Below are 72,089 nucleotides of genomic sequence, written 5' to 3'. Positions count from 1 at the left end.
TATTTTACCTATATGTTCATATGTTTTTTTTGGGCAGGAGTCCATGAATATTCTTGTGTGATATTAGGCATTTCCAGCTAGATGCGTTACACTACTGTCGGATCAAAAATTATAGATACTCAAGTTTGGACACCAATTCAAACCAGTAGACCTACATAAAAATCAGTTACATCAAAATTTATCTTATTCAATTCTGCGTTGATCTACAGCCTGTCCAACTTATACATATAATAAAAGAAAAATTCATAACTTCCAAACGAACTGTCAGAATGATGTGATTTTTGTTTCATTTTAAAGAATGACTCAGAAATGTTTTTAGCAACACATTCAGTGCTAGTTGCACATGCGCAGTAGCCAGAATGTCTTGAAAACTCATATTATCAGTTTCTCAGTAGCCATTCATCATGTGGTAGCCAAAAGAAAATGTGCTTTGTGTCTTAACGTTGTCTGAAGTGAAGTCTGAGACACTTGTGCAGAGACGATTTTGTGCACGTTATGGTTTGGGTGCTAAAGAAGAAGTTCCATCGTACATTTCAATAAAGAAATGGCAAAAACAGTTACGCGAAACCGGCTCTTTGTTGCCGATAAGAGGTAAGTATTCAAAAAGAAAAGTGTCTGATGAGAATGTGGAGCGGGTTCATGCCTCATTTAGCCAGAGTCCGAGGAAATCCATATGCCAAGCTAGCAGGCAACTGCAAATTCCTAACTCTACGATACACAGGGTACTCCAACAAGAGACTGCACCTTCATGGATACAAAATTCAACTTCAATTTCAATTTCCAATTCACACCCAGTGTCCCACACGACGCATGGTGTTTTTCAATAACTGAATATTCAAGAACAAACAATACAAAATAAATTTTTATAAGAACTTAAAGTCTAGAAACATGATTTGATGAAAACTGAAAAAAAAAAGTTATGTTTGGCTCCGAGGTGGTTATGCTTTGGCAGTGGTTTCTACCCTGAGAGAAGGCCTCTTAACTTTGTTCCCTAGTGAAGCCTCACTTCACATTTGAGGATACCAGCTGGCTACATGGAACATGGATTTTTGGATACAATTTTGCAAGTGGAAGGCTCCATGACTGACCATGTCAAGGTCACACTCCTTCTTCACAGTCCCCTTCTGTATCCTCTATCCTATTTCCAATGGGGAAGGGGTTCTGGCTTTTAAAAGTGGGGTAGTGTGTTATGACTTTCATCAGTATCTAACAGTGTTACCACTCTGTTCTCTCTCTCTCACGAATCGAGTCAACATATATTAAGGTAAATGTTTTTATCTTTAACTTAGTGTAAGGTCCAGGAGCAATCAGTCAGTATTTGCTATTTTGAATTTTAATAAGTTTCAATGTGCATGTTAAAATGTCTAATCCAGTGTGTAAAAAGCCGTCATTCGTTTTGCTAAACATATAGCAGATACTAGTCGCAAAAACGAAGAAGAAATTGAGTTTGAGTTTTTGATTAAAGTTCACTTTTATGCACAGATAGGCTAATTGGGGCTGGACCTACAATTTAAAGTGGGATCTAAACCACCATGTGCGTCAACTGGATACCAAACCCAGGACCCCTTGATTATAAGGTGATGACGTAACAACTATGACATCGGGGAGACAAAGAAGAAATGTAACTGAGTTTTACAATAACGTTTATTATGATTTATTCAATAAAAAACTAGGTGCTCAAGATAAATGAAAATGGCCGGCTCAGTGGCAGAGTGCATTGAGTGATATCCTTCAATATTGCCATGGGGTTCGAATACTGTCATGTACATCATTGTTCTCTGTGAGGGTCCCATCATAAATTTCATTCAATCATGTCTCTCTTATCTATATCATAGCAATAAGTCAGAAGTAGCACAAACGTCACATGAAATATCAAATTACAAATGTAACATGAAGAGTAAGCTCTCCATTATGTATGTTCTTCCATTTCAATTTCAATTCTCCTTTATTAAAGGGCGAGGTTCAGCATGCAGCTGTTCTTCCATCTAACCCCAGTGGATACATATACTACATACTAAATACAATTAACAAGAAGAGACGAAAAAGGAAGACACACAAAAAGAACAAATACAAAAGTGAGAGCAAAGGCTCCCTTACACACAAAAAAAAATACACGAAGGATACACACATGAATCAACATGATTGTGCTTGGTGTCATATATGCAAGTCAAATACAAATTATATATTATACCCGTGTGTTCATTTCGATCTTCAGCCGAGAGATCGGGAGAAGTGTGGCGGGCGGCACTGACGAAGATGCCAACATTTGCGGCCTGTAATGCCCGCTTATTTTTATGGACATATGCAGACATTTATACAAATATTGCAAAACGAGCACTAACCTGTGTTGTAAGAGTTGTTCAAAGTGATGTCCACCTACATTCACACATTCCTGTCATCGTTTGATGAAATGTTGATTCACACGCAAAAGTTCTTCTTCCGTAATTCTTTCAAGTTCTGCCCTTATATTGTTTTATAGTTCTTCGATGCTATGAGGGTTATTTTGATAGACTCTTTTTTTTTTAAGATTCCCCACAAATAATAGTCACATACGGTAAGATCTGGCGAACGTGAAGTCCATAAACCTCTAGAAATTATTCTGTCATCAAACACCTCCCTTATAGCGTCCAAAGAATCAGCGACGGTATGGGCTGTGGCCGAATCTTGTTGAAAATACCCATATTGCTCTCATTATCTGATAACTGAAAAAACGACGCGAGTATTTGTGTGCGGTACCTCTCTGAATTTATTGTGTCTTCAAAAAATATAGGCCCTATTATTCTTTTTGCACTTACAGCACACCACACACCAATTTTTGCATCATGTAACGGGACTTCGTGCATCATTCGGAGATTTTCAGTGCTCCAGTATCTATTGTTCTGTGAACAAACATGACCACGCAAGTGAAACCATGTCTCATCCGAAAAAAATATTAACTGTGGATCAACAATACCATCTACAATATTCTGCAAAACCCAATTACAGAAATTTACTCTACTTATGTTGTCAGGGGGCCGTAATTCTTGCACTATAGAAACTCTGTACGGTTTTAATTTTAGTAGCTTAGTGGCTGTATGTGCTGATATTTGACACACCCATCTCCTGTGAAACACGGCATACAGGTTTGTTTGGAGAACGTTCTAACGCTGCACCAATTTCATCGAGTTTTGCTTCGGTTAGAATCCGTCGTTTTTGCTTAGGTGTTTTACAATGTAACAATCCAGTTTCTCGTAATTTAAGGACAAGATGTCTGACCGTATGTCTTAACATAGTTTCTAAAGCATATTTCTCTGTGTATATAAGGGCAGAACTTGGATGAATTATAACACAGGTTAGTGCTCGTTTTGCAATATTTATATAAAAATGTCTGCATATGTCCATAAAAATAAGCAAGCATTACAGGCTACAAATGTCGGCATCTCCGTCAGCGCCGCCCGCTATGCTTATCCCAATCTCTCGGCTGAAGATCGAAATGAACGCACGGTATTTATTGCCCGACAAAAAAAAATATATATATATATATAATCAAGGGTTGGCAATGTGCAAGGGAGAAAGTAATAGCAAAATGAAAAATGAAAATACTTACGTTTTTTTAGGAAGTTGGTTCAGAAGTGAGAGCTACTATTCGTGAGTGCTGGAACACAGATAATGTTCAATTAACAATAGATTTTTGAGTTTGTCTTTGAAGTTGTAGCATTGCGATTAGTGAGGGACGTCATGGAAGGAAGAAGCACATTCAATGCTCTTGCAGCTGAATGTGTAAAAGCAGATTGGAAAAACACTAGTGTGTGCTTTGGAAGCTCAAGTTTTGATTCTCTCCTTGTTCTATAAACATGTATTTTCCTTCTCAATTTTAAGGCCTCCCCTATGGCACAGTGATAGTATCGTAGCCTTGTAATCAAGGGGTACCGGGTTCGATTCCCGGTGGAGGCACATAGTGGTTCAGATTCCACTTTAAACTGCAGGTCCAGGCCCGATTAGCCTTAATGTGCATACAGTGGACTTAAAACACCAAATCTATTTCCTTCTGAATTTTAATTTATGGAACAGTTTTTCCAGGTATTTTTGTTTTTAAAGGATTATGAATAAAGCAACACAGATGTAATTTTTGGTGTTGGGCCATGTTCAACATTTTGTTTGCGTTTAATGTTGGGAGGATATGATCATATTTTCTTATATGGTACACGAAACTGAAACATGATTTTTGGACTTTCTGAATTTTGGTTTGTTTCGAACGGATAGATTTGGTCCATAAATTATGTCACAGTAGTCTAGTATAGGAGAGATCAGTGATTGTATTAATCTAATTTTAATCTCTGGTTTTAGGCATTCTTTGAAACTGTATATTGACCTCAGCACAGCATAAGTTTCTTTTAATTTGTTTTTGAAAATGTATGTCCCAATTAAGGTGTTCATCGAAAATGATGACTAGATTTTTGACAACTGTTGAATAAGAGATTATAGACATGTTTAGTTTGATTCATATTTCATTAGAATTTATCAGAGAGAGACTATTTCCCAAACCAATAACAGAGAAAGTTGATTTTTGTGGGTATATATTTAGACTCTTATATTTAAGCTAAATATTTATGCTGGATAAATCATCATTGAAGAAAGCTAACTTTGCATCCAGTGATTTCGATGGAAAGGAAATATGTAGTTGAGTGTCATGTGTCATCTGCATAAAAGTGAACCTTACTATGTTTGATTATGGTAGATGTTTACGATGTGCTTCGGGGATGTAAGATGTGTGGTAGTAATAGTTTAATCATTTTTATAAATATTCCATCATTACCAGAGGCTGATATTTCATTTATCACTTTCATTGTTTCAGTTTCATTTATTTCTTGCAGGTGGAAAGTTTGAGCACTTTCGTTAAAAGTGTTAGAATGAAAGAACTCTCAAGTTTTGTTAACGGTATCTTCTGAAACATCCGCTTGCTGCATATGCTAGAAAATTGTCTGTTAATTGAATCCACGTTTCTCAAGTCGGGAGATATCTCGTTGTTGATATTTTTACTGTATACACCCCATGTTTTTAATTTTTCCCACAACCTTTGTGCTTCTATCTGTACGGTGATACAGAATTAGGCCAATCCACCCTTTGTGCTTCTATCTTTTTTTATTGCTGCATAACCAGGTATGGAGAAGGTTGAGGCAAGGGCTTCATGGAAAGACCAGCTCTCGGTGGCCACAAAGATATCAAAAGCAGACTCTTGCACTTTGGTGGCCAGCTCATCTAATTTTAGCGAAGACAAGGACCTGACGTTCACCTGAGCAAGGGTTAGGAAGGGTGTGCTTGGGGGGCAATAACCAGGAGGGAGGAAACCATTACTTGCAGGATTTTCACATGGTGTAGTCGACATCAGGGAGAAAGCAAAGACTATTTGTTGTAAACTTGAGGGAAATCGAAACTTCACTTCCATAATCCTAGCGTATTTTAGTATTGTTTCAAGTATGAATGTAGAAGCAAGTTGGAAAGAAGATGACATAAGGTAATTCGGGTACTTACATGTTGCCTTCTTGTGAAGTTTTTGGATATTCGTGAATCACGGGTATACACACTTTCTTTGCTGTTGTTGTTGCAGTAGAGGTGATGATTAAAAGAGGTTTCCTTTCCTGCTGCTGGAGTGAGGTAATAAAGTTTCTCAGTTATTTATAATAGTCCAAGTTTGCCTGGGTTTTTGTGTACTTATATTCTTTTAAGGCACTGTCACGGAGTTTTATAGTAGTTTCGTATTTTCTGATATGAAGGGAGAGGTTTTTTTCGTTTTATTTATTTACTTTCAAGAAACACATGCTTGTCAAAGAGATTTACTACGATTTGATTAATGAAGTGTACTTTATCGTTGATGGTGTCGAAGCTATCCATTTGCATCCATTCAATTGTTGCAGCATTCCTACCAAATATATCTTTATCGAAGGTAGAGAAGTTTCAATATGTGATAAACTGTTTAAATAATTTTGGTTTTTCGATGGCAAATGTTGCCTTTATGTTAAACGAGTGTACATGATCTTGGTCATTCGTTATTACTACGTACATCGAGGAGTGATTGAGTGGTTGCCATTCTTCTGGTCTGTCGGTTAATGATCTGGACGAAGCCAAAAGAGTAGACTATTGATTGTAAATATACTGTTTCTGGTTTATGGAGAGAAAGGAAATCTGCATTTATGTCTCCTAGAGCAAGTAATTTGTGAACAAATGGGAGAACTCCAAGATTGTGGTTTCTAGGCACGATAATTTTGTATACAATATATTAGGAGCTTTGTACACACCAAATATTCCCAGAGTTAAATGTTGGAGCTTCACCATTACACTAATAATTTTGACTTCGTCGTCATTTTCGTGATTGTTGCAAGAGGGAATCATCTTGACATTCAGATCTTTACGGTGATACAGAATTAGGCCACCTCAACCTCTGTGCTTCTATCTGTACGGTGATACAGAATTAGGCCAATCCACCCTTTGTGCTTCTATCTTTTTTTATTGCTGCATAACCAGGTATGGAGAAGGTTGAGGCAAGGGCTTCATGGAAAGACCAGCTCTCGGTGGCCACAAAGATATCAAAAGCAGACTCTTGCACTTTGGTGGCCAGCTCATCTAATTTTAGCGAAGACAAGGACCTGACGTTCACCTGAGCAAGGGTTAGGAAGGGTGTGCTTGGGGGGCAATAACCAGGAGGGAGGAAACCATTACTTGCAGGATTTTCACATGGTGTAGTCGACATCAGGGAGAAAGCAAAGACTATTTGTTGTAAACTTGAGGGAAATCGAAACTTCACTTCCATAATCCTAGCGTATTTTAGTATTGTTTCAAGTATGAATGTAGAAGCAAGTTGGAAAGAAGATGACATAAGGTAATTCGGGTACTTACATGTTGCCTTCTTGTGAAGTTTTTGGATATTCGTGAATCACGGGTATACACACTTTCTTTGCTGTTGTTGTTGCAGTAGAGGTGATGATTAAAAGAGGTTTCCTTTCCTGCTGCTGGAGTGAGGTAATAAAGTTTCTCAGTTATTTATAATAGTCCAAGTTTGCCTGGGTTTTTGTGTACTTATATTCTTTTAAGGCACTGTCACGGAGTTTTATAGTAGTTTCGTATTTTCTGATATGAAGGGAGAGGTTTTTTTCGTTTTATTTATTTACTTTCAAGAAACACATGCTTGTCAAAGAGATTTACTACGATTTGATTAATGAAGTGTACTTTATCGTTGATGGTGTCGAAGCTATCCATTTGCATCCATTCAATTGTTGCAGCATTCCTACCAAATATATCTTTATCGAAGGTAGAGAAGTTTCAATATGTGATAAACTGTTTAAATAATTTTGGTTTTTCGATGGCAAATGTTGCCTTTATGTTAAACGAGTGTACATGATCTTGGTCATTCGTTATTACTACGTACATCGAGGAGTGATTGAGTGGTTGCCATTCTTCTGGTCTGTCGGTTAATGATCTGGACGAAGCCAAAAGAGTAGACTATTGATTGTAAATATACTGTTTCTGGTTTATGGAGAGAAAGGAAATCTGCATTTATGTCTCCTAGAGCAAGTAATTTGTGAACAAATGGGAGAACTCCAAGATTGTGGTTTCTAGGCACGATAATTTTGTATACAATATATTAGGAGCTTTGTACACACCAAATATTCCCAGAGTTAAATGTTGGAGCTTCACCATTACACTAATAATTTTGACTTCGTCGTCATTTTCGTGATTGTTGCAAGAGGGAATCATCTTGACATTCAGATCTTTACGGTGATACAGAATTAGGCCACCTCAACCTCTGTGCTTCTATCTGTACGGTGATACAGAATTAGGCCAATCCACCCTTTGTGTTTCTATCTTTTTTTTATTGCTGCATAACCAGGTATGGAGAAGGTTGAGGCAAGGGCTTCATGGAAAGACCAGCTCTCGGTGGCCACAAAGATATCAAAAGCAGACTCGTGCACTTTGGTGGCCAGCTCATCTAATTTTAGCGAAGACAAGGACCTGACGTTCACCTGAGCAAGGGTTAGGAAGGGTGTGCTTGGGGAGCAATAACCAGGAGGGAGGAAACCATTACTTGCAGGATTTTCACATGGTGTAGTCGACATCAGGGAGAAAGCAAAGACTATTTGTTGTAAACTTGAGGGAAATCGAAACTTCACTTCCATAATCCTAGCGTATTTTAGTATTGTTTCAAGTATGAATGTAGAAGCAAGTTGGAAAGAAGATGACATAAGGTAATTCGGGTACTTACATGTTGCCTTCTTGTGAAGTTTTGGATATTTGTGAATCACGGGTATACACACTTTCTTTGACGTTAACACATCACTCAAGGAAAACTGTTTGATATAATTTCCAGTAGTGCAAAGAGAAACACTTGTGGTGCAATTGAGCCCACGCAGAGAAACATAAAGAATCACATAAAGGAATAGAGCTGACAAGCACAACGGACACAATAAGGAAACAATTTCACACACATGCTCATAATACACGAGTTGCAAAAAAGTCAGCTTTTTTGAATGGACCTTTTTTCCCAATAAAAAGCCAGCTTTTTAAAAAAAAAATATGGAAATTTTGGCTTCTTTGGCTTTTTACCAATTACAGCTAACATCGAGGCTGTCCAACGTGCTATGCGGCATGGAAGACACCACCATTTCACTGTTCCAGACAGAAGGACAATTTCCCAGTGGATAAACCAATTTCATCAATCTAGTTCGGTAATCAATGTGAAGCCTGCAGGGCCTGAAAGGATGGTTCGAATGCCAGAGAATATCGAAAGTGCACGTATAGCTCTGCAACAAAGCCCAAAGCGATCAGCACGTCAACATTCCAGAACATTACAAATGTCCCACACATCCCTCCAGAGGATTGTTAAACAGGATTTAAAGTTTCATCCTTACAAAGCACAAATGGCTCAATTACGGCCGGTGGATAAAGTGAGCAGGCGGAGATTCTGCACAACCTTTTTGGACAGAATCAACCACGATGATGCAATACTGCCCCATCTTGTGATGTCTAATTAGGTAAATTTTCATAACGGTTTTGTGAATAAACGAAACTTCCGCTATTACTCTGACACTAACCCACAACTGATTTATGAACAGTCCCAGGGTAGCCCAAAGGTCAAAGTCTGGTGTGCTATTGGACTGTCCAGTGGAATCATTGAACCATATTTTTTTTGAAGAAAACAGGCGTGCAGTGAGTGTTAATGCCGTTCGATATGTGGACATGATTAACAATTTCTTCATTCCAGAATTGAAGGGACTAAGTCTTTGAGACATGACATGGTTTCAGCAAGATGGTGCTATGTCTCATACGGCCCATATTTCCATGACTGAACTGAGGCGCATTGATAAATCTCACGATTTGGTGATATTGAATGGCCTGCAAATCACCCGATCTCTCCACCCCTGATTTTTTTGGGGGGCTACCTAAAGAACAAAATGTTTTCACGCCATATCCATAATATTAATGAGTTGAAAGCCACAATCCAGGAAGAGATTGCGGCCATCCCTCCCGAAATCATTCAGAACGTCATGAGAAGCTTTCGCGAATGTCTTCAGCAATGCATCGATGCAGATAGAGGCGATTTGGCTGATGTTATTTTTTTAAAAAATAGTGTTTGTCATGTAAGTTTAAAAGTGTGATTATAAGTAATGGCAATATGTGTACAACTGATATGTATGACTGTTGTTGATGTAAATATATGCTACACATATCTATAATAGTTTTATATTGTACGTACTATATCCTGTGGGCCACCGTGTATTTTACAACTAGCTAAAACAAATTTACATCATGTAGCAACCAAGAGACAGATATTGGCCAACCCAGTGGACACATATTGCATATAGGTTTAGATACAATTTTAACACTAGCTAACCGGGGAGTTGGTGGGAGGCAATTTGCAGGCCCACCACATCTATTTTTTTAGATTTTTCATCTGTTTGAAAATAATAAATTACATAGTTTCCTAGGATGTTCCCAATATTTCATTATTACTTTTGTTCATAAAAACATACATGTAATGTAATTGGGAGGCAAAATGCACTTGGTGGGCATATCAGGCCAGAGTGGCTACAGACAAGCAGAAAAGAAATTCCCTGACTTTTCCAGGTTTTCCAGGACAAAACTTACATTTCTCCCTGAAAATTATAAACAAAATTCATGTTTTTGCATATGGAAATAAGAATGTCATACAGATCCAGGTTTATTAAGTACCTATACTATGAGTAGCTTCCACGAAATTGACTTCATTTCTCTCTGATTTGCATTCAAACTGCAAAAATAGTGAATTTGGAAAAATATTAGGGGGAAGGTGGGTACCCGTGGACAGAGGGTAGCCACGTACAGTATGTGTTTTCGTGAATTGCGATGAGATGGCAACACCTACTTTTCACTGTAAGACTTCCCTCCACTAGAGATTACGTGGCATTTCAGTTCAGTTGAATGTCGTCATAGGTGTGGTCACACCAGTGCATTTTGTGTTTTTGTTGAAGACTACAGCCTACACAGATAATATTTAGGAGCATCTGACAGCTCTCTTGGTAAGTGGAACTATACTAGACAGTAACAGTTTACAAGGTATGATGTATGTTTGTAAAATGCCGTATGACGTAACTCTGTAGTGATGTCATGTTAGGCTCCAAGTATGTTAAATGTGAAACATGTGTGACTGGTACCCGCGGACAGGGCGAAAAGGGGTAGCCCCAGACAATGCTGCATTGAGCCTATAGTTAGACTTACTTCAGTAACAGTCCGTTTTATTTCATTTTAAGTCATAGAGCAGAAAGATTCCAAAATTCAAAGGAAGAACTACAACCTAGGGTTCGTTGTCCGAGGATACCATGAAACTAGGAGTGGATCATGCATTACAGTCAAGAATGAGTGTAAGAGGAGCAGCAGAGTATTTTAGCATGGCTAAAAGTTCTATTCAAGACAGACTGAAGAAATCCGAAAGTGGAAATGAATGTAATATGCGACCAAAACTCGGACAAGAAACTCAGCAAAAGGAGAAGAACGTTCTAGAAAAGGAAATCTCAACAGGAGCGAAACATTATCATCAAGCCCTTATAAGGTGGAATTGGAGCACAAGATGCAAGCAAGGAGCAATGGTAAGCCTGTGAACTGTTCCCTCAATCTCTGCCCATCCAAACTACAAAAAAAGTGTCACACATCGTTTCACCTCGGTCTTGTTTGTGCATGTGTGGTGAATGCTTGCTTATAGACTGAAGGGGCCAATGTCGCTTGCCACTTGAATGTTACACCCCAACTGTAATGTGTTGCTTTGGTCCGAATGTTCTCTATACTTAATGAGATTGTTAGTTACTTCATCAGAGATTAAGATTTAATTTAGCCTGTAAATTACAAAAAACAAATTACAAGCACTGCCGGAAAAAATGCTGGCGTTTTGATAAAAGCTCCTTTCATAATCATGAATGGGCCTCTGGAGTGAGATAAAGTAATGCTGTTGCCTTGTAATAAGAAGGGCTCTGAAGTTAAAAACTCAGTGGAGGCAGAATGCTTCAGATCTCATTTTAAACTGTAGGTTCATTCCAGATTTCTTAAACAGATTTATTTTTGCCATTTGCTGGCCGCAAATCTTATTTTCTTCTGCTTCAGTTTTAGTGCCATTGTTTTTCAACTGCTGGTCTGCAAAAGGTCCGTTGCCCCAGGGGTTGACAACTAATTTAAATCTAATTTCATATTTGACAGCAAGTCTATACACAATTGAAACGTGATTATACCATAGTTGATATATTAGTATTAATTAAGGGTGCATATTAACTTCCATATAAACTTGAAAGATGAGAAATTTATTTATGAGTGAAATTGTTGGGATCAGGGCATTGACTTGTAAGAAATAAATTTACTGAACTGTGGTCTCACAAAGGTTGAGAACCACTGCAACAAACAGCAAAAAATACATCACTAGTTGCTCCGTGCCCAGGTTTAGTGGCCATTTAATACATGATGTACTGGAAATCCAGAATACAAATATATTTTACTGAACACAAAATTTCATGTAAAGAGATCTGATACTAGATTTTCAAAATGTATAGCAGTATTTTATTTTTTGCTTCATGTACGTGTTCATATAACAAATTCAAACATTGAAAATCATATACTATTAGCTTCCTATTAAAAACACAAACAAAACTACTGTAGTTATGTAAATATGTTTATACTACCGTAACAATAAATAGATATATTCAATAAGCCTACTGAAATATGAAGATCAACAGTCGGAAACAACCACCCATTCAAAAAAACCAGCTTTCTTGAAACCACTGTTTATGTCTAGCTACGAATTTCAGATTGTAAATTGTATTTTATATTTAGAAATGAGTGTCTATTTTACAGTAGGGCGATAAACGAAAGCCATGGAACAGGAAAAATACTGCCAACTACTGTATTTTAATTGATTTGAGACACTTTTGTGAAAAAAGCTCAAAAAAAGCTCAACCAAAAAAGCAGTGGAAAAAACTTTTTCTTTCTAAAAAAGCTGTTTTTTTCCCGACCATTTCCACCTCTACATATAACTAAAAAAATGAAGAGAAAATGGTCATCATGGATATTCACTTGGATTACACACTAAAGTTTATGGCAATACATTAATAATAATAATAATAATAAAAAAATAGAATGATAAAAATTAAAGATATATTAAAAAGTATTTTAATGTTAATCTGATACTAATGTTAAAATGGCTACATAGTCCAAGCAGTCTTGTTTATGAATCCAGATCTGTTATTACTTTTTCGATTTTAGCTTGGGTTTTTAAGAAATGAAAGAAAAAAGAATTCAGTATTACTATAATATATATATATATATATATATATATATATATATATATATATATATATATATATATATATATAATATACATAGTGATTAAAATACAGACCAAGTAAATGCAAATATATTTCCTTGTAAGTGAGTCAACTTACCATTACTGAAAACAGGAAAATAAAATTAAACCTGTAGGACCAACTTGTAGGACCTGTAGGACCAACACCCACTGAATTTTCCTGTAATTTGAGGATGTTTGTTGTGTGTGTTTATGTTTTACAAGTATTTTTTTACTTTTCTTAATGTGTATGCATTTTTGTTTTTATTTTTTATGTTTTTTTGCATGTTTTTTTCATATCTTAATGTTCTTAGTTTTTATATACTTCATTTTTTTGGTATCTTAATGTTCATAGTTTTTATATATTTCACAAACAGTTAGCTATAAAAATCAATTTCTAAAATGTGAAGTAGAGATGGGTAAGTGGAAGAAAAGGGTTGTTCCTTGTCTTCGCCATTCAGAACAAGGAATAAATAAAATAAATAAGTGAAACAAATTTACATGAAATTTCTTTAAAATATGTATTGAAGTAATATATGAGGTTTTAAACTAAGTCAAATCACTTGAACTCTGTGGCATTTCGCACTTCTATTGTGCGGTACAGAAAAATCTCTCATCTAACACCAACAGTAATCTGCCATCACAGCCTCATTCCACCGGACTGTTTCGTAACTTTAATGTCTTGGTGGAACCGCTCTCCCTGTTCCTCACTCAGTCTCCCAAGATTTTCTGGGAAGTAAGAGAAAGTAGAGAAAGTGAATCTTAACACTCATTCTACATCCCAACTTCCTAAATGCCTGCAAAATCTCTTGATATTTCTCTGCTTTCAAGTTTCCAAAAAAGCCCTTAGCCACATTCATAAAAGCAACCCAGGCTGACTTCTCATCTTCATTCATGTGTCCAATGAAAGCAGTATCTTCCATGAGAATCTGGATCTGTGGTCCTTCAAAGACACCTGACTTCAATTTGGCTTCACTTTTATTAGGAAACTTTGAGCTTAAATACTGAAAAGTGTTACGATCATCTGGAAGGGATGTCACGAACTGCTTCATCAGTCTGAGCTTGATGTGCAAGGGTGGTAGAAGTACATTTTACCTAGGAAGGAGGAGAGGTTGCAAAACATTTCTCTCCTGGCACCAGCTGTGTTCGTGTTGGCCATGATGTAGTGTTCCAGTGAATGTACTTGTCTCGACTATTCCACTCGCAAAGAAAACAGGGGTATTTGGTGAACCCTGATTGCATTCCAAATAGTATACACAATACTTTCAAGTCTGCACAAACAGTCCCCACATGTTCACTGTACTTGATTTTCTTCCAACAACACTTTCAAATTGACATAAGTTTCTTTTAAAACAACGGAGTAGGCGATGGGTTTGGAAGGAATGTCAATCCAGTTGTGCAAAAGTGCAAAAGGACAGCTTTTAGACTTGGTACACAACTGTCTACAAATAATCTCCAGTCTGAAGAAGAAGTGTATTGTACACAAATAGCAGTGACCAAACCACTTACATTGCAGCAATAAACAAGGTGTCCACTGGTAGAAAAGTAAGGCAATAATTTTGATTTGATTTGATTTAGTTTATTTTACTTCGCGTTTTGTGCCTCTTGGCTAATTTGCGAAGATGGGGATGAGTGATGAAATTGATGAATGAACATTCACAAACAACCAAGCCCGACCGGGATTCAAACCCGGGACCCTTGGCGTCGCAGCGCGATATGCTAACCACTCGGCCACAGGGTCGGGCAGTAAGGCAATAATAAGGTAAGTAAAATTCTTTCCCTGTCTGTACCAAGCGAAAGTAGTCTTGAGAGCAGGTAAATGTTTTTCTTTGAGATGTGAACCCAGTAGTTTGGACCCAAATTTTACGTAGGCCAAGGTCCCTCACTAGACCATTTAGTTCATTCTGGGTGAACAGTTCAGATGACTGTGATGATTCTGCACAACAGAAATTTTCATCACGTTCATTTGAAAGCAACACATCAGAATCAGAGGACACAGTTTCCAGTGTGTCAGGACGAGACAGAATTGGTACATCATCACTATAGGGCACTGGCAAAATCAGTGACATTTTTTTCCAATTTACACCACATACATTACACAAACAGAAGTAAGAATCACTTATGTAATCACGAGGTTCCATCCAGCATATTGGCACACCATAACGCAAACTTTTTCGTTTTCCTTGCATCCACTGAGTCATGTTCACATTGCATGTACTGCAAATGTAATGTGGTGCCCACCATTTGTCCTGGTCCCCCAGTTGAGCACCAAATTAGGCTCTCTTGGAGAAACTTGTAATGTTTCATAATTGTGGTGTTGTGGAATATTTACAAGTGTAACAAAAGAAATCTGGATCATTTTTGCATTTGTGGTTCGACATCATCGCAAAGCGTTGGAATATGACTGTCGTCACTTCACACATTTCAAACGTCCTAACAGCAGAACAGCTCGCACTCGATTCAATACACTCCAATGTCAAAATGACGACTAGCTTACAGCACAGAACCTATATAATGCCATTGCCATGAATTAAATTTCAAGGTCATTCGCATTGCCTGGGACAAAACACAGGATGGGATGGGACTTTCACAAAGAACCAAAATGAAGCCATCTCATTTGCAGCAACAATGTACATATTCAGCAATAACATAACAAAACATTGCATGAATGAAAAATATGAAATGTTATTTCTTAAGCTTACATTTCTTTCTTTTGTAATATCAATGTAATTGATGTATTGAAACATTTTTAACATATCTTATTAAGAGAAAGAAATGCTGTAATGTACACTTCCGATGTATTAGGAGTACTATGAAAATTGGCTATTTTCTAAAAACGGGAGCTAATACTAAAAAAATTAATGTTGCTTTCCGTGTTCACTCACCATGAGGAGTAAGAAAAATATATTGTTACAGAAGCAAAATGGTTGCATACCAGTGTAACGCTCAGGGGCAAATTGTGATAGATCCTTCATTCTTGTTAAGGTGTGTTTCCTGCTGGTAGCAGTGTGCACCCCGATCCTGCCATCATCGGTGTAGCACGTGTGGCACCCCAACTTCTCTTTCGCTGCTCACAGCATCTCCTGCCATGCTGGAGTCAGCAATTTGGTTATGTAGATTAGCAACTCGGCTTACTTATAATGTAAGGCAGTGATTTAAGAGCAAAGTGTGACCTACGTAATTTTTTGAATTTCCAGTCAGGGAAGACACAAACATGGCAATGCAACCTTCGAAGTTACGAACGATCGAATTTTTAGGCAATTGGCCCACCCTTGAACTCTTAGGACCTCCAAATTTCGTACCCGTACTCTACATCCCCAAAATCGACATGGGGGTCAACGGGGGAGATTTTTCGATTTATTTTTTCTCTATCTCTCACCGTTTTCGAGATATTTGCAATTTTTAACGCTGGACTTGGAAAATTTTCAGACTACCCATATCAATTGTTGGTATAAGAGAACAGAAACAATGCTCTACGATCATTCCTTGGACGATAAATGTATTTTTGGCAATTGGCCCACCCCTGACCTCCAAATTTCGTACCCATCACAAAAATCGACAAGGGGGTCAATGGGGGGAGATTTTTCGATTTTTTTTTGCTCTATCTCTCACCGTTTTTCGAGATATTCGCAATTTTAGCTCTGGACTTGTAAAATTTACAGAGGTTGTGCGTGTGTTATGTTACCCCCACCCCTTTTGAACGCACTTCTGATCAGGGATGACAGAGTCATCCAGGAGCAAAATGTTGGAACGTCTATCGCATATAATCACGTTATCTGAGAGTGCCAAGAGAGACAAAATGGATCTTAATATTTTTAATCACGACCTGCCTAAGCAGGGATGACCAATCCTATTAACCTCGTGAGAATTTTGTTACTACTCCACTTGACAGTATGATTTCTTTTGTGCCTATTTGTCCCAATCCCAACTCACTTTTACTTGACTACCGTGCAGTAGTTTTGGCGTCTATTATGAATCTCAATAAGCCAATCCTAACCACCGAAAGGAAGAAAAACTTTAACACTAAATTTATACTAATTAAGAATAAATATATATATATATATATATATATATATAATAAATTTGGTCTGTTTATTTATTCACCACCCTGTACCTTAGGTGTTACTCCAGCTGATGAGGAACATACACAAGTAATTCTCTGTTTTGACGAAAACCTGATTCAAACCAGAATTAGACTCTGCAAACATTAATATATACCTTCCTGTTTGTGCTTCCTGAGTGGTAATTGACTTGCCATAAAGGGTTCAACCATAACTTATGTTCAAATACTGAAATTCACTAACGGCGAAAGGTGAACCAAATAAAATTCAACCTGATCAATCAAGTATGCAAATATGTGTAAATTCCATCCAGCACCCGTTCGATACCCGGTGGAGGCACATAGTGGTTCGGTATCCACTTTAAACTGTAGGTCCACTCCCGATTAGCCTTACTGTGCATAAAGTGAACTTAAAATATCAACTCAATCAATCAATCCATCCAGCACCTGAAGTTACCCTCACCTGAAAAGGAATCTCATGATTATATCACATGCATAGCTGATGACTAGATACTGTGTTGCAATATTTTGGTGAAATGTAATGCTAAGAGACGTTCAAACTATTTATTCTGTCGTGAATATGTTAAAATTACATTTAAGCTAAGCACAATATACAAGATTATTTAATCACCTTGCATTACAACATATATTTGTTATTTTTCATGAAATTTCACTTCACCTTTCAATACTAATATATAAGTTCCCATCAGGTTACTTTACCTGGTTGATAAAAGATACCTCAGAGTAGAGGTAATGCTATACAGTTATTTTGCAATACAGTACAGTGCTGTATATAAATATTTTTCAAATGTGTGTATTCTGATAAATTTTACTTTTGAAATGTGTAGAAATGTTGCAGAAATTCTCATGTAACCAATTTTTTTTTTTTTTTTTTTTTTGCTCAACCAAAATCAATAGTTTTGTCACAAGAATTCTTTGCATTCCAAACATTTCTGAGTTTATGTGTAAAAATTGACGTACTTACGGGAGCGTGTGAATATTGAGGCATTGACCTGTTAAGAATGAAATGAATCTAAGTAAGGTCATAGGTTTTTGTAGTGTTTCTTTTTCTATTTTTTTTTCTAAAAAAAAAAACTTTTCTTAACCAGTAACTTCAAGCAAATTGAATACTAGTAACAAAAATTTTGCAAGAATTCTCATGTAACCTACTTGTTTTTACTCAGACAAAATCAATAGTTTTGCATTCCAAACATTCCCCGAGTGTGTGTGCGTGTGTGTAGATGTGACGTTGACTTGTTAAGGATGTCACATCAATAATACTAGCTTGGGAATGTCATGACCTCCTCTTTTCTCTATAAACAAGTGAGAGAGAGAGAGAGAGGATCATGTAATTTGTGGTGATTTGCTTGGCTAAGGGGAATTTCCTGAGAATTCTTTCTATTCTAAACATTCCTGTGTGAGTGTGTGTGTGTAGAGATTGATGCGCTTATGTATGTGTGTAAACATTAAGGCATTGTCCTGTTGAGAATGTTACATCAATAATACTGTCTTGGGAATGTTATGCTCTTCTCTTTTCTCTATAAAAAAGAGAGAGAGGGTCATTCGATTTTAGCTGATTGGTTGACTAATGTGAATTTCCCGATTACTTGTTTTGTCACGAGAATTCTTTGCATTCCAAACATTCCTAAGCGTAGAGATTGATGTACTTACAGCTATGTGTGGGCATTGACCTGTTAAGAATGTCACATCAATAATACTGGCTCGGGAATGTCATGTGACTTGTGCAGATTGGTTGGCTAAGAGGAATTTCCCGATTAATAGTCTTGTCACAAGAATTCTTTGCATTCCAAACATTCCTGAGTATGTGTGTGTGTGTGTGTGTGTGTGTAGAGAGATTGATGCACTTATGGGAGTGTCTGAACATTGAGACATTGACCTGTTAAGAATGTCACGCCCCCTACAGGGATGTTTAGACAATGACAGAAAAGTAAACACTTTACATAAGGGCATGACTTTTTCCAAAAGTCGTATTACAGAATTATCTATAAATGTTAAAACTTCCACAGTTCTCTGAATAAATGCACATATTAATGTTCCAATATTTTTGCTTCTGTACATTCATCTCCACTCTCCAAGCTTTTTGAAGAGGTGCAAAAATTAACTGGCATCCAGAATCAATGCATAGACTATAAATTTTTGTTCCGATTGAAAAAAAAAAGGTTTTACACCACTGCTCTTTTGTTCATTTTTTTTACCATTGTAAACAGCGTTGATGTGAACGAGGCGTCGTGTTTTATTCTGACAACTGAACTTCGTGACGTATGTATGTATGCAAATTTTGCAACAGGGATTTCTTCTACACTGCTCCACAAAACTTAAGCAACTCGAACGAAGTAGGACTAAATGAAAAGAAAATGTCAATTCACCAAGTTTAATGAACATAAGGAAGGTACAGATTCACAATGCAACACAAATGAAAACAAAAAATGCAGATATGGTGTACAGGGTGGCCAGAAAGTTCAGGACCACTATAACCCTACATGAAAAGCTGGAAGCTGGGAGGGCACAGGCTGTCAATATGGTGTGTGGCCACCTCGAACAGACACACAGGCACAACATCTGGCCTCCATGCTGTAGATCAGAGTGGTTATCAAGTCTTGAGGAAGACGGGGCCTTTTCTCTAAGAGGGCTGTCAGCAGTTCAGAAATTGTTCGTGGTGGTGGATTGCACTGCACAATTCTTTGCCCAAGAGCAACCCAAGCATGCTCGATTGGATTAAGGTCCGGCGAGTATGCAGGACATTCAATACGAGTAATGTCTTCTGTCTCCAGATAATCGGACACAAGATGTGCACGGTGTGGGTGTGCATTTTCATCCATAAAAATGAAGTTCGGACAAAATGATTAACGGAAATTGTGAATACGTGAATGGAGAATTTTATCCTGATAACGTTGTGCCATCGAAGTTCCATGTTCCACAATATGGAGGTCCTTTTTCCCATTCAGCATGATACCACTCCACATCATGATGGAACCACCTCCAAAGGACAGCCTTTCAACAATGAATTTAAGGTGATATCGTGTTCCTGGCTCTCTCCACTCGAATATCCGATCAGAATGAGACGACAGGCTGTATCGAGACTCATCAGAGAACATTAGTCGTGCCCACTGGTCTTCTCCCCATTAAACATGTTCCTGACACCATGTGTATCGCGCACATTTGTGCTTCCGTTTCAATGGCACACACAGCACAAGCTTCCTGGCATACAGTCCTGCTTTATTCAGCCACCTACGAACAGTTCCACGACTAAGACGTCATCCCATAGCTTGAAACAAATCATTTGCCAGTTGAGAGGAGGACTCTTGGGGGTTACATCTGGCAGTTATTGTGAGAAACTGGTCATCAGCTGCTGATGTTGTCCTCGGACGGCCTCCTCCATTACGTCTACTGACAATAGGACCATTTTGGAAGCAAAGCCACAACCTTGACACAACACTTTTATTCACATGGAATTCATGTGCCACTTCCCCTTGGGACCAACCCATTTCCACTCGTCCAATTATTCTACCTCGGTCAACGTCACTCAAATGATGTCTATGATTCATTTCAAGGTATCTACACTTAATATCCCACTCACGAACCACTACTTCACTGCTTGAGGACTGGAACAATACTAGGCTGTAGTAGCCGCTGGCAGGCACAAGCTGTTAATCTTGGTTTATATGGTGCTGATCACGCATTATAGAGGGCACTCGCACTGCCTGTGCTTGTTTATGTTTGTACATGTTTCATACAAGTGTTGAATGTGCACCACAACTCACCTATCCCACGTTGTACAGAGTTGCTTAAGTTTTGTGGAGCAGTGTATATTCCATATTAAACAAATTAATTTATGAATTTGACATATTAACGAATTCCCATCATATTTAATTAACTCAGCTGGTATTAAAATTCAATAATATGTCATTTCTTATTCCTTAGTCTTTTAATAGCATCTTTAACTTCTGCTGTGTGTACATGAACATTTAAGTATTTCTTCCATCTATTTAAAATATCGCTTGGATCAGTCAAACAAATACACTGTTATTATCTCTTATCATGTAGCCACCCCTTTCTAAATTAATTTACACTCAGATATTGTTTTTGTTTTTGTTTTTGTTTTTGCTGTTTGTTTCAATTTCGTTAATCTTGCTCTTTTTTATTACTTCTAAACATACTGTTAACTTCTCGATTTATTGCTTAGATTTGTCTAGCCTGATTTCTTATTTCTATTAAATTATGACATTTGCTATCAAATCATAGATTACTTTTTCTTGGTTTATACTTTCTTTAGCTGCTGATTCTATTGCATTACGTACATGCTCTCAATTTGTTTCATCATCATTTAAATCCTGCAAAACATTAAATCTATTTTGACAGTTTAATTTGGTTCTTTCATCAACAAATTTTCCTGTATTATATTTTAAATTTTGTTGCTTATGAGTCATTGTCTTATATATTGAGTTTGCAAAAGTACCACTATCATTACTTAATTCATAAAGACTTTTCTTTACCAATCGTAAGTTTAAATATCTCATCTTTACCAATCTTCACCTAACAGAATTTTCATATCATTTGATCAAAGATCTGTTTTAACTCTAAATTAGTATTATTATCTTTATCTTCCGTTCGTTCATGTACGTTTATTAAAATAATTTTACACCACCTACCTCTGTAAAACTCCTATCAATAATAAATTCTCCTGTTTTATGAACTAAAATAATTTTATTATTTATGATGAAGCCTGTTGCAAAATTTGCATACATACATACGTCACGAAGTTCAGTTGTCAGAATAAAACACGACGCCTCGTTCACATCAACGCTGTTTACAATGGTAAAAAAAATTGAACAAGAGAGCAGTTGTGTAAAACCTTTTTTTTTCAATCAGAACAAAAATTTATAGTCTATGCATTGATTCTGGATGCCAGTTAATTTTTGCACCTCTTCAAAAAGCTTGGAGAGTGGAGATGAATGTACAGAAGCAAAAATATTGGAACATTAATATGTGCATTTATTCAGAGAACTGTGGAAGTTTTAACATTTATAGATAATTCTGTAATACGACTTTTGGAAAAAGTCATGCCCTTATGTAAAGTGTTTACTTTTCTGTCATTGTCTAAACATCCCTGTAGGGGGCGTGACATTCTTAACAGGTCAATGTCTCAATGTTCAGACACTCCCATAAGTGCATCAATCTCTCTACACACACACACACACACACACACACACATACTCAGGAATGTTTGGAATGCAAAGAATTCTTGTGACAAGACTATTAATCGGGAAATTCCTCTTAGCCAACCAATCTGCACAAGTCACATGACATTCCCGAGCCAGTATTATTGATGTGACATTCTTAACAGGTCAATGCCCACACATAGCTGTAAGTACATCAATCTCTACGCTTAGGAATGTTTGGAATGCAAAGAATTCTCGTGACAAAACAAGTAATCGGGAAATTCACATTAGTCAACCAATCAGCTAAAATCGAATGACCCTCTCTCTCTTTTTTATAGAGAAAAGAGAAGAGCATAACATTCCCAAGACAGTATTATTGATGTAACATTCTCAACAGGACAATGCCTTAATGTTTACACACATACATAAGCGCATCAATCTCTACACACACACACTCACACAGGAATGTTTAGAATAGAAAGAATTCTCAGGAAATTCCCCTTAGCCAAGCAAATCACCACAAATTACATGATCCTCTCTCTCTCTCTCACACTTTTTTATAGAGAAAAGAGGAGGTCATGACATTCCCAAGCTAGTATTATTGATGTGACATTCTTAACAAGTCAACGTCACATCTACACACACGCACACACACTCGGGGAATGTTTGGAATGCAAAACCATTGATTTTGTCTGAGTAAAAACAAGTAGGTTACATGAGAATTCTTGCAAAATTTTTGTTACTAGTATTCAATTTGCTTCAAGTTACTGGTTAAGAAAAGTTTTTTTTTAGAAAAAAAATAGAAAAAGAAACACTACAAAAACCTATGACCTTACTTAGATTCATTTCATTCTTAACAGGTCAATGCCTCAATATTCACACGCTCCCGTAAGTACGTCAATTTTTACACATAAACTCAGAAATGTTTGGAATGCAAAGAATTCTTGTGACAAAACTATTGATTTTGGATGAGCAAAAAAACAACAAAAAAACTAGGTTACATGAGAATTCCTGCAACATTTCTACACATTTCAAACGTAAAATTTATCAGAATACACACATTTGAAAAATATTTATATACAGCACTGTACTGTATTGCAAAATAACTCAAAATCACTATCAATATATCTATTTCTCTTTTAAAAAATGTAATAATTGTAAATATATGCTTAAAATATACTGATATAGGCTCAAAAAGTAAATTTTGTCCTATAAAAATGAGTAGTTGAGCTTTGATAAAGAAAACATAATTACTTTTTATACTATAAAAATGTTAAAAATTGGATTTTTTGGATCTTTCCCCCTTAGAAAATTAGCTGAAATCAGGGTAAAATAAATAAATAGCAAATAAATGGCCACCGACATAGCATTACCTCTACTCTGAGGTATCTTTTATCAACCAGGTAAAGGAACCTGATGGGAACTTATATATTAGTATTGAAAGGTGAAGTGAAATTTCATGAAAAATAACAAATATATGTTGTAATGCAAGGTGATCAAATAATCTTGTATATTGTGCTTAGCTTAAATGTAATTTTAACATATTCACGACAGAATAAATAGTTTGAACGTCTCTTAGCATTACATTTCACCAAAATATTGCAACACAGTATCTAGTCATCAGCTATGCATGTGATATAATCATGAGATTCCTTTTCAGGTGAGGGTAACTTCAGGTGCTGGATGGAATTTACACATATTCGCATACTTGATTGATCAGGTTGAATTTTATTTGGTTCACCTTTCGCCGTTAGTGAATTTCAGTATTTGAACATAAGTTATGGTTGAACCCTTGTTATGGTTGTCGATTTTGGGGATGTAGAGTATGTATGCCAAGTTTGGTGGTCCTGAGTTCAAGGGCAAGGGGTAGTGTTTGCACACCCTCCAAAACTTTGATCACTCGTAACTTCCGAACATGTAGTCGTAGAGAGGTCGGGTTTAGTGTGTTGGTCACGTCTCAGTGTCCTCTGTCCTCCCATACCAAAATTAGTATAGGTCATCATAGAACCAATTTTCATCAATTGAAAATTTTCCAACTCTTGCCTCTCTGTCAACAGGTGCTTGGCTCAAAAAAAAAAAAAAAAAAAAAAGTTTGGGGGGTACCTCTCTTTTGCACCATATGGCAGGGTAACACTTAGGTTAATTTAGACCGATAAAATAAAATACTCAGTGAATAGGTTAAGTTATATCACGTAAGATCGTGAGGTACGAAAATTTAGTTGCACAAAAAAAATGCCATGAAGGGCTACAAGGCTAAGTCGTTAAAAAATAGTGCACAAAGGGCTCATCCTTTTGTGAAAATTTAGTTGCCATGAAAATGTCATTGAACGCTATAAAATCCACAAAAAAATCATCATGAAAGGCTATCCCTGAAGTTAGCTCATCGTTTTTCTGGGGTTGAACCGCTCAATATACACTACTGCCCTCCCATTACGAAATTTTGCACATAAATGGTCAATTGGTGTCTTCAAAAGATCCACTGAAGGTCGCTGGTGTAATATGCTTGTAACAAGTTACTTTTAGTGCTTCAGCCGGACCCTTTGTCGAAGTGTATATACTATCGAGCTACGACGCCAGGGGTCCTGGGTTCGAATCATGACATTTTTTTTTTAATTGAAAGGTGTGTTTGAATTTCTTTTTTTTTTTTTAAAAAAAAAAAGAGTTATTTTTAGCTTTGAAAAATTCCAATAGCACAGTTTGACCTAGAGAGCTTAAATAGTTTTTGATCTACAGCTATTCAACGATTTCAAAATGTCATCAAATTTTGGGATTTTTGCTTCTTTCAAATTTCAATAATTCAAAACTGAGAGCCCAAAAAAATCTGAAATTTGGCAGTTTTCGTGAAGTTTACTGGTACTACCACTGCATCAAAAATTACCTATTTCTGAGATGTCAAGGTTCAGGCCATTGGTTGATTTTACATAAATGACCCACCACACATTGATATTCTTGTTTGAGTAACTTCTTTTATTCCTTTCCCCAGATCATGGATCAGTCAGATTGGGTGGCATGCTTGGAGTCTGGATGAGGAAACAAGCATGCTTTGTTTTGGGGTATCATCATTGACAAAGGGTTACAATAAATAAACACTCCAATGAACTAACTATGTGTATGGTGAATATGACTATAAGTTGAAGAATTTAGGTAGGGAGGGTTTCTATAAGTTATATTAGTTAGTAATTAATTTGGTACTACATTGCTTTGACTATTCCCAATTTTAATTAAATTTTGCATTCACTTTAGTTTAGACTAATTAATTGATTTGGTATATTTTACTTCACTTTTCTGCCACTTTGGCTAATCGCGAAAATGAGAATGAATGGTTATACGATGAGATGGATGAAGAGACATATATGGCTCTTTCTGAAAATTCTCAATCATGTAGTAGATACTCACTATCCACTATCTTGCTTCAATAGCAGCTGCTTCGAGTTAAACATAAACTGGATTAATTTCCTTACTGAATTGTTCACAAGGGAAAGCTTTCATGAAACTGGGTGTTGCAAAAATAATTAATAGTTGGTTGTAAATTGATTGAAGTTCTGTTGATTGTTATACAGAGGTTGTTTCCGATCTATGGTGATAATTTCAAACTGCACCTACCTTCAAAGAAACCATGTAGACAACATCGAGAGTGCTCTATTTTGTGGCCCTGCATCTTGGCAATTGCCCGACAGCAAAGTTTCCACTGTAGGAGATTGGCACGAAGTGTAGTTACGTCCAGCCTCAACCACTCCACCTGACAGGCTTTCCATAGCCCTTCAATGGTGCAGGGTCTCCAGGAGACAGACAGACAGTCATCAAGATAAACACAGTGAATCCACGCTCCTTGCATAATTTTATAATGGCACTATAACTGTAGTTTATGCCAGAAAGTACAGTTATGTTAACCTTCCCAATATGCACAGACTTTCAGCAGCACTATTCTCGATATGCAATGACCACACCTGTCATGCACAGTCAACGGTCCAACGTGACCACACGACTGGCAGCTTTGTTCTCTTCCCGATTGGTGGTGCTGCAAAAGGTGTGCAATTTCGTCACCATAGATCGGTGGCAACATCTGTATAAGGTATTATTTGTTTAATAAAATGTAAGAATTGCACTTCGCCAATTTTGAATCTAAAGTAATTTCCTGCAATAACGGTCTCTGTGCATAGCATGTATTCAGTAGTGAAGTGCTATGTGTAGTAGGTGCCTCCCCAACGGCGCAATGGTAGTTCCATTGCCTTGTAATGAAGGGGTCTCGGGTTCGATACCTGGTGGAGGCACATAGTGGTTCAGATACCACATTAAACTGTAGGCCCAGTCCCAATTAGCCTAAATCTACAGGTTGCAGAAAAAAATATTTTTGAGAACTTTTTGATATTGTGCCACAAATTGTCGATCAAATATTGCCTAAATTTAGAAACTTGCCTCTTTCTGTTCAAACTTAATGGTTATAGCTTACACGTGGAGTAAGACCCAATTTAGTGTTTGAAATGCATAAATTTGTGATATCAAATCGAGCATGCAGAATCATAAACATCCTCCAAGATTCTTGACCCAATTTATTATTTCTGTTTGACTGCTTATTTTATTAGCAGTTTTTAGTTCCTAAATTCATGAAATGTGCAAGCAATGGAAGCCTGTCAGTACAGCATTTTTATCTAGTTGAGAGACCTGCTTGAAAGTTGGCTACTCTCAGCTGGCACTGAAGTGCATTGTTACCAAGTTTACGAATTCTGGACTTTGAAACTTTTCAGGGCAATCAAGTAAGTGTACACATGCATTTTCTGTTATGTCGTTGCAGGCATGAAATGTGCCATGTGGTAAATTAATGACTTTCCACAAACTTGGCCACACAAATGTGATCAGCAGGGAATGGATTGACATGTAAATACATATTTATGTATGAAGCTGAAATCAGTTTCTTTTTGTATTATCTTTGCGCATCATGGCATGAACACTCGAAACATTCAGATTTAATTTTCCATATTTATACACACACATTAGATTCTGGCTCATATTTTACATATTTGAGTTATATTTACATATTATTTATCTACTTCGGAACATTTCCCAACATATACTCCATATTCACGCAATAACTACATGTCCCCATGTAACAGAAAGGGTTGGGTGAATTTGTTAATAATTAATAATTGACAAAGTCCAAAGCGACGTTACACAAACCAAAGTTTATGACCTTCTTGATATTCTCTAATTGTGTCAATTGCAAGTTTTCTGTCACCCGAACAATAACAACTTGAAATTCCTGTTTCGTCAACAACAGAGAATGAGGGAGGACTTAAGCATCGGCTCCTGGTTGTTACAAACATTATTTTGACAACATTGGAAGAGAGTCCCAAGTCGAGCAGCTTTTGCTAATTCCACCCTCGATATAGTTGCATGGCAAACAGCAACGATCTTGTGGTACATGTATAGGATTCACTTCTGCATTATCTTCAAGACAGTCACAATAAATAGTTACAATGTCGATAGAAGTGCAATCAATTGTTTTAAAACTCAAGAATTACATACATAGTGTTTAATATTGTTAAAGAGGTATTTTATACACAATTTTATGCCCATATTAATTATTTCCATATTTTGGTGAAAATAACTAAATATGTACAGTATTTACATATTTAGCACATTTTTAACTACATATAAATCCATTTGCTGGTGATCAGGGTATCTTTCAGCGATATGTTGAAGGAATTCCATCAACATGTGTCAGTATCTATGTAACAAGCATTTGCCCAATTCATTGTATCCCAGACAACTTTCACATTTCTTTTAAACAAATTATCCTGGTATAGTTAAACCACAAGCAAAAAAAAAAAAAAAAAACCTGCACAGAAGCACATCGCGCCGTTGGATGCGAGAAAGGGCAGGGGGGAAGGAACATTCAGCTGGCTCACGTCAGCGTTGCCAGGCCTATCTATTTCTCGGGAGAATTCCTTAATAAACTATTGCCATGGAACCTACAATGGCCAGCTCAAAAACACGTTTCCTGCTTATCTTACTTGAACATGGAGGGAGATGTGGAGTGGAACTCCACTCAGCAGTGAAAGTGCTGTTTGAACTGTGAAGTTATGTCAAACGCTACTCACTTGTGCTGGACATTATTTTATTACTTTTACTACATTACTATTCTTAGATGGCTGTATTTTATCCCACCCCAAACTCTATTTCTATTTTAGTTATTTTATATCGCTTTTGTGCCTCTATGGGTAAGTACGACAACGAGGATGAATGATGAAGTGATGACATGGATGAAGTGACACAAACACTGTGAAACGTCCATGCCTGGCTACGTAGAACTTCTGACTTCGTAGCGTGGGCAAATTATATTATATATAGGTGTGTGTGTGTATTTATTTCTAGCAGATGGGTGAACCCTAACATAGGCGTTGTTATCTTCAATTACTGAGGAAGACATTCACCAATATATTTCACATACGTAATTCATTTTCTTATTATGGTGCAGGATGTGTGCCAACCCCTAACGATACCTGTACACGGAACACCAGCAGAAGGCAAATTAATTTCTTATTGTTAGCATTCTACTTGAAAGATTGTGGAAAATCTCCAACAACGAAGGGTGGCACGTTAGCTTCATTTGTGAACACAACTTTCTATGATTTACTGTCCGAAAATAGAGGCACCTGTGTCGGTGCTGAGAAAGGGCAAACTTGATGGTGTTTTCCATGCACCCTCTTAGATTTTACCACCGGGAGATGCGGAAGAGATGAAAGACATTGGTCGGGTCCCTTGGACGGTTTACTATCTTTTGTTTGAAACACGTCCACTCCTGATATAGAGATGTTCAGTTTCTTTTTCCCAAACACAGGATGCTGGGTTTAGCACCATTGTTACAAAAGTATCTGTGAAGTTTACACCGTAAACAATGCGCGCCACTGCAGCAGGGGCTTTTATTGTGACCCTTTGCTTGGCGACTCTAGGTTATTCACAACCTATCTTGTTCTCTTCCCTTCTGGAAAATGAATGTTGACATAAAAGTACCTATTATTTCAGACCTATGAGTCGATTTCAGTCAGAGTAATTTACATCCATTATAATAGGAAAGTGGTAATTTCAAAATCAAGTGATGTTTTCTGACAGGGCAACGCTATTACGGGTTAATATGCCTAGTTTACCCGTCTGATAAAAAAAAAAAAACATTGTTTCCCCCTCGCTGGAAAAAATCTGCGGACGTTCCCTTGCCATAAGTACGCATGCCTATGCCCTCCTCGCAAGAAAAACGTCATTTATCCACTACTATTAGATCATTGGATTTTGTAGCAGATCTTCAGGTTTCTCAAGGTACAATCTCCTGATTTTTTCAAGTCTGACCTGGCAACACTGCCCCGAGCACTGACATCGGCAGGGAAGATGCGCGAACGCTTTTGACGGCAGGTTTATTTCCTTGTGGTCGAACTATATGTGCACAAATGAAACCAAAAAATACGTAAAAAATTTAACAGTATTAAATCTAACACTTCTAACAAACATGAAATTATTATCAGGAATGCACACACTCTGATGCATGGGATTCACCACAATTCATACCACAGCAAGGTCACTCATGTGAGAACAACAATTTAAATTACAACATTACAACACATAATAAGTAATGCATGATATGCATAACACACCCCATAAGATATAATGACATCAAAATATTACCACACAATAACATTCACTACTTTCTTGTAATGCATCTTAGTGAACAAAAACTACAGAATGATCATATGTAAATCAAAAACTCACAAGCAAAATTTTACACTTTCTTGCAAGGGTGTGGATGGTCACAGCATCACGCTACATTTTGCTACACTTCCATATTTTGTTTTCAAAGATAGGAGGGAGGAGGACTTGGAATCCATACTTCATTGTTTAATAGCTGTTTGCATGGAACTCAATGCCTCTTCACATATATAAGAAGCAATTTTGGATATAAATTTACAATACCGGAGTATCTCCGATTGCTTTCAAATTCGGCATACTCACAAATTCAGGCCTCGTAATCACGAATTTGCAGTTAAAATTTGGTGGTCACGTCTACAAATTTCAAAATAATGGGCAGAAATTACCGCTCTGATTGTCCATACACTAATATGGTAACCATGTTTGATGATATGAACAAGTGACATGTGAAGGTTGCTCAAGTGTTGTGCAATAAGTGAGACTGTTGATTTCCATGTGAGAAAATGGCATCTTGCGTAAAGAAAGAAAAAATGTTTGGCCCACGAGCCATTCACGGTAAGGTTAGGTTAGGTTAGGCAATCATAGTTAAACTTCAGGGTCATCATGAACATAGTTTTTAAACGCTAATCATCGCCAAAAATAGTTGTTTTCTTTATAAATCAATGGTATTTACTCTGTTCACAGAACCACTTATTTCGGCTTATTTTGCAATTTCTAGTGTGCCGAATTTGAAAGCAATTGGAGATACTTGCGGTATTGTAAATTTACTCCCAATTTTGAATACAACTGTACATTCAAGGTGAGCAAATTTTTCAAAGAGAATGACGAAAGTCATGGGAATAAAAAACTTAAAACAATTCAGACACCAGCCCCTTTTTCTCAAGAACCGCTTTTCTTTTTCAAATGTGGTTGAAAAGAAGCCACAAATCCAGCTAAGATAAAGCTCTGCATTTCCTAATATGATCTTAAAACATTAAATCTATTAATTAATAAAAATTGTATTGAAAGTAATTTATTCTTTTGCAGGAGTGGTTTTCCTAAAGAAGGTTCTACAAGTAACAGCATGAATAACAATGCAATACATTCTAATGTACAGCCAACTCTACATTCTAGCAACAGTAAAGGTAAAGTGTTCCCCTGTGTATTGCACCATTCCATGAAGGTGTATAGGGGGTGTGGAGTTAGGGACCCACACTTTCTTCATCACGGCCAAAGGTGGGGATGATGTGATCAGCACCATGCACCAGGCTGCCTTTACCCCCCAGGTACCCACTTTATACGATGCTGCATGGGTGCAGGATCCACATTAAAAGGTGGAAAAAATCCCGGTTCTCCCCCACGGGGTAGTCATATGATCTAACTGTGGCAACAGTGCAAAAATTTATAATGGCATGTGAATTATTCCAGATTACTTTTACATGTGATACAGAAAATATATAAGAATTTTAAAAAAATATATTGTACTTGTTATTTTCTTTAAAACAAAGGTAATGGATATTTCCGTAAGCGAACTCAAACTCAAAATATTGTAAATATATATATATATATATATATATTTAATATATACCTAGTCTTACCATAAATACTGTCCCAAAGTTGTAAGTAAATAGACACAAAATGGTGAGAGATATTTTAATATCAGAATAACATGAGGTGCATGAATGCATTATGAACCAAAATCACAAATAATTATTCGAAATGACCACCTTTAGCACTGAAACACTTCTGAAGTCTTTGTGGCCACTCATCAATGGAATTACGCAACACATCAAGTGGAAACTCCGCAGCTGCCTTCTGAAGAGACCGCTTTTAACTGTTAATATTGGGATGTCTCTTCTTGCAAACCATCTCCTGAAGCTTGGACCACAATTTGTAGTCCAAAGCTTTTAAGTCTGGACTGGCAGAGGGCCAATCTGACGTGGAAATGAAGTCAGGAACATTTGCCTCCAACCACTGCTGGGTGGTGCGTGCTTATTGTGCTGGAGCTGAGTCCTACTGGAAGCTCCAGTTCTCTCCATGGAAGATGGTGTCGGTAAGATTCTTGCATAGTTTCTGAAGCACTGTCTGCTGGTACACTTTGGCTGAAGTTTTGACCCCCTTTTCACAAAAATGGAGATCCGTTGTGCCCTCGTAGCTCACACCCCACCACATCATGACTGATGCAGGATGGTGACCCCTCTGGATCCTGGGGGCCTTGTCAGCAGCTTCCCGAGAGGATGTGGCATACACCCTGTCATTTTGGGCATTGAAAGTCTCCTCAACACTGAAAATTTTATCATCAGTGAAAAGGATTCGACGGTGCCCATTTGCCGCGTAACGCTGAAGTAACCGCTTTGATTTCCGGAGCCTCTGGAGCTTCAGTTCACTTGTCAAGATATGTCCTTTGCGTCGTTTCTAGGCATGGAGTCTCAGGTCACTGCGTAGCGTACGAGACATCGACATTTTTGAAATCTTTAGCTCACGAGCCATCACTGACTGTTTCCGTACAGGATTTCGTCGCACTCGTGCCGCCACTGCTTTCACAAGTTCTGGTGTTCATACTGTGCGTGGTCTTCCTTGCCGTGGGCGATCTTTAACAGTACCAGTCTCATCAAAGTGCTGGGTAGTGCGGTAGACAAATTTCTTGGAGATTTTGAGCTTCTGGAGGGTTTTGAAAATCTCCCCTGGTGATTTGCCTACCTTGTGCAATGCTACAACGCCCACACGATTTTCGTACTCAACCCATTCCATCTTCAACACTTACAACAGACACCTTTCCACTTGACCAGCTCAACAAGCAATGACTCACGCTTCACGCTACTGCTCTTGCCGTCTCTCGCTTGTACGGGTGGAAGTACAGCCACCCTCAAACGTTGGGACAGTATTTATGGTAAGACTATATATATATATATATATATATATATATATATATATATATATATATATATATATATATATATATATTAGAACTGAATTTGAAAATTCAGGCAGCTGGTGAGAATTTTCAGGCACTATGACAAATGGGAGCCCTGTATTTTTCTACTCCTGATGAGGTACTTATTTGAAAATACTTCATGCACTCACCTTTCTGTCTCTGCAGCTGGACATTCATCTTCAATTGTGATTTCACTCTTCACATCTTCTGACTCTACATTAACAGTGTCACTCTCATTACTGTTGAATGGAACAGCACCAAACTGTTTATCCTCTGGTAAGAATTCACTCATCCCAGAACCAGAATGCAAATATACGTGAAAGTAGCTATCAGAAACATCCCCTGGCTCGTCGACTTTCATTTGTTCCTCCTTTGGTTCAGATTTAGTAAGTGATGATAATGATGGCTGCCAAGTGCTTCCATTTGACTCGTCATGAAGAGGGATATCTTGGGACTCACTCTTTACTGAACACATCATGAGGTCAGGTTCTACCTTAAGTAGTGGGGGCGAAGGGGCAGATTCCATCTGTGATGATGAGGGTGAGGCACTTGAATCTGAAAATATATTTTACACAGAAACTTCAGATGGTGTTCAAATTGAAGACAAAATACAATACAACACACACAAACACATGCTTTTCAAAGAGAAGATGTCAACTGGTAATCGAACAGAGGATTTTACAATTACGCAACACATTCATGGATTCCTAAGTCTGTATCATCTACTTCAATATTAATTTTATCTTCCGATTTCACAGAATGAAAAATAAAATTATCTGAAATTCAACTGTGATCTGGGACACCATTATTAAGATTCCAATCAAAACTTAAAGAATGTAAAAATTACTAGAAGGAAGTGATGTTTCCAATCTGCTAGATTTGGGTTCAAATTCAGTATTATCTTCTGAATGTGTGGCCCTGTAAATAGCTATTCTAATAAAATACACACCAATTTGGGTTTGTACGTGGGTAGTTCAATAAAGAATAGCCTCAACCTGTTTCACATATTTCAGAGACAAGGTATTTTTTTCTTTGTGAAATGTGATGCATATCTATGCACTACATAAGAAAATTCAAGCCCTAAATCTAGGCTAGATTTTCTGTTAGCTGAATATACATAGAAGCAGTATGGTGGAGAAATATAAAGTCAGAGTTGTTATTGTAGGGGAATCTCCAAAATAAATTCGCTAGGGGATGTTTGTTATGTGAAAGCATAAAGACCCATCCTACGGGATTGCAAAGTTCAGGCATAAGATATTTTAGATGTGGTCAGATCCTCATGAGTCTGAGCACATTCCAGGTCTTTCTTTCGGTCATTGACTGATTGATTGAGTTGGCATTTTAAGTCCATTTTTAAGGCTAATCAGGACTGGCCTACAGTTTAAAGTGGGATCCGAAAAACTAAGTGTCTCCACCGGGGGTACCAAACCTGGAACCCCTTGATTACAAGATGACGATGGTACCACTACTCCACTGGGGAGGCCCTTATTCTTTCTTTCTTTCAGTCATTGAAAACAGACATTGACTATTTCCATTTACAGAAATAAAGTGCCAGATAAATTCCCACATTAGTGACAGTTCTCCAGAAAGCTGTTAGATAAATCACTAGATCTACTAACCATTTTCAAAAATTGATGTTCTCTATGGGAAAAAAACCTAAGTACAAAATTTTAAGAGAGACAAAAAATGTTATCATGCACTTGTTATTGAGCATCATTTTTCATTTCAAGTAATACAATGTATTTTAACATTTTGCATGAAAATAAATTGTGACGCACATTAATACAATTTTTAATAAACTATTATTTTAATATTACAGGCCCTTTTCTATGTGGAAACATTAATATATTATGATTAAATGATATTCTTGCTTGGTATTGGTCAGATCGACTAAACAAAAAATACCACATGGTAGCACAAAAAAATCCCCCCTTCAACGTGACTTGATGGTTATATCCATCTCAAATACACTGCTGTTTGTGAAAATTGCAACACCAAGAAGGAAACGTATGATTGATATGAACTTTATACCACAGATTAGGTACATGCCAATACACAAATGATTAGAGTTACAGACCTGTATATGATCTCTGACCTTGAGAATTCAGTATGGTGTGAAGCCCCCATGTGCTGCAAACAGAGCCTCTACACGTCGTGGCATGGAATCAAGGAGGGCCTGGATATGTTCCTGGGGAATCTCCCTCCACGCGGTTTGTATGCGAGTCCACAAAGCATCAACAGTGGTTGCTGGAGGACCATGACGAACAAGTTGCCGACCAACCATATCCCGGATATGTTCGATGGGCGACATGTCAGGCGAACGTTCAGGCCAGTGAAGCAATGGTAACTGTCGTTCTTCGAAGATGGCTTGCACATTCCTCGCCACATGTGGCCGGGCATTGACCTGCTGAAATATGGCATGTGGAGTTGCCTGAAGGAGGGGCAGTGCCTCGGGCTCTAAAACCTCCCTGACATAGAAGTTGCTTTTCAGATTGCCTTCAATACGTAGGAGGGGAGATGGCATGTTGTGTCCAATGGCGCCCCAAACCAACACACTTGGTGTTTGTCCGCTATACCGCTCAACAATGCATGTTGCCAGATTGCGTTCAGCATGGTAGCGTCTAACACCTATGCGGCCATCACTGTAGGACAAGTTTAAGCGGGACTCGTCCGAAAACACTACATTTTGCTACTTAGCATGCCAGCGACGGCATTCACGTGCCCATTGCAGTCTGAGGCGTTTGTGGTTTCTGGACAATGGAAGCCGACGCAATGGCATGCGTGCCACCAGCCCAACCCGCAGCAGACATCGTCGTACCGTCGACGCAGACAGGTCCACAACCGTTGTAGTGCTCCAGCGTCGAGCCAACACTGTGGACGAAGCTGTACGGTGCGTTACAGCCATGCGGTCAAGATGGCGGTCATCCCGTGCTGTGGTCACATTGCGTGGTCCAGTACCTGTTCGTCGCTGTGTACGGCCCTCTTCTATCCACTGGCTCCACACACGCATTACTGTCGTAGCAACATGCCCTGTACGAGCCGAAATGTCACGGTATGACAAACCCGCTTCCCGGAGACCGCTCATTCTGCCCCGTTCGAACACACTCACATGCTGATATTGCACCCTTTGACGTCGACGAGGCATACCAGCACTTGCTTTCACGTTTCCACTTCGTTTGACTGCTCTTCACTGACTGAGCTTGGCGTAACACTGACCTTTCCGGTTACACAAGAGAGGGCGCTGCTGGGCCTACATGCACGCCATCTCTCTGCAATCCTAATCACTTATTACTGGTACACTATTCTACACTTCCTCCGAGTTTGGATTAATTTGGGCCATTATTTCTGGGTGTTGCAATTTTCACAAACAGCAGTGTAGGTTCCGTGTAAAATAATCACGAAACGAACCATGTTTTTGGCACCAAAGGAACATTAAAAATGCATTTCATTTTGGCACCCTGTACGGATGCTTCTGGGTCAAGTTGGGTCATACCACACGGGCCACTTTCGGGATGGATACCCTTTCTATTGCCACCATTTTAAATTATTTTCCCTTTACCTGTTCCAGAGATACACCTCCGGAAGAGCCATTTTTGGCGTGACCTTGGTATCTTAACTATAGTTCCATTCGCGAAACCTTTCACCTTGGTTTAAAGAATTGTGACCAAAGTTTCCCTTGCATACATTGTTGTGAGGTTCAAACATGTTCATATCAGTAACAAAAGTCTACTTCATCCACACCTAGAACCTCTGTGGAATATGGGCCAATGTCTATGGACACAGAACCTTTTCCAACAGAGTGGAAAGTTTTTAAAGTTGTTTTTCAAACACGCAATGAGATTTTTGCACTTACCTTTGTTTCATTATGTGCCCCAGTAAGAGTACCTAAAGCCTAAATTTTAATTTAAGAAAATGTGGATGTTGGCCCATTTTCTGTAGAGGTCCTCAATTGTTGATAGATTTTTCCTTTCGTCTATGTATATACAAAGTAAACTAGCTAGTGAATTTTGAAACTGAAAGTAAAAGTAGCCAAAGAATGGTGACATCATGATTCTCTCTACCCAGGAAGGGAAGTTTCCAAAGAAAGGAAATGTTCTAGTGCCAGTGTATTAGGTAATAAGACTACCCGCCAACAGGTAGTAGTCACAAGTGTATATTCATCAACTCACTTGAAAGTGATGAGAGAAAATCATAAAACGTAAGTGTAGCATACACGGCCAGATGTAGGTTCAGGGAGAACATTTAATCTATCAGTGGATACAAAACTGGTTAAAAAATAATTAATTATTGTGCCAGAGTGGGCTTCCTAAAGATGGCTCCACCGGTAACAGTATGGCAAACTGTGCAGGACATTATAATACGTGATTGAGTCTACCATATCACTGAATATTTTAAAATTTGGCTACCAATGGTGGCTTGTTTATTATTGTGATTTTATTCTACATATGATACAGAAAACACAAAAACACGACAAAGCACATGCTGTACTTGTTATTTAAAATAAATATGGGTACATAAAATTTCCCCAAGTGAACCTGAGTTATTAAAGAAAATGGACTGTACCTGGAAATTCAAGTGCCAGGTGAAAATTTTCAGGCACTGTGGTGGCTTGCACCCTGTATTTATTTATTGAGAAAATTCCAGATACAGTACAGGTGGCCATTTTACACTGAAATTGTTAACAATCAGAAAGCAATAATAATAATAAGAAAAAAAAATAATTAAGAGTAACAAAACAACATAAAAGTGAATAGCAAATGAACAAAAAGTAAAAGATGGCACTATGTGATATTAATTACAAGTATTTCTTCTGATAGAAGACCGAAAGGCACACTCGAGGGAAAGTATATCAATACTTGAGGGGAGATCATTGTACTGTGCTGCAAGTCTGTAAAAGAGAGATCTTTTTTGAATTTCTAGTCTAGGTTTTTTGTATAAAATAATCTTGTGTTGCAAGTTGTGCGCATAGGTACTTGAAAGTGGAATTCCTCAAGGAGTGTGTTGCAGCGGATTTTGTCATTCACAATTTTGTATAAATAACTGAAATCATTCTGCAAACGTCTCTGATAAGCAGTTTGTAAGTTTAGAAAAGAACCATGCGGAGATGCGGAGATGAAAAATTGCATAATGAGGGAACCCTGTGATGGACTATAGCTAGGAAGAAGTGAAAGACTGAATTGATTCTAGAGATATGAGTGGGACATGCCATTGACCAGATGGGAGAGCAGAATTCTATTATTGGGAAGATGAATGATTTGAAGTACAAGGTGAGGGCTGACATGTCACTAATCTTAGTGAAATGGTAGAGTAAACCTAAGAGATGCATGGCCTTTTTTGTGGTGCATAAAATAAAAATAAAAAACCTGGCCTGGATCATTGTAAATATGTTTGTGTATTGTAATTTAGATGTATTATATATTCTCAAAAATAACATTCAGTGTATGCTTATAAATTATTTTCCTGTAGTTTACGGTTATTACAAAAATTTGATCACATTATTTTTTTATTTAAAATTATGAATCCCAAATATCATCAGATAATTCAAAGTCATCACTGTCTTCACAAAGTCTCTTGAAGTTTTCTGTTACATTAAATTTTAAAGATGGTGGCTTACTCCATTTGTGAAAAAGAAAACTCCATACTGGATCTATGTTATTAATATATTTATTTAATATATTCCAGTGTTCTTCTGCAATAAACGAAGCTTCCCAGACATTCAACTGTATGTTTCCTGTCAATCTTTTTAAAACCCTTGTCATTTTAATCAAATGCTTCTCTTTGATGTTGTGAGCTGACAAACCTGTTCTTGGGTTTAGATTTATAATGTCCAAATCATGTTCATGCCAACCTATTGCCATTTTCCTTGCTGTTTGTCCTACATAATCCTTTCAACATGAACAACTTATATATTCCTAAAAACTAAATATGCTGACCAAGGCAGTAATTTATTTTATTATAAAACATAAACTAAACGTAATGTTTCAACCTTCTAGCAAGGTCTTCTTCAGGGTCTGTACCAAGTACAAATATAACCAGGTACACAACAGGACAATATATATATACACAAAATACTCCCCTCCAGACTATTAGAAAGTAGTTCTGGAACAATCTAGCAGGTGGCTTTCGCTTGTCAACTGTACTTTCTTCTGAAAGAGAATGTCGCTGGACTTTATCTCAAGCTCTATTTCCTTCATTCTTCTTCCTTCTTCTCTCCTCTTTCTCTCTTGTCCTTTTGACTCTTTCTAACGCCTTCTTCCATTCTTTGTTTAACTTCAGTCCCCCGTTCCAGTTCATTGTGACTTCTTCACCTTTCTTCTCCATTTCCTTGGACTCCTTCCATTTTCTCGCTAGTATTCTCTTCTCCCTTCCTATCTGCTTAGCCTCATCCCACTCTATGTCTTGTCCTGTTTCTCTCGTGTGTTTAAATATCGCATTTCTCTCTCTCTTAAGTTGTACATCATCCCTATGTTCTTTCAACCTGTCTTTCAGCTTCTTTTTCATTTCTCCTATGTACACACACTGACAATTTTTACATTTCACTTCATAGATAATCCCTTCCTCTTCCTCTTCTCTGATTTCATTTTTCTTGTTTGCATTCTTCGCTATTCTTAAGATACTTCTCCCTCCCTTCCTGTAAGTTTTAATGCCCACTTTTCTAAGCACTTTGCATATCTTTTCTGAGATATCATCAAGAGGGGACATGCTTTGGACATTATTAAACAGAGAATGGGATAGTGAAAGGGTAGTGCAGGCGCTGGTAACCATTTGGAATAACGGTTACAGTATGTTGGGGCATAAAATAATGTTAATGAGTGAAGGACTGAATATAGGTTCTAACCTAAGCCCAGTATTGGCTGAATTGGTTGTGAATGAATGGGAAAAGAAAGTGATAGAAGAAGGAGGTGACAAAATGATTCTGTTTTGCAGATATGTGGACGATTGTTTTGGCATATGGAAGGGAACGAAGAGGCAGTTCGATATATTTGCCAAAGAAATACAAGTTGAAGGAAAAGGGATATTATTGAACTCGAAATAGAAGAAGAAGACAAGACTAATCCTAAAGGATTAAAAATAAGTAAGAAGGAGTGGTTTGCAACACCAGGAGAGGGAAGATATTGGTTCAGAAAATGGAAAAAGAACTGTTATGGAATGAAATAAGGGCAAGAAGAAAGGAGATAAATATAATAGAGGAGGACCTGACAAGAATTGAAAATATATTGAAGATGGCTCACCATTTTTACGAGAGAATACACATTTTACAAAATGAAAAGATGGCAGGAGAAGTTTAGAGAGAAAATAAAAATAAAGTTGAAGAGGAAAGGAGAGGGACTAGGATGGAAAGAAAAGAGAAGAGAAGAGGAAGATACCAGAAGAAGAGTTGTGGTAATAGGGAATGTAGACCTATCAAAAGAAGAGGAAGCTTTTTTAAAACTAGGAAGAGGTTTCAAAGTTAAATAATGAAATATAGATTATGAAGAAGTCATATATGACATTGAAGAAGCAGTGCTCCATATAAAAGAAGAACCAGAAAGAGACAAGATTAGAAGAAGAACAGCAGCCATACTGAAGAAAGAAATGGAAAAACAAAGAAAAGTACATAATTTGAGTCAAAAAGAAAGGGAAGGGATGAAGAAAATCAAGAAAAGAAGAGATAGAGCAGGCAGATAAAGGAGGAGAAATTGTGGTGATGGAAAGAGAATGGTCCGAGAGGAATATGAAGACCTAAAAGAGAATGGATATGAGGAGATTTGTGGAACAGAAGAAGAACAAACTATAAGAGAAAGGGTCATACAAGACTGTAGGAGGAGAGGATTCAAGAAGTGCATAAAGGAGACAGGAAGACTATCAAGTTTGAAAGGCTTTCCAAAGATACACAAAGAGGAGATAAAGTTAAGACCAGTAATGAACTGCAGACACAATATTTTGGAACCCTTGGAAAATAAATTAAAGAAAGTTATTGAAGTGTTAGTAACACAGCAAGAAAGCAGAGCAGTTAAGAACAGTGAACAAGCATCAAAGGTCTTAAGTTGAATGAGATGAAGACAACAATGTTTACCTTAGATGTGAAAATTATGTTCCCGAGCATCACGAGGGGACACGTTTTGGACATTATTATAAAGAGAATGGGAAAATAAATTATAGGAGATTGGAATAGTGAAAGAGTAGTGCAGGCGCTGGTAACCATTTGGAATAACGGTTACAGTATAATGGGGGATAAAATAATGTTACTGAAGGACGGAATATAGGTTCTAGCCTAAGCCCAGTATTGGTTGAATTGGTTATGAATGAATGGGAAAAGAAAGTGATAGAAAAAGGAGGTGACAAAATGACTCTGTTTTGTAGATATGTGGACGATTTGTTTGGCATATGGAAGGGGACGAAGAGGCAGCTTCACATATTTGCCAAAGAAATACAAGATGAAGCAAATGGGATATTATTGGAACTCAAAATAGAAGAGGACAATATTAGCTACCTAGATATATTGATGAAAAGGAAGAGAGGACACAAAATTGAAATCGCTTGGCATCAGAAAAGGTGTTCTGCCACAAAAGAAGTGATGTAAGTGAGGTAACAAAAATAAATTTTAAAAAGAATATGGAGGACAGAATCATGAAAATATGCACAAAAGAATGTGAAAAAGAAGGCAAAATGAATAGCTTATGGAAACAGCTGGAAAAGAAAGGCCATGAGAAGGAGGATAGACTGGACATAATACAGAAGAAGGAAGAAAAGTGGCAGGGGAGAATTGGAAGAGAAAGAAAAAGAGAGAAGGTTTGGAATAAGGAGTATGGGGAAAACCACAGAAAATGAAGAATTCAAAAAAAAAAAGAAAACAGAGAAGAGGAAGAGGAAGGGATTATATATGAAGTGAAATGTAAAAATTGTCAGAGTGTGTACATAGGAGAAATGAAAAAGAGGCTGAAAGACAGGTTGAAAGAACATAGGGATGATGTACAACTTAAGAGAGAGAGAAATGCGATATTTGAACACACGAGAGAAACAGGACAAGACATAGAGTGCGATGAGGCTAAGCAGATAGGAAGGGAGAAGAGAATACTAGCGAGAAAATGGAAGGAGTCCAAGGAAATGGAGAAGAAAGGTGAAGAAGTCACAATGAACTGGAACGGGGGACTGAAGTTAACAAAGAATGGAAGAAGGCGTTAGAAAGAGTCAAAAGGACAAGAGAGAAAGAGAAGAGAAGAAGGAAGAAGAATGAAGGAAATAGAGCTTGAGATAAAGTCCAGCGACTTTCTCTTTCAGAAGAAAGTACAGTTGACAAGCGAAAGCCACCTGCTAGATTGTTCCAGAACTACTTTCTAATAGTCTGGAGGGGAGTATTTTGTGTATATATATATGTATATTGTCCTGTTGTGTACCTGGTTATATTTGTACTTGGTACAGAGTCTGAAGAAGACCTTGCTAGAAGGTTGAAACATTACGTTTAGTTTATGTTTTATAATAAAATAAATTACTGCCTTGGTCAGCACATTTAGTTTTTATGTCATGGAAACAAGGCTTAATGGTGTTATACAGGGTGGCTCAATAAGTCACTTAAGACCCCCAGTAAAAGGCCACTGCAGCACGCAACATGGAAATGGTGATGACCAATCGTTATCAGGCCAAGGGGGAACCACATTGAAGCCACCCACACGGTCGGCGGCCATCTTGATGTCCGCCATCTTGAATTCAACTTCAGAATTTTAAATGGGAAAGGGGGTCATGCAACATCAAAATCGGCTAGAATTTCACGAGAAATGCAATGGTGAAGGTTTTTTCGACGTATCTTTAACCAGTAAAAAGTTATGACTGAATTCTTGTACCAATTTGCTCCTTTTCGAGGTGTTAGAAAAATGCCTTAAAATTTGTTTAGCGCTTCGGTAATGCATCGAGATCAAAGTGACGTCTATGGAGAGACGTTCGCATGCCATTGCACATTATTTTAATCGGATACATCCATGAAGAGCTGTGTATTATGAATGGTTGTCGCGAACAATTTACAGTGTGACGCTTCCATTGAATTAAAAGTCCTTCACAGTGACAAGGGTGGCCTCCCCGATGGCGCAGTGGTTGCGTCGTCGCCTTGTAATCAAGGGGTCCCGGGTTCGATACCCGGTGGAGGTACAAGTGGTTCGGATCCCACTTTAAACTGTAGGTCCAGTCCCGATTAGCCTTACTGTGCATAAAGTGGACTTAAAACACCAAATCAACCAACCAACCAATCACAGTGACAAGGCTAATGTTTATGTTCATAAGGAAGTTCATAAACAGAATATGTGACCCTTGTCATCTGATAACTAACTTTGGACAAAAACTGGTTCATAACGTTCCCATAAGTGTTATGGTGTTCTACCCTATTGAAAAAACTCTGTAAAAAGTACCTTCTTCCATAAGCAAGGATGAAAAAACTGTTTATTTAACAAATCCAAGTAGCCCTAAGCATTTAAGGTTCCGTTGATGGAAAATTGACTAACCAATCGTGTTCCACACAGCACGCCACACCATTAACTTACCAACACTAACCATTCAGCTTTGATCTGTCGAAAATTGGTTATCAGATAACAATCATCGAATATTCTGTTTATGAACTTCCTTATGAACATAAACATTAACCTTGTCACTGTGAAAGACTTTTAATTCAATGGAAGCGTCACACTGTAAATTGTTCGCGACAACCATTCATAATGCACAGCTCTTCATGGATGTATCCGATTAAAATAATGTGCAATGGCATGCGAACGTCTCTCCATAGACGTCACTTTCATCTCGATGCATTACCGAAGCGCTAAACAAATTTTAAGGCATTTTTCTAACACCTCGAAAAGGAGCAAATTGGTACAAGAATTCAGTCATAACTTTTTACTGGTTAAAGATACGTCGAAAAAACCTTCACCATTGTATTTCTCATGAACTTCTAGCCCATTTTGATATGTCGCACGACCCCCTTCCCATTTAAAATTCTGAAGTTGAATTCAAGATGGCCGCCGACCATGTGGGTGGCGTCAATGTGGTTCCCCCTTGGCCAGATAACGATTGGTCATCGCCAATTTCAAATTCCATGCCGCAGTGGCCTTGTACTGAGGGTGTTAAGTGACTTATTGAGCCACCCTGTATATATTCCTGTGGTTTCCACATCTGGTAGAGTTTCTCATTTTGAATTCATTAAATATACATTCCAAACTTCTTGGTGATCTAAAAACAATTTTGAAATTAAATGTTCTAAAAAGTTTGGCAATTTTATGCATTTGTGGAATGGAATGCACACAAATTTATTTTTAACAGATTTTCATCTTTGTCTGTATTTCTCTTTCTTTTAGTTTTCTTGTGACTTATTTTTTGAATTCGCTTATTCTGTTATTGTGAAAGCCATTTTCTTTCAACAAAACTAAGGAAAATAATTCTACAATGCAAGCAATGCGTACATACAAGAAAAACTATTATGCTTATAAAGTGGATATCTTTTGTAGGGAGGTAGTTCATAAGATTCCGTCAATGGTGTCAAGTTGTGTTTGGGTAATGCAGTAGTGTGCGGTGACCATTTAGATAACCGAAGCACTGAATATATCATTTTTAAAAACAATAGTCCATCAAGGGGCAGGCAGGCTTGCATGATAAAAATACCGCATGCCACTGCTTTGTGGCATTTTAGTCTTTCACAGGCTCCTCTCGACACTAATTATCCTTGTTGGAGTTATGCAAAATTCAAATTTTTACCACTTTGAATGCTCGCCACTGGGGTAATGTGAGGTAACAAAAACGAGGCCTGTCATTTGCTATGCAGCAGAGCTGTACAGATGCGTGGCATGGCAGATCTTTGCTGACTTGGAAATAAGATGAACACAACTTACACAGGCTGAGTATAGTGCATCTTGGTACAATTTCCTTCTGACCCAAGTGGAATAATAAAGGCCTTATTTCCTAATTTTTAATTTTTTAAGGATGTTTCTCTAATTGGTTAAAGTTGTGAAATATAGTTTATTATTGGTAGATTACACTGGAACACAGGGGCCATATAGAATCCAGGCTCAGTTACATTAAACTCAGGTAATATTTCTCTGACAAACAGACACACTTAATGTTATTTTATATATTCCATTCGTTACACATTACCTACTTGTATGAATGACTTGAGACTTTGTTAAAGGCATGCATATCTAGGTATTTAAATATGACATAATCAGATTACAAATATTATAACCATTTTTACTAATATTCATTCATTCATTGTTTTCTGCCTAATTGGCAGGTGTTTCACTGCAATCTCCAGCTTTCCCTGTTCTCTGCCTTACGCTTCGTAATAGCATACGACCCAGTTAATTTAATATCATCCATAAGCTGATATCTCTTTCTTCCACGGACTTTTCTTCCTTCAACCATTCCCTCCAAGGCATCTCTTAGCAGGCAGTTTCTTCTTAGACAGTGTCCTAACCAGTTTCTTTTCCTCTTCTTGATGGTCTCCAGTATAGATCTTTTTTCACCAACTCTTTTCAGTACGGCTTCGTTTCTTACCTTGTCTGTCCATTTTACACGCTCCATTTTTCGCCATGTCCACATTTCAAAAGCTTCGAGTCGTTTCTCTTCATTTCTTCTCAACGTCCAGGTTTCTGCTCCATATAGTGCTACACTCCACACAAAACATTTCACTAATCTCTTCCTTAGACCTATGTCCATGGGTCCACAAAAAACATTTTTTCTTCTATTGAAAGCTTCTTTTGCTATTGCGATTCTCGTTTTCACTTCTTGGTTGCAGCTCATGTCACTGCTTATAGTGCATCCGAGGTACTTGAAGCTATCCACTTGCTGGATTCTTTCACTGTTTGCTCTCACATTAATATTCCTTGGTTTCCGTCCTATAACCATTGCCTTTGTCTTCTTTACATTAATCTTCATTCCATACTGCTCACATCTGCTGTTTAACTCTTCTAACATACTATTTATGGTTATTTCATCCTCAGCGAATAATGCCATGTCATCAGCAAATCTTATGCAGTTTATTCTTCTTCCTCCCAATTTGACACCTCCTGTGCCCTGGAAACAAGTTTTCACTATATCTTCTAAATAGATATTAAACAAAGTAGGCGATAGGCAGCATCCTTGTCGTACTCCTCTTCCAATTTCACAGCCTTCTGTCATTTCGTCTCCTGTTCTCACTTTAACTCGTTGATTCATGTATAAGTTGCTTAGAAGTCTTCTCTCTTTCCAATCTACGCCAATTTTCTTCAGAATTTCTAAAAGTTTAACCCAATTCACTCTATCAAAGGCTTTCTCCAAGTCTACAAATACTACAAACACCTCCTTTCCTTTCTCTAAATATCTTTCCCCAATGGTCCTCAGTAAACCAATTGCATCCCTTGTACCTCTTCCTTTCCTGAAACCAAACTGTTCTTCCTCTAACTCGCCACTGACCTTCGAGTATAGGCGTCTGTTCAAAATTCTTAGAAGAATTTTTGCCGAGTGAGATATCAAGCTGATTGTCCTGTACTCAGAACATTTTCTGGCATTGCTTTTCTTCTGCAGAGGTACCAAAACAGTCTCCGTGAAATCTTGTGGCCAATCCCCTTTCTCATAGATTTCATTGCATAAGTGCAGTATTTCTCTTTTTCCATCTCCCAGGCATTTGATAAGTTCAACAGGAATTTCATCAGTGCCCGTTGCTTTCCCATTCCTCATTTCTTTGAGTGCTTGCTCAAATTCTTCATTCAGGATATAGTATCCTTTCTCATCATCAGGCACGTCGTCTTCATTTTCTACATTCAGACTGTCTGGGCGATTCTCTTTCTGGTAGAGCTCTTCAACGTACTTTCCCCACACATTCGATATTCCTTTTTTGTCTGTGATTTCACATCCTTCCTCGTCTTCTATCATCCACATTGTTTTCCATTTCTTCTTTTGGAAGCCCAAGCAGTTTACTTCACGATACATCAAGTCATACCTTCCTCTTTTTTCCAGTTCTTCAATTTCTTCACATTTTTGTTTCATCCATTGTTCTTTTGCCCTGTCAGTTTCTCTTCTTAGCTGGTTATTCAGTATCTTGTAATTATGTCTTCCCTCTTCTGTATTTACATTCTTCCATTTTCTCCGTTCCTCCATTTTTTCCAGCATACTTTCAGTAATCCATGGTTTCTTTGCACTTTTCCTTTCCCTGTAGCCTATTGTTTCATCCACTGCCTTCTGTAAGCAGCTTTTTATTCCATCCCACATCTCATCCTTATTGTTACAACTAGCTTTAAACTTATTGTAGTTTCCTTGGAAATGTTCTGCAAATTTTTGTCTTTCGTCTTCTTCCCTTAGCTTCTCTAAGTGGGGTTTCTTGCTCACCTGGTTTTGGGTTATCTTCTTCAATGTAAGATTGATTTCTCCTATTAGCAAGATGTGGTCTGAATTAATGTCAGCTCCTGGCAATGTCTTCGCATTTTTCAAACAATTTCGAAATCTTTCTTGTACCAGTATGTAATCTATCTGGTATCTTTTACAATCTCTTGGACATATCCAGGTGTACCTCCTTCTCTTATGTTGCTGGAACAGTGTGTTTCCAACAATTAGGGAGTTTCTTTTACAGAAATTTACCAGGCTTTCCCCTCTCTCATTTCTCTCGCCTAATCCATATCTTCCTACTGTACTTCCATCCTGCCTTTCTCCTACTACAGCATTCCAATCACCCATTACGATAATGCACGATCCCTTTCTCTCTTTTTCAATCAATTCCTCTATCTTCTCATAGTTTTCCTCCACTTCTTCTTCTGACAACCCACTATGTGGCATATACACTTGAATTAACACTAAGTCTTTCTTCTTTCCTTGAAGTTTCACCATTATAATCCTGTCATCCACATAACGCACTGCTATAACTTTATGTTTCACACGTGGTCCTAGCACTATTCCCACTCCACGATTTCCTTGTTGATCACCTCCAGAATAAAACATCTTGAACTCATCACTCACTATTTCACCATTCTGTTCCCACCTCACTTCTGATATTCCCATAACATCTACTTTGTTTCTTCTCATTTCTGCCTTTAAGTTTTCTAGCTTTCCCGACTGTAACAGGGTTCTGACATTCCACGTTCCAATCCTTAACAACTAGAATTTCAAATGTATTTGTTTTTCTTCTGAGAACAAAACAACACAATACATTAACAATGTGTGAGATTTCATATTTTGGATGCGTGCGACTTACTCACTATCACATATAAGCATAAAATCAAAATTTGTTATTTACTTAAGTACAGTGGGTCAAAGACAATGTTTCGGTGGCAACTGCCCCCTTCTTCAGGTCAAGAAGTCGGCTTTACGGTAATCCACAAAGCTTTGTCATTTAGAAAGGATATAGGTTTTTACGTGGACAGGTTGAATGCTAGGATAACAAATGACTAAAACAGGACTATTCCTACATTTTAAAATCCCTTAAAACTCATATAAAAACTGTTAAAACCCATGTTACTTTCCGATCACAATTCACATGTTGACTGGAACTGGTATGTACTCAAATGCATATACCCACTGTACGTAAGTAAATAACAAATTTTGATTTTACGCTTATAATTGTGTGAGAATTAAGGGTCCAGGGGGATATTAAAACTTTCAAAATTTACCAAAAATTATGACAAAAGAAGTTGCATAATTTCCATTTTATTTTTTTTTTTTCAAAATAGGGGCTGAGTATTACATATCCTCAGAGAGTGCTTTTGGTTCTGTTTCCCTGCAAATTTGGTCCATCCAGCCTTAACTTAATAGGATTGATGCGAGAAGTGAAATTTTGGAATATTTTCCCCATAAGCTAGCAACACTGTTCCTCTTAAAAAAAAGGTAAAGTGCTCCCCTGTGCAAAGCACCACGCCATGAAGGCGTATAGGGTGTGTGGGGGTAACGCCCCTCACTTTCTTGATCCGGTCGTGAGTGGGGGTGATGTGATCAGCATTACGACCCTGACCGCCTTTACACCCCAGGGTTTCCCCCAGGTACCCATGTTATTCGATGCTGGGTGGACGCCGGGGCCGCTTCCATCGTTAGAAAAGTTCTTACACATCATTATTATTTTCCCCCCATGAAGTACCAGCCAATGTTCAATGAAACTTTGCATGGTTGTAAATACAACATTTTTTCATTCATTTTTGTCTGCGGTGGCCACACAGGCACACTAAATACCAGCTTCTTTTTCACCCTTGGTTAGGCATGCCATTTTCTGTAACATGCACAGGCACTTGGCATAGACCTCTCTCGCAAACCTTCAGCTATCTATAAGGTATAAAATATAAAGTAAGTGCAAAATGTTATTTTTTCTTGGTCCTTTTTGTCGTCAGATGTAATTTTGTGCTGCTTTTTAAAAGTGATTGACACGAATCACATGCTTGGTGTACAGTGGTTCCCACCTGCCTAGATACAAAACAACCAAAGCAAAGCATGTTCACTTTTGGTCACACAGCACTTTCATATTCATATTCGGCACTAATACATTGCTACGTGTCCTCCCTTCTCTCACTAACCCATTTCTGTATAACATCAGAATCTGCAGTGTGCTCTGTCTTTCGATGCATTGATACTTTTCTTGTTACATGTTTAGGCACATGGGGGACAACTGTACACCAAGCACACAACTGATTTTAGCATTGTAATACAGTGCGTTCCACGAAAAACTGGCCCCGTGGCACATGTTTAACAGTTGGCCCATTTGCCTGCTTCACTGTTATGCTAGTCTTGTATGTATGTGTACTTGTAGCGGGGAGTAAGGGGGTGTGAGAGGAGAGGTAGAGGAGATGGAAAATGGGAAACAGGCAAATGGGCCAACTATTAAACATGTACCGCAGGGCCGGTTTTTCGTTGAATGCACTGTACTATGTGGCTTAGAAGAACACAAAGAAAGAACGTCCAGCTACACAAAAGCAGTCATGCACAGTATAATTCACAGTGTTGCAATCTCACAATGAATATCGATGGGGGACATTGTTCTTCTTTTGCCATTAACTTTCTCTATTCTAGGGATGTGCAATGTACAAATTTCACCTCCACTAAAAACCATGTCATTCTGGGAAGGGGGGAGGGAAATAATCTCTCTACAAATATTAGTTCTCAAGCTACATTTTTTCTACATTGCAGCATGTCTGAAAACTGCACACTTGAAATGTTCCCATTGGAAGAGGTTGTGCCCAATAAAGATAAAAGGTAGAATTCTGTAGGTTATGAGTTATTGAAATGTATGTTAAACGGTGTGTTCAGTTTGGCTCTGGGTCGAGACAGGACATGACTGCAGATGGTGAGGCATGGCGATTCATAACATGCCGCTTATTATTACGCACATATCTTTAGCATGCGGACAATTATATTGACATTGCGTAACGAGTACTAACATGTGCTACAACAGTTGATCAAAGTAGTGGTGAATTGCATTCACACATATTTTGATTGATATATTTGTTCTGTTTGCAAGTTGATTTCTTGTCACTGTTAACCCAGCAAGAAGCATGCAGGGTTAAAAAATACCCAGCCTGTAAATAATAATATTTTTGATGATTAACCTAATGCTATTAAGTTTGAATATTTTTATTTCATTTTTAATAAATTGCGAGCATTGAACTAGTCATGTTTTGTTTAACAGAATATCTAACTTCAGTCGTCCAGTAGAATTTAATTTCACGGATTAGTGAGCTACAAAGAAAACATGTACCCCATCTCACCCCCTTTTTACATTTTAATTGAATAATAAAATTCCTGGAGATTTCTACATAACCTTCAACTCTTTTAGATTCAAATGGGCCCAAGTTCCTTTTGTTTTATTGAGATTTCATCATGCCATGAATGCAATTTTTACATAGTTCGATTTCAATGAACGTCTGTTAACACATACTGCGGAGCTTTAACTATTACTTAAGGTTTTGTTCAATATATGCTATCGTGGTTAGGTTTGGTTTGGTTCCCTTAGCATTAACATAAAGCCCCTAAATGCATTCGGTAACATTATCGTATGAGGGAAACGGATTCCTTCAAATTTACAGGAGAAAGTATTTACGGAAATCATTTTCTTTAGCATTGTGGAAGTTCCTGAATGTAGATTTGATCCGTTTTAATGTGAACCCGTGTTGTTTTCTGCGAAAATCTCTGTCCGACATGCTGTTTCTGCTCCCGCCATTTGCTTTCGGCATGAGAGTGCAATGTTCCGTGTGTTAAGATGATGCAACCCCGTAGCCAGTGTTTCAGCCTCACCATGTTTTCACTAGAACGACGTGTCGAGTATTTTTTTTTTTTAACTATGCTTGCCTAACCTAACCTTACGGAAAATGGTTTCTGGGGCTAACGTGAATGGTTTTTGGGGCTAACGTGAATGATTTTTGGGGCTAACATGAAGGGTTTTTGGGGCTAGCGTCAATGGTTTGTGGGGCTAGCGTCAATGGTTTGCGATGTATTTGCATAATTTCAAATCCGGGCACGAAAGTAGATATTTTTCGGTGAACGAGGTTGCAACACTGCATAAATCGACAAAACACTCTCAGAACGCCCCCTAAACCAGTACGCTATCACGGCCATAATGTGTTACAGATTTGAAACAACAAGTAACAGTAAGTACTCGTAAATAGAAGAAATAGACATTATCTTAGTTAGAAAGGCATTATTTCACCTTAAGAAATGTTCTGCTTTCGAAAATAACACGTTAGCAATGTAAAGAAGTCTGAAATATATGATTCGTAGGTGTTTCTCTTATTCGATAATAGTACCATGCATTCTACTAAGGTTCCGATTTACTTCTATATTCATTCCCACGCTTCTACGATATTTACTGTTGCTTGCCGACGGAGAATATCTCGTCCATGTGAAGTGTGTAAGGTAATTTTCAAGTTGTTTTTTCAACATAAATAACATTTTTTTCGAATCCAAACAGTACTCATTACTTTAAGAAAGGTTCAAATTTCTTGTGACAATGATTTCCAAAATAATTAGTCTTTGTGGTAGGAGAAATCATAAAACAATCGGAACCGTTACCTTAAAATGTTCTGGAAGACTAATGTGGTGATTAATAGCTGTTCTCTGGTTGTGGTCATGCTACTGTGAATACAAAAGTAACATTGTAACAGAGAAATCAGCGTCTTGATGAAATGAATTTGGTACCAGTGTGATCTCCACCAAACACGTTTATTTTGTCATTTCTAATGTTTGTACTACCTATTCTGCATTGCAAAAGATTCTTTAAGGTGGCATTTTGTTTTTTTCACGAAAATAATTTCAATTTTTCACAATAACAGTAATTATTTCACTTCCGTAACACACAATATTGAGGGAACAGCTTGAGTTGTGTCATGCATCATGTGGATATGCAGTGTTTCCAACCATCGTAACCGAAAAATACCTGAATAGCCCCACAAACCATTGACGCATAGCCCCAAAATACATTCATGGATAATCCCAAAAACCATTTATGGATAGCACCATGAACCATTTCCAGCAAGGTTAGGTTAGGTTCGGCAAGCATAGTTAAAATTTTGTTCATAAAACAATGCGATACAGTTTTGAAAAAAAAGTCTTGCAAAACAACAGCGTGGTTGGAAACACTGACAGGGGGTTACGTCATGAAATGTACGGAACATCCAGCTCACGTAGAGGAAGCAACGGGCATTGTGAATCGGAGATATTTTTCTTCAAAAATACATGAATTCCCGGTCCAATAGATTCCACGATGGAAGAAAATACCTCCACGAACTTTCAGAATGCTATAGAAACTCATTTCCGTTAAGTAGTTTCTTATGTAAAAATGAAGAAATCCATTCGGCGGAGATCGCACTGTTAACATGAATTTATTTAAGTGAAGACTATCGTAACTTGGAAATATTGGTAAATATGCGATATCGCCCGGATGGATTTCTTCAAATTTACAGGAGAAAGTACTTACTGAAATGAGTTTCTTTAGCATTCTGGATGTTCTTGGAGGCATTTTCTTTCAGAGAAAGTAAAAACTTCGTAGTTTAATGCTGCCGAACAAGAATTAATCACATTTTACGTAAGAAATTGGCATTGCCTGCCACATTATGCCATTGTTTCTATTGTGTGCATGCAGATGGGGAGAGCATTGAAAGTAGCGCATCTCTGCAGTGATTCCAAACGTGCCTTCTTTTTTAAAAAAATTCTATTTTTATCTATGTTCGCCGCGCTTTCTTTTTTCGATGAATTTAGGGGTGAAATGAGTGCTAATGGAACCTAACCTAACAGGCCTAACCTAAGCTTGTGTGAATGGTTTGTGGGGCTATCCGTGGATGGTTTTTGGGGCTAACGTCAATGGTTTGTGGGGCTACCCATGGATGGATTTTGGGGCTAACGTCAATGGTTTGTGGGGCTACCCGTGGATGGTTTTTGGGGCTAACGTGCATGGTTTGTGGTGGTAAACATGAAAAAAAAATCGAAATAGTACGTAATTTTCTGTCATGAAGGTTTGAAACACTGCTTGCGCACTGAAAATCGACAAAACACAAGCTGGCGCGTGACACGCGATGATCCATTACGGGTGCACGCCATATTGTCTATTACAGAAGCGGAACAAGTAAGACAAATAATCAATCGTAATATGAAAAGTTGACAGTATTTTATGAAAAAAGGCATAACTTCACCTTAAAGAATGTTCCTCAAGGGAAAAATGGTAAGTACCAGTGGTAAATTAAGGAAATAAATGAGTGAAAGGTGTCCGGGCGTTATCGCATATTTACCAAAATATTCTACCTGACTGGAAAATAGTTGCCAGCAGTTTATGGTGCAGGGAAAATATTACTGAACTATCCAGAAAGAGTCACAGTGTATATTCCTTTACTTCTCTGGATTATCCATTATTTGGCAAGCCTACATTCTACATACAGAGGTAACTTTCTATCAAACTGTTCAAATGATTATTCCTCTATTTGTAATACATGTTAATATCCCTTACGGTAAATTTCTCGTAAGGGACAAACGGATTTCATCAAATTTACAGGAGAAATTACTTACCGAATGCAGATTCTTTATACTTCTGGAAGTTCGGGGAAGTGTTTTCTCGCATCGTTCATTGAATTTTGACGGTAAATCATCTATTTTTCGATATAAATGTGTGACCGATGCATGGAAGTTCTTGAATCCATTTACTTCCAGGTGGATGTAGCCTGTGTGTGATGACGTAATCCTGGTCAGTGTTTCCAAACACGTGTTTTTGTAACTGAAGAAGATACGTTTCCACAAATGGTTTGTGGGGCTATGTGTCAATGGTTCGTGGGGCTATGCGTCAATGGTTCGTGGGGCTATGCGTCAATGGTTCGTGGGGCTATGCGAGAATGGTGTGTGGGGCTACGCATATTTTTTTCGAAATCAATTTTTAACTATTGTAACCTATAGTGACCCTACCTAACCTAACCTTACCGGAAATGGTTCGTGGGGCTATGTATGAATGGTTTGTGGGGCTATGCGTCAATGGTTTGTGGGCTACGTAGGTATTTTTGGGTGCGGTGGGGTGGAAACACTGCATGCTGAGTACGGTAGTGAAACTGTGATCGCCATTTTGCGTGTTACCGAAGGCAAAAAGAAACGAAGAAAACTTACTCAATATGTCGCAAATAGAGCTTATTTCCGTGAAATAAGCGAAATGCCACCTTCAGCAATGTTTCTCAATGCAGAATACGTAAGTATGAATATTCAAATTAAATAAACTAGCAAATTTCAGCTGTTTGTCCCATACGAGAAATTTACCTCACTTACAATTGGTGACTGCCCGTTAAATATTTTCTTCGAACGTCTCTTAGTAGTACAATTCAGGTACGTATATACGAACTTGCCTTGTTTCACATCTCCATAATGTTCGGTAATTTTCCCCGCTTTTCTGAAGTTGCCTTCATATTACATTAATTATTTTTTCACATGTACATTCATCTGTGGTGAGTACACTTGTAAGTCGTTTCTCCAATCATAAATGACAAAATACAAACCCTTGGAAACTTGATTGGTTCTTGGTACAGGAAATATACGCAGATCTAGGTACTATTATCGTATGGGTGAAACACCTACGGATCATATATTTCGGACTTCTTTACATTGCTAACGCATTGCGGAACATTTCTTAAGGCGAAATAATGCATTTCTAACTAAGATAATGTTTATTTTCTCTATTTACGAGTACTTACTGTTACTTGTTGTTTCGAATCTGTAACACATTATGGCCGTGATAGCATACTGGTTTAGGGGGCGTTCTGAGATTGTTTTGTCGATTTATGCAGTGGTGCAACCTCGTTCACCGGAAAATATCTACTTTCGTGCCCCTATTTGAAATTATGCTAATACGTCGCATTTACGTGTAGAACTTGTAAAATAACCTTGCGATTTACCACATTCATTGTCCATACACAGCAATTCGGAACCATCTTTCTTTCGCAATTCGGAACCATCTTTCTTTCGCAATTCGTTAATGGTCTTCCTTTACGCACAACTCTCTTGCAACCTTGAATATTGACGTCAGACGAGGAATGCCTACGTGGTTAGGTTAGGCCTGTTAGGTTAGGTTCCATTAGCATACATACAAAGAAAAAATAATATTTTCGCTAAGAGACGCGTTACCTTTGTATTGCCTAACATGAAAAAGGTCTCTCCTGTGACGTCAGAACACAATGTTGCTAGAGTGTTGTGCGATAAGTGACACCTATTCGGGTCGGAACCATCTTTCTTTCGAAATTGGTTAATGCTCTTCCTTTACGCACAGCCATCTTGCAACCTTGAATATTGACGTCAGACGAGGAATGCCTACGTGGTTAGGTTAGGCATGTTATGTTAGGTTCCATTAGCATAGATACAAAGAGAAATTATTATTTTCGCTAAGAGACGTGTTAGCTTGTATTGCCTAACATGAAAAAGATCTTTCCTGTTACATCAGAACACAATGTTGCTACAGTGTTGTGCGATAAGTGACCCCCATTCGGGTCGGAACCATCTTTCTTTCGTAATTCGTTAATTCTCTTCCTTGCAACCTTGAATATTGACGTCAGACGCGAATGCCTACGTGGTTAGGTTAGGCCTGTTAGGTTAGGTTACATTAGCATAAATACAAAGAAAAATTGTAAAAACAGCTCTCTCCTGTGACGTCGGAACACAATGTTGCTACAATGTTGTGCGATAAGTGACACCCATTCGGGAAAAATGGCTTGTTCCGAACTCGACAGGTGGTTCTAGTGAAAACACGGCGAGGCTGAAACACTGGCTACGGGGTTGCATCGTCTTAACACACGGAACATTGCACTCTCATGCAAAAAGCAAATGGCGTGAGCAGAAACAGCGTGTCGGACAGAGATTTTCGCAGAAAACAACACGCATTCACATTAAAATGGATCAAATCTACATTCAGGAACTTCCAAAATGCTCAAGAAAATGATTTCCGTAAGTACTTTCTCCTGTAAATTTGAAGGAAATTTGAAGGAATCTGTTTTACCCATACGATAATGTTACCCAGATCTACGCTAGAGTGAGTGTTTCACAAAATGTCCTCTACTGTAAACATATAATATGCCTTTCGGGAAAAGTAGATTATACTTTAAAAGAAGAAAAAATCCCTAAAACATCATTAAAGATCTATTCTAAATTGCAAAGTAGGCTGCCCAAAGGTTTGATGTTCATGCACAGCGTCTGTACAGGCACTGTAGCATCTGTGACTGGATTTCTCCTACTACGGATTTCTCCATAAACAAGAAAATAATCGATCATACAATTCAATTATCGATGGCGTGGAAAAACTGCCGGTTTAGCTACAGCGCCTTGAGGGCCGATTGCGCCATCTCCACTTAACGTCTTATCCCCCACTTAACACTGAATAACGAAGTGTGGAAAACGACCCAAGAAACTGGTTCCCCAGACGGATGAGAAACATAGATGGCAGTGCGATCAATGTCGGTGCTAATTTTCTTATGAAAGTAATGCGGCTTTGTTAGTTTTTGGAATATATTATATAGATTTGTTTGTCTTGAAAGGCGGTACGTGAATTGATGGAAACAGTTATATTTGTGGAGTGATTTGCAGTCACGAAATGGCATTAATTTGGAATAAAAGTAAAATAAAATGAATAAATAAAAAGCATGCGTGCGTAACACAAGAAGAAACATCGCAATGTGATTCCGGAAGTCAAGTCTTGGACTGTTTATTAACACTTTATTTTTCTGTTATTAGAATGTAAATAGTATCCTGAGAGATATTTCATACTGTAACGGTTGATATACATTATATAAATATCATCCCGCCACAGCTTCACTCTTCTCTTCACATACGAGAGTGAAATATGCCACGCGCCAAATAAGTCACTGATGGTTACGTATCAAGTTGCGCAGCCTTCTCAATTCGCGATTAAAATTACCACCTGAGCGCTAGTGTCGCTTCCAATATGGCCGCTCTAAGTAGGATGAATCTTTGTTTACATTCAGCAGTAGTACAAAATAGCAGAGCGTTGTCATGACTGGTATGGTAGAAAACGTTTAAATTACGCATTATTTTTAAATATTGCGAATGCGATGTGAATTTCAGGTACTCTAACAAACGTGAAGCTGTACTGAGAACGAAGCATTTAATTATGATAGGCAAAAATAACACGGAAAATGCAGACGAAACTATGTATACGCACTGGTTGTCCAAAGCAGTGCTGTATCATCTGCACGTCATGTTGTAACTGGGGTTCTCGGAAATTATTTGAAAATAAAGGAATTGAAATTGACCTGTACCAGCAGAAAATTGCGAACATATCGTTGCAGTTCTTTCTCGAAAGAGAAAGGCTGGTTTAATAATAATATTCACGATTTCATGACCAGGCTATACTCACTGAAAAAAGACATCGTACTGAATGAAACAGTAACATTAGGATGTCCACTTTTTTTTCTGGTTACATTTGACATTAATTCATTCTCAAACTATTTTCATCTTCTCTCTTAATCGACTTGCACCTGTTCCAAATTTCACACATACGTAATACCGGTAATACATGGACGCATTGGGTAAGACGCTTCATTATTTTTCGAAAAAAAAGCTTTATTTATAAAGTACATTTTAAAACTTTACTTTCATGGTAATATATATTTATCTCTCGAAAAATAAAATAAGCAGACTCGTGCATTCTTCGTAATTTCCTTGCCGGATTACAGTGTTATATCCCCCATACCAATCTTCTGTCCATTACGTTTTCCCTGATTTATTAACAAATTTCATTTTGTTGATTTCACAGGGTGGAAACACATGAAAACTTTTAATTTGTTCTGACCAATAAAACGATTTAGAGCAACAACAAAAAAAAACTGAACAGTAGACGTTGCTCTCTCGCATATTCCCCATGCTTTAAAAGACTTCAACATAACGTATCCTACTTAGAGCACTTCCTGAAAATCCCACCAGATGGCATATCGGTTAATTTTAATCGCGAATAGAGGGCGCTCGCTGCCTCGGCACGTAACTTCGCGCATGCGTAAAATATACTTGTCGACAGAGCAGCGTTCGGAACTGGGTGAACGAGACAGATACAGTACGCCAAGGAATATAGAAGTATTTTAGGAAGAGCATTCCGAGACACGGAGCTCTCCCATTGGCCAGAAGCCGCAACGAGCTCTGACGTGACCAAGGGGATCTGTCAAGGGGCGTGGCTCGCGTAGCAATGGAAGCTTACGGGAAATATTTTCATTTTTAATTGTCCATATCTTGGTTCTATTAACCATTTGCAGCAGAATAATAAGCAAAACGCAAGGAATAAGACCTAGGCAATAATATGAAGAAGTTTACAGCACGCAATTACAATAAATGGCGTTATACAAATCAAACAAAAAGTAATCACGACTGTCCTCTTATATCGCCCCTACATTGAAATCTGAAGTTACGTATGGGTAAATAAATACAATTTTACGTATTAAATATTTCGCTACCACACCAATACTTATTAACCTTCATACCTTCAAATTTTCACAGATGTTTGTTATTAATAATTTGTTCATTATAATTTATATATGTAGTATACATAGGATGTCGCTGTCGCTGTTGTTATATGACGTCGCTTTTCTACGTTTTTAGGGTAACCGCAACAATAAAAATGAATGATGAAATGATAAATTTGATGGGCTAGATGAGTGTGGCAAGCACTGGTGTACGCAGAGGGGGGGGGGCTTAAGGGGCTGCAGTCCGCCGAAATTCTTAGAAAATCAAAAAATCAAATGAAGACAGTAATGAAGTAAAAAAAAACATCTTTAAAATGACCCCCAATAACTATTTTTGTGTTTCAATAACTTTTAAAACGAAGGATTAAAATGGTAATTGGAGCTCGTATCTAATGAAAATAGAACAACGACAACGGGATATCAGCGAAATTGATTTTCGGCGATACATTCTATGAACCAATCTAATTCTGTTCAGTAAAGGTTAGATTCATGGCACTGAACCCGCGTACAATTTGAATTGAATTAACATAATCCTTGAGTGAGGTGGAAATGGGTTTTGGATATTTTTTTTGTAGATGTGAAAATCTTTAACTAGTGATGCAAACATGCTTTCACTTACATTAAAGTTTACACTATGGTAAAATTGCAGAAATATACTACCTAAACTGATTTGTGTTTGAAAAACCGTAACATCAAAATATGTCTTTTAGAAATTAATAAATAAATAATAAATGGATAAAATGCAATGTCGTGGGAAAGCGTAATCCCTTAATAAATTCAAGGAAACTCGTGCCAGCTCGATGGCGAATCTGGTCAACTGCGTGTTCGACTTTGAATCCCATCACTGAAGTTCCCGACTTGGAGTCACGTCGTGGGCATTGATGTTCTTTGTGCCTGCCCTTTCATCAATTTTATGTGATCAACACTCATTGCCGCGATTAACCAAAAGTGGTAAAAAAGCGACGTCAAATAACAAATACATGAACAATAGGCCTGGCCTCTGCCTTGGTTTAGCAATATGATTTGTTAATCACTATACGGTGGAGGCCGAGGCGGAAATAAATATCAGTAAGCATAAAAATTCATTACAACTTACCCTTCCTGGAGACTTATGATTTTGAAGACGATGCTAACCACTGTCGTCTTTTTCTCGCTGCACTTGCTTCCATGGACTTGAGTTTCATTAGTTTATTCAAATGTCGAATTCTAATAAAAGTTCTTGTTCTGACATACAGGGAAATAATATTTTCGTTAACTTCAGGAAATTTTGACTGAAGTACTGTCTTTAGAGTGTCCATAACTTTATGTCGCTTGGAAACAGTTGACCCATGGAAGGATGCAAACACAATCTCAAATTGAATAACTTTTTCCATATCCGAACCACTACGTGCCTCCACCGGGTACCGAACCGGAATCCCTCGATTATAAGGCGATGATGCCATCACTACGCCATCGGGGAGGCCCTCAAAATAGAAATAGATGTGGTGCCAGATTCCTTAAAGCCCCAATTGGTACACTCTGCAACAGCACAAGAATGTTTACCTTTGGCACGCTTATTCATGGTGCAGACACCGAATACACGTAATACGACCTAAAATTACTCACTTTAATATTCAAGACAAACAGCACAAGCACTTCTGTAAACGAATACCGGATCGCTACTACTGGACCTGCAGATTTTTCTGACATCTGGAAGAAACTGTTCCTCGAAGTTGGCTTATACCGAACAATGAAAGTCATGTCGCTTTCGGAAACTGGAAGCAATTACTTTCCATTTGAATGTTCCTAACTGCAGGTATGAACCCCCTCGGTGTACGTCAAATCGTCTGTCGTATATCCCTTACCTGGAGGAATGGCTAGCGTAAGGCTCTATGAACTCAGAAGCGAATCTTGGTTGAGGCATGGGTGTGTATCATTGTGTCTTATCTATTTCATCTTTCATTTTCATTTCATTGCCCTAGTTTGCTCTATATGTCAAAAAGCGACGTGAAATAATAAAACAGATTGATTGAATTGGCGTTTTAAGTCCAGTTTATGCAGGGACGTCGTTAGAGGGGGGCACGCGGGGGCACTGGCCCCGGCAAACGTCTACGTGGCCCCGGGAAACTGTTCTGTATTTGCTGGGAATTTTACTTTGATGACAAATATTGCAAAATAATTCTTCAGTAAATTTTGGTTGCAGTTTGAAACACTTCTTCAATTTTCAGTAGCACGAAACAAAGCAAGGCATTTCTTTCTTATTTCCCTGTTTCTTGCTTGTTGAACACGAACAGATGTATTGAGAGGGGATGCAGTTAATGGTTTTGTGGTCCGCCCCGGTCAGGGAAGTCTGAAACCTGTTGAAAATGCACTTTTCCTCCCTGCTGCACACCAGATCCAGGATTCCCCCCCCCCCCCCAACCCGCACTTAATCTTCATCTGGCCCTGCACTGGCTCCATGTGCGCCGAAAGGACGACACAAACAGGAAGATTTAGCTACGGGTGGCTAGAACTTTCTGCGCTAATTATTTTATGGTTCAGAAAAGATATCCCCATGCGTTTCAAATTCCAAGACCAGAATTCTATTGCTTGTCCCTTTTTCGGCGCTGGAATAAATGACATAGCGGTTCTTCTCACATGCACTCAACCCTCCTGCTAATGACCTGTCCTGCAAGGAGGGAAAGGCCACTTTCTGAAAATTCGGAGAAACATCGAAGCGGTCGGTTCATCTGTTGATTTGTTGGACATTTGATATCTGTCAGAGAGTTTGAAGTAGGATTTGTTGTCCGAGCGGTGTAAACTTCTGTAAACTCGAGAAGATATCATCACGAAGTATTTGTTATCTCGTTTTCCTACATCGCGAGTAAAATGTCGAATGAGAAGCTGCCAGATTGTCTTCCTCTGGAAACAATGGATCAGGATCAACTGATCGACCAAATATCTAACATATTGGCATTCTAAAAGAGATTCTGAGTACCACACAAGATCCTGGGTTCGACTCCCAGGGTGGTTGATCTCATGTATAATGAAGAATAAACCACGTTTCAATTAAGGAAGGAAACTAGGTATATAGTAATTGTTTTACAGCTCTCTGAATGCTGTATAAGTATTATGTTACAAAATTTGTATATATATTTCTGACTTTCTGTAATTTTTCTTCATTTAGCCTCCACCTGCAAATGCGGAAGCTGCTGCTGCTTAGGTGGCAAGGTTGGCTAGACATACAAATATAATTAAATACTAGTCAAACAGCGAATAATACTTATAATATAATCATGAGTTATGGAGAAGCAGATAACTTATCAAGCATTTTCTGTTTCTATTTGTTATGCAGTGGTTAACAAGGTGTACTACGATGCCAGGTGTCCTGGGTTCGAATCCCGAACTTCGCGTGTGTGTTCTTTATGATGGTCCTCTCATCAATTTCACATCACTCATTGTTATCTTCATCTTCACGATTAGCCAAAAAGTGTCAGAAAATCGAAGTAAAATAAACCAAATCAATCATTTATATATTTCTATATTACGCCGCTTTTCTACCTCTTGGGTTAAATGCGACGATGAGGATGAATGATGAGCCGAAGGAATGGCGATGGGACAGACATGATACAACCATACCTGTCCAAAGTCCGAACCTTGGACCTCTGGTTTCGTAGCGTATTATACTCAGTGGAATTCTTAGGAAGAAAAACTGTAAAAGTAGGGTGAAAAGAAGCAAAGTTGTACAATGCATAAAAGCCATGTTTAGTTCTTCTAAAAACCTTCCAATTATCGAGTTCGTGTCTTAAGTCCGTTGTATGCACAGTAAGGCTAATCGGGGATCCGAACCACTATGTGCCTCCACCGGGTATCGAACTCGGGACCCCTTGATTGCAAGGCGGCGACGCTACCACTGCGTCATTGAGGAGGCCGAGAAAAACATACAATTAGTCAGTACAATTAATATTGAGGGACAAGGCCTGCGAAGAGTTCTTTCATTCGGTTGCGCGTGGTCATCACATCGAGTCCCATACTTTCGAGAGCAGAATTTGCTTCCATATCGCTTTCAAGTACTTCCCAAATTGTCCTCACGATGTTGGAACAACACAGAAATTTTGGAACTAATACAAGCAGGCACATTCCCAGGGAAGGGGCTCGGGTGCTGCAGTCCTTTTCCGTAATCCTACAAATATCTGATTTTAATAATGTGTAGTAGTAATTAAATTTACTTCATTAACAGGATTAAACATCTTGTATATGGTAAGTTGCAATATACCAAGAAATTCATCTTCAGCGCATTTACTCCTCCCCCAACTTTTTCGCCTTTAGATGGCGGCTGCCGGCCTGACCACCAGGGATCGAACCTTGAACCTTTCGAATGATTGATTAATTGAACTGGTGTTTTAAGTCCACTTCATGCACAGTAAGAACAATCGGGAGTGGACCTACAGTTTAAAGTGAGATCCGAACAACTATGTGCCTCCATCGGGAATCGAACCCGGGCAGGTTGTTGAACCTGCCGAACCAAAGACGAGAACGTAATTATTTGAGCGTGTGGGAACTTTGTTTTATCCAGTGCCATCATATATTCAGTTTTCCACACACAAATAAGATTAATTTTAAGAAATTAGACGTGTGCATATAATTTCTTATCGTCATCATTTCCCAAGTAAACAATCATATGCCATAGAAGACTCGGGCGGCCCTTGAACTAAGAGATACCGGATTCGATTCCGGTATGAACTGTATGCATGAGATGCCTATCTTGAACTCATTACGCACACATTTCATATTTGCACTGTTGCCAATACTTGTAAACCTGGTTCCAGCACTTTATATCTAAAACCACGGAAAAGGGTTTTATCTACTTCTCAATGTTTTCCAGCAAATTTACAAATCTAAAGACTAATAACATTGTTCTTGGTCTATAAGACATTAAGCTAATGAGTTCTTCTGCATTTAGTTTCCAGAATAATGGCTGGGTATTTCGCGAGAGTATATCCGTAGACTGTTGGGGGCTACAGAAGAAAATGATGTTCCTTTCCTATTGATTTATTGAATTGGTGTTTTAAGTCCACTTTATACACAGTAAGGCTATAAGGCTAATCGGGACTGGTTCTACAGTGTAAAGTGGGATCCGAACCACTATGAGCATCCACCGGGTATCGAACCCGGAACCCCTTGATTACAAGGCGACGAAGCTACCATGCGCCACCGAGGAGGCCCTTGATCCTTTTCTTTCCAAGACTATATATATATATATATATATATAAATATACACACACACACACACACATACATATATAATGTATGTATACAGAAAATGCGTATATGGTGTATAAATAGTTTGTTAATTTATAATAGTTTGATAGAAAAAATCTTACGTTTGGGCCCCCCCAAACTGATCAACCTAGCTACGTCCCTGAGTTTATGTACATTGAGGCTAATTGTATCTACAGTTTAAAGTGGGATCCGAACCACTACATGCCTCCACCGGCTACCGAACCCGGGATCCCTCGATTATAAGGCGATGACGCCACCACTACGCCATCCGGGAGGCCCTCATAATAGAAATAGATGAGATCGTTAATTGGTTCAGTAACGATCTCGCTACCCAGCGAAGGTTTAAGGCTCGAGTCCCGCCTGGACATTGTGTCCCTCTATTTCATCTATTCATTACTCATCTTCACCTTCCAATTAGGTAAAAGTTACAGGAAAGCAACCCAAAAATAAGAAAAAAATATTTGCCTCGTAATGACGCAATTTGACAAGGACGCCCGCAAGATGTTTTCACAGGAGAGGCAGCAGTGCTCAAAGAGGGAAAGGTTTTGGAATGCTATCTCTATAGTTAAGAAAATCCTCTTAAAGAAAATTCCCCCACTAGGATAAATTGCATAGACATCCTCCACCCACTGCATTTTGTCTATGATTTTGCAATATACTCGTACTTATTATGTTATGCAGCGGTAACTTCAATTAATTTTTGTCAACAATAAGTCGCCCCTGCAAAGAAGTTGCTGAAATTCTACTGCTGGAAATTTTTAAAATACAACACTACCTGAATATATGTACAATATATTGACATAATTTGATGCATGTTTCTTCCGTATATATAAAAAACTATACGTGTTAAATAAAAATTAAATAAGAAGGATACTGTTATAGACATTCGTATTATTGAAACTGATGGCAATATTTGCATTCATACGGCTTAGACGTTTATTATTGCGTAACTGTAACTTCATACTAATAATAGTTTTATTCACACGCACACAACACCGAAATTTTGGAGCTTCCCATGGATGCAACTCGACAGGACTCATACCACTGCATTTTACATACTAGTGACTAGCGAGGCTCTGGCGTCTGGACTCGGGGCCATTATAATCCTTGGTGGAGCTCGTATTGTGTTGTCCTTACATCTTTATGATTGTCCCTTCATCCGCCTCATCTTATCACGATTCATCCGCATCTTCGCGATTAGCCAGAAGTAGCAGAAAAACGAAATAATAATAAATCAATATGTATGTATGTGTCGTTCATTTAAATACGAATTTCTACTGGGTTGATCGCTACTATGAGGATGAATGATGAACTAATGAGTGGAGAATGAGACAAGCATTGCTATATGCCTTAATATGGTTCAAACTGGGGCCTCTGGCTTCCTAAAGCGTTATGCTGTCATGTAGAGGGACTTACTTCATCCTTTCCGTTCAATCTTACTCTCTCGATCCTGTTGCAGTTATGTCCACGCTATAATTAATTAAGTTAGTAAACTATTTGCATGAAAATATGCGCACGAGACTCTACTCCCACCCCCTCTAGCACACACAGGCATTTCAAATTGTTTCACTTTACGATTTTTCGGGTGTTCTCTATTTTTAACTTCATTGCTGTGTCTCGTAATCAAGGGGTCCCGGGGTCGATACCCGGTGAAGGCACACGCTGGTTCGGATTGCACTTTAAACTGTAGGTCCAGTCCCGATTAGCCTTACTGTGCATAAAGTAGACTTAAAACACCAAATCAACCAATCAAACAACCAACCAACTTTATTGTTGCGTGTAGAAGTGTAGACAAATAGTGTTAAAGAACCAAAGACATTGATTCCCTTTTTGCTGAATTCAGCATGAATTTGTTCGTTTGCCATCCTCAGTTAACTTGAGAAGGTACGGGAAAGCAGTGAAGAAGAGCTACATGTTATAAACATTGCTTCCCAAGAGTTATAATCGCCTCCATGAGGCGATAAACTTGTATGATTTTACATGTTATTAAGCGGCCCGCAGCTGAGGGATCCCCTTTTTGACGTCACTCTAGCAGAAGACCTTCACGTGCCGCCGTAGCGCGGGAAGCCGGAATAGCACCTCCTGACAGTACGCAATGACAACATGCTGCTATCAGGTTGGAATTAGTACCACAACACTTTTTCCTTGTCTTCTTCTAATACGTAGCGTAAAAGATTTGATTGATTTAGTTTATTTTACTTCGCGTTTTGTGCCTCTTGGCTAATTTGCCAAGATGGGGATGAGTAGGGTGACCAGATATTTGTTGACCAAAAAGAGTATAGTCTATAGGTTGAAGGTGCGCATGCATTTTGCTCTTTCACGGGGTCCGCAAAAATCCCGCGCCACTTCTTGACAGTCTAATTATCCTGGAAATTATGCAAAATTAAAACTTCCTTTTTACTTTACACTAATTTTGCACAAAAAACTATATTTTGTGACTACATAATATCTATTTTAATATTCTGATGCAATTCTTGAATATTCTAAAGCAAATTTCTTAGTATGTTGATGCATATAATTGTAGGAAAATATTTACACACCAATATTGATCAATATTTTGAACAAATTTTAATTATTTCAATTTTCAAGTATCTGTATTTGTATCGGTGGGAATCGGTAAGAGTATCGGCATCGGTATCGGTTCAAAGTGGTATCGGCTCAGCCCTAATCATTATCATTAAATTCCAATGAATTTGAAATATGTTTTGCTTGTTGATAGAATATGAAAATGACACTTGAAATTGTTCATAGGAAATTCTTGAGTCAAGGAGTAAATACTTCAGTTTGTTGACATCTTGACGTTTTCCGTTCTGTGGATTTTAAGGCATTTTTACGCGTAAAGTAATGAATGAAATTAAATAACAAGGAAAAGAGTATATTTGGGGATTTTTGCAAATTGAAAAGAGTATAGAGTATATGAACCTCTAAAAGAGTATAATACTCTTAAAAAGAGTATGTCTGGTCACCCTAGGGATGAGTGATGAAATGATGAAATTGATGAATGGACATTCACAAACAAACAAGCCCGACCGGGATTCGAACCCGGGTTGGCGTCGCAGCGCGATGTGCTAACCACTCGGCCACAGGGTCGGGCACGTAGCGTAAAAGGTAGGCATGTGCATGTGCTAGTGCAACGTCATAACAATGACGTCAGACTTGAACTTAAATGTTGATCTTGAATGTTAAGGGCCAAACAACACGATTCAGGAGCTCTTGTTTTAAATGGCGGCGTAGCAACATCATTACTTAAAAACTTGAACGAAGAAAGAAGTCATTTATTGTGAAAGACTGCCCTCAATAGGCACAATAAAATTGGAAATAATTAATTTAAAACTAAAGATTGCCTCACATTCGGTACATTTTAAAATTTATCAGAATTCTTAGGTGACAGATTAATCAACACACTTGAGCAAAAAACTGTTGTGGCAGCAATACATTCAAACCGATTCAAATCTCTCCTGCAACGAAGTGTTGCGGCAGCAATACATTCAAACCTCTCCTGCAACAAAGTGTTGTGGCAACAATACATTCAAACCTCTCCTGCAATGAAGTGTTGTGGCAGCAATACATATCCGTTTCGTATCATTCCCACTAAATACTTGCCACATGTGGAGAAATATTTCATTTTAAACTTTATTTCTACATAATTTCAAGGAGTTCTGCCATTATTTTGTGAAATAATGGTTAATTTTTAAAGGAAGTCTCCCTTCAACCCAGAGTGTTGTGGCAGCAATGCATACTCGTTTCTTATATTTTCCACAACATACATGCCATATGTTTTGAAATATCTAAAACCAATAAGTTGCTGACCAAGGCAGTTTATTAAGATAAAAACACTTAACACGTAACGTTTCGACCCTGTAGCAGGGTCTTCCTCAGACGAAGAACTAAACTAAAATGATGAAATAAACTACACACAGAAAGATTACATACACATAGCAGGGTCACAAGCCACACAACAACAAATCAAGTTGACAGTCCTTATCTACGAAGATTTCTACAAAGGAATTAAACATATCACCTCCTGACAGTTGTTGACTAATGGGTCTACTACACTGACAGGTGATTGGCAGGTCAAGATTAGCAAGAGTCTAAGAACCACCTGCTCACCACTCCCCCACCCCTCCTGCCTTTTTGGTTATGGATGAATACCTCCTCCTCTGGTCTTCTTCTTTTCTCTTCTTTCTTCCTTCTTCATACTTCTTTTTTTTTTTTTTTTTTGAAGAATGAATGAATTGTTCTTTAATTCCTTTGTAGAAATCTTCGTAGATAAGGACTGTCAACTTGATTTGTTGTTGTGTGGCTTGTGACCCTGCTATGTGTATGTAATCTTTCTGTGTGTAGTTTATTTCATCATTTTAGTTTAGTTCTTCGTCTGAGGAAGACCCTGCTACAGGGTCGAAACGTTACGTGTTAAGTGTTTTTATCTTAATAAACTGCCTTGGTCAGCAACTTATTGGTTTTAATATGGAAACAAGGCTTAATTATATTACAATTGAAATATCTGTTTTAAATTTCATATCTACACTCGTCAATGATTTCCGTCATTTCTTTATTTTTTTTTGTCGGATAAAATTTAATTTTTAAAACGTCTTCCTTCAACCCGCTCCTACAATGAAGTGTTGTGGCAGCAATACCCTATCCGTTTCGTATCTTTCAAAACTAAATGCATGCCACATGAAGAGAATATTTTATTTGAACATAATTTCTGTTTTTAAATGGATTTTCTCAAGGAATTATGCCATCAATTTGTGGAATAACGAATATTTACAAAGAGCGGGTTCCTTCAGACCACTTCAGCAACAAACTGTTGTGGCAGCAATACATTCAAACCTCTCATGCAACGAAGTGTTGTGGCAGCAATACATTCAAACCTCTCCTGCAATGAAGTGTTGTGGCAGCAATAATATCCGTTTCGTATCATTCCCACTAAATGCTTGCCACATGTGGAGAAATATTTCATTTTAAACTTTATTTCTACATATTTTCAAAGAGTTCTACCATTATTTTGTGAAATAATGGTTAATCTTTAAAGAGCGTCTCCCTTCAACCCAGAGTGTGGTGTTTCTTATCTTTTCCACAACATACATGCCATACGTTTTGAAATATATCTGGTTTAAATTTCATATCTACACTCTTCAACGATTTCTGTCATTTCCTTTATTTTTTTTGGTCGGATAAAATTTAATTTTTAAAACGTCTTCCTTCAACCTGCTCCTACAATGAAGTGTTGTGGCAGCAATACCCTACCCGTTTCGTGTCTTTCAAAACTAAATGCATGCCACATGAAGAAAATATTTTATTTGAACATAATTTCTGCTTTTAAATGGATTTTCTCAAGGAATTATGCCATCAGTTTGTGGAATAACGAATATTTACGAAGAGCGGCTTCCTTCAGACCACTTCAGCAACAAACTGTTGTGGCAGCAATACATTCAAACCTCTCCTGCAACGAAGTGTTGTGGCAGCAATCCGAAGCAAGAACCTGTTACAACCGCCATATGAGCCAATCTCACTCATTAGCAGTGCATGTATTGTCATGAAATATTTTACTTATCACTACCAGGAGCAAGCAGGACCCAAAAATATGATTTTCATTTCGTGCAAATTCGTATAATGTGTGTGAAGCAATATACATTTTTTGGATATTCTAATCTTTAATTTTTATTGACGTGTACAATTACTGTCGGATTAAATATTATAGATTCTCCAGTTTGGACTCCATTTTAAAATTATGCAATTGACCTACATACAATACAGCAATCATTTGCAAAACAAAAAAAAGGGCACGCGTTTGCTCTTACAATGAATAGAAATTGAAGGCATTCTCAACAAAAAGAAAATCCATAGAATAACGCATTCGAATAAGCTAAATTTTGCTGCAACTCGTGTTTATGTCTACTGGTTAATTACTGGAGCCCAAACTTGAGTATCTATAAATGTTATTCCGACAGTAGGTGCCTGCCTTCCTATTTCACTTCTAGAGGATTGACATTCATCTTAACACAATCCCTGGGTGAGAACTTGCTATCTGGTGGAAGTAGCAGTTCGTTACTAATTCGTGGCTCCAATTCTCTGGAGTTACGTTTGTGGTGCCATGTTGCAAACCTTTGGTGACAAGATGATCAGTCGACAACGTAATCTATCAGGGCACCAAGGCTGCAAAACACAAACATAGACGTGCTTGAGGATATAGCACATGAAATGTAAATTACTTTAAACTATACATTGAAACCCCCTCTCAGCAAGGTTTCTTGGAAATTATATTCTTATACCTGAAAATTTAATAACGTTGACATTTATAATTGAACTTTTGTAAAAAAGTGCATATCATTCTTTTCCCTTTTGCATAAGTCATAATCTACTGTGTTGTCATTCATTCTTAATAATGTGTAGTGAACTTATGAATGAAACAGTATGTAATTGAGAAGTTTATTGTAACTATGTGCATTTGTCATTATTAAAAAATTAAATTCTTACCTGTAGGACGTGAGTGTGTCTCGTATCAAGCTACCCAAGCTCCTATGACACAGTATGCCCCTGCAGACCTTCACAAAGCTTGACTTTTGTCAGAAAAGTAACAGGATTGATTTCTTCTTAAACTATGATATTAAAACATGCAAAACGTGTTGCGAATATAAATCCCCTTGGAAGTGGTTCTGCATTTACAAACCATTTGATTTTGCCTTTGACTTCAATTCCATCTTTGTACATAAGATTTGATGTTGCTTGTATCAAGATATAAATACAATATCACTAAAATTCGTATTACATTTTGATTTTATCTTCAAGTTAGCAGATTTTTTCTGCTCACAAGCATAACTTTTTTAAAATAAAGGTAAATAGTCTTTATCAAGATATTCCATCAATCAAAAAGGCTGTCTCTCACCTGCTGAGAAACACCCCAGAAATGCTGGAAGCTGTGTATAGATATCCAATTCTTACCTACCAATCCTATCATAGTATATCAATGATAAATTTTGATAGTGTTTGAATTACTGTGAACAATTTGTAAAACAAATATTGTAATTGTAGCTTAATTTTAATTTATATCGTAACTGGTGTCAGTTGGCACATTTCATCAGTCAATTATGATTACCTTAATTTTATAATTTTCAGTACTTTATGTCCATTCACTCTGGTCCCCTGAAAAATGTAAAAATCGAGATTCTACCATATATCCAAAAGACACAGTGATAAATAATTTAAGAAGAAACATGTGAATGATTCAATGTTGAATACCAAAATTCAAAGTCGAGTATTACAGTGGCAACATTTAAAATTCTACTAGTGTTAAAAAGTAGTAATTTCCAAATTCATAAAGGGTATCAGGGAAGTTCTTAGGTACCTCCAAAGAACAACCTTTCTATGAAACAAATTATAATTTTTATTTTCAAATGAAAGTCCACTTTCCAAAACACCTCACATTTTTCTATTTCTTGTAACAATTCATAATTTACAGGCACTTTAATCATATTTGGAACTGTTGGTAAAAATGTCGCAAGATTTGTTGGACATGAATAAGAAAGTATGATGGCAGTATTTCTCTCTCCAGCTATGTACCTCACCCTCACATCAATTTTACCAGGCCCTAAGACATTCATTAATTTGGCAGTTGACTAATTTAAAATTTATTTCATATGTATCATAGACATAATCAAACTATTACTTTTTGTTATACATAATTATATAATACATAAAGTAAAAAAAAATACTTTTTTGCAACTCTTCAGTTTCATACCATGCACATGAAAAATCAGCTCCAATTCTTTCTCAAATACTCATGAATTTTGTATGTAACAATGTATTCAGAAATTTGAATATTCCAGAAACAGGTACATTGCAACATACTGTAATTGCTTATTTCTTAACCAGAAAATGTTTCCCTGAGCCCTGCAGATGAAATATTTATTTGCTCATAAACTTATGGACATTATAATGCCAAACAAACGATACAATATAGAAAGGAAATATTTTAATGACTTGCTTTGAAGATTTAAGGTACAGTATTTTTTTTCTATCTATGTTTCCAACATACAGTAGATAGTACAGGTTTCTTTCTCTCGGTATGCGAACATGAATATCGATAAAACTACAAAAGCTGGGAATCTGATTTCTTCAAATTTACAGGAGAAAGTACTTACGGAATTTAGTTTGTGTAATTTCGGAAGTTCGTATTAGTGTTTTCTCGCATTTTTAAATGTATTTGGCCGCTAATTCATGTTTCTTTCTATAATAATGTCAATCCGATGCACGAAAACTGTTGCTTGCATTTCCATCCATG

General features: G+C 37.7%; 1 protein-coding gene across 1 annotated transcript; it reads right to left on the bottom strand.

Annotated features, from left to right (window-relative positions):
• Positions 1-32,750: 32,750 nt before the first annotated feature.
• On the bottom strand, positions 32,751-54,582 carry LOC145981507 (uncharacterized). The gene is made up of 2 exons (XM_083114794.1): positions 54,378-54,582; positions 32,751-33,236 (listed from the first exon to the last, which is right to left on the bottom strand). The coding sequence occupies exon 2, from the start codon at positions 33,205-33,207 to the stop codon at positions 32,827-32,829; it is 381 nt and encodes a 126-aa protein (XP_082970920.1). The 5' UTR covers positions 33,208-33,236; positions 54,378-54,582; the 3' UTR covers positions 32,751-32,826.
• Between the last annotated feature and the right edge of the window lie 17,507 nt (positions 54,583-72,089).

This window comes from Lepisma saccharinum, chromosome 29 (genome assembly GCF_977018435.1).
Source record: "Lepisma saccharinum chromosome 29, izLepSacc3.1, whole genome shotgun sequence".
NCBI classification, from domain to species: Eukaryota; Metazoa; Arthropoda; class Insecta; order Zygentoma; family Lepismatidae; genus Lepisma; species Lepisma saccharinum.
The sequence above is the reverse complement of the archived record's forward strand: the minus strand, read 5'-3'. Positions and strand labels throughout refer to the sequence as shown.

Coding starts and splice junctions, on each gene's coding strand:
- LOC145981507 (XM_083114794.1), bottom strand. CDS start 33,207: ATGGAATCTGCCCCTTCGCCCCCACTACTTAAGGTAGAACCTGACCTC.